We start from the raw sequence: 72,089 nt of genomic DNA, 5'->3' as shown, positions 1-72,089 counted from the left end.
ATAAATAAAACATCCATACTGTTTCAGTAAGAATATAAAAATAGCAATAACATCTGTAGCAGCTGAGATAAAGGTAACCCCAGGCTGAGTCCTGAAAAATATAAATATTTCAAAGAGGCTGTGATTATTTACTCATCCTGCAAGAAGGAATATAAAGTATGGAATTATGTGAAGTTACCATATATTATTGCGCCCACACAATAGCAACAGCACTTAGACTTATATAGTGCTTCACAGTTCCTTACAGCCCTCTCTAAGCAGTTTACAGAGCCAACATATTGCCCCCAGCAATCTGGCTCCTCATTTTATTGACCTCGGAAGGATGGAAAGCTGACTCAACCTTGAGTCAGTGAGAATTGAACTGCTGGCAATCAGCAGTATTAGCCTGCAATACTGCATTCTAACCACCGCTTTCATCAATGCTAGATCATAGCTCCAAAGATAAACGAATTGGTTTTGATTCCTGTCCCGTTTTTTCCTTTCTCTTTAGCTGGTCTTTCCTTGTATTTTGGATCGTAGGCAAGGCATAAAAACTGGAGAAGGATAATCTAAAAAGCCATTGTCAAAATATAAATCTTCCTATACAAATTTTCTTTATATGCTGTTGACATTGTCATTTTATAATTTTGAGACCACAATTTTTGCCATTTCTCTAGATCAATCCCATATCCAAAATTCTTCCCCCAAGCAATCATAGTTTAACTTGTTCTTCTTCTAGTTTAATTTCTAATAAATATCCATACAATTTTTTAATCACCTTTTCATCAGTACCTGTCAAAATCTTATCTAAGTCAGTCAGTTTATCATAGAAACCTTCTGTTTTAGAGTCTTTATCATACCTTGAATGTATTTGCGCATATGAAAACCAGTTCATCTTTATACCTTGTTCCTCTAGTTTTTGCATAGATTTAAGTTCACCCTTTTCATTCAATATTTCACCATATCTAACTGTTTGTTCCTTTTTGTATATTATAGGATAAGAAAATGCTTCAATAGTCGATAGCCAGACTGGAATTTTCAAATAACATTGTCTTTTAGTCGTCTCCCAATTTAACCACAGAGACTCCCGTATATAATGTCTTCTAAAATACCCCTGTGTTTTAGTTCCTTTATACCACAGAAAAGCATGCCACCCCAACAACAGATCATGTCCTTCTAATGTTAACAATCTAGTATTTCTTAATGTTATCCATTCCTTAACCCACATCAAATTTGTAGCTTGGTAATACAACTCCCAATTAGACAAACCAAATCCTCCTCTTATTCTAGCATCTTGCAAAAGTTTTAACTTTATTCTCGCTTTCTTACCTTGCCATATATATTTGAACACAATTTTATTTAAATCTTCAAAGTAATCTTTTCCAAGCCTAATTGGAATTGTTTGAAACAAATATAAAATTCTGGGTAATATATTCATCTTGATTGTTGATATTCTCCCTATTAATGACAGTTGTAGATTTTCCCATTTTGCCAAATCTAGTGCTATCTGCTGCTTAAATTTGATATAATTATTCTCTTTTAGTGTACTGCATCTTGCTGTCAAGTATATCCCCAAGTACTTGATCTTATTTGTGACCTGGATTTTCAGTAGATCTGCCAGTTCTTCCTTTTGTCTTGATAGCATATTCTTTGTCAAGATCTTTGTCTTATCTTTATTTATTTTCAAGCCAGCCACCTTTCCATATGTCTCTATCTTTTCTATCAATTTTGATGCCATTTCTAGTGGGTCTTCTAAAATGAAAACCGGATCATCTGCAAATGCTTGCAACTTAAATTCTTCCTTTTTAATTTTCATCCCTTTTATATTCTTTTCATCTCTAATATTTCTGTTTAGCACTTCCAAGGTTAACACAAACAACAGAGGTAATAGTGGGCACCCTTGTCGTGTTCCTTTTCTTATATCAGTAGAGTCTGTCAGTTCTCCCTCGATCATTACCTTTGCCGTTTGCTTATGATATATAGCTTCTGTTGCTTGAATAATTTTTTTTAGCAAAGCCCATCTGTACCAGCAGTAATAACATGAATCGCCAATTCACATTATCATGAATCACCAATTCACATTATCAAATGCCTTCTGTGAAGAAATATCAAAGCCATTTGTTTTTCAGGATGTGCCATCTAGAAATATCAAAGCCATTTGTTTTTCAGGATGTGCCTCGTAGTATTCCAAAGTGTCCAAGATTACTCTCATATTGTCTTTAATTTCTCTCTTTGGCAGAAATCCATTTTGATCAGGATGGATAAAATTGTTTAAGTATTTTTTAAGTCTTTCTGCCAATATTGAAGCAAAAATGTTATAATCTGCATTTAGAAAGGAAATAGGTCTATAGTTCTTAATTTGTAATGGATCGGCCTCCTCTTTTGGAACAAGTGTAATATAAGCTTCTGACCATGATTTAGGTATCCTCTTCTTTAACATAACTTCATTCATAACTTCTAGCAATGGAAGGTTCAACGATTCTTGCAATGTTTTGTAAAATTCTGCCAGAAGTCCATCTTGGCCTGGTGCCTTTCCATTATTTTGCTTCTTGAGTGCTTCAGTTAACTCCATCATTGTTATATTGCTTTCTAACATTGTTTCAATCTCTTTAGGTATCTGGGGTAAATTAGCATTCTGTAAATACTGTTTAACTCTTTCCTCATCAATATTCTCTTGTGTGTATAGTTTCCCATAATAGTCTCGTATGATTTCCTTCTTTTCTTTACTACCATAGCAAACTTGGCCTTGGTCATTATTAATTGCAATATTTTCCTTGATTCTTTCTCCTTTCTCAATTTATATGCTAACCATCTACCTGGTTTATTTGCATCTTCAAAATAGTTGTGTTTAGCATCTCTAATTTTCTGTGATAATTCTTCTTTTTCTATTAGACCCATTTTATGTTTGGTTATATCCATTATGTTTGGTTATATCCATGTCCTTTTTCTGTGGCATTTTCTGTAGCTCTTTTTCAAGTCCTTTATACTCATCCTCTAATGCCTTAGAGGCTAATCTTTTCATGGCATTTCTTTTCCTTGCATGGTCTATTATCAAACCTCTGGCATTTGCCTTCATTGTATCCCATACGTTCTGGATTGATGTATCTTCTTTTTTGTTTTCTCTAAAGAAGAAAGCCAGTTCTTTCTCCATCCACTGTGTGAAGTCTTTTTCCTTTAATATAGTATTATTTAACGTCCATTGAATCTTCTTTTTTGTCCTTTCCCTTTAATTGTCATTGGATTGTGATCTGCCCAAATACTTGTTTTAATATTTATTTCTTGAATATTAGCTAACAATTCTGTTGACATCCATATCATATCTATTCTGGACCATGATAAATGTCTATTTGAGTAGAAGGTGTATTGTTTAGTTTTAGCATTTCTTTCTCTCCATGTATCTTTTAAGTTTATTTCATCTACCATATTAAAAAAAAGATTTAGGGAGGGTCTTTCTGTTTTGCTTTATTGTTTTCTGTGCTATATAGTCCAGTTTATTATCTACAATTCCATTAAAATCTCCCATCATAACTATATTAGCATAGTCCAGTTCAATTATTTGCATATGTAGTTTTTTATAAAATTCTTCTTGATTGTCATTCGGGGCTTAGATTGCAATCAGGAGTGTTTTCATATTATTGTCCATTATTTCCACCATTAATACTCTTCCATCATCATCAGTATAAATCAATTTCCCTGGGATAATATCTTTAATGTATAAAACCACTCCTCTTTTCTTGCATTGTGTTAAAGAAGTTTTCCCTAATTTTGGCTGTATCAACAATTGTTCATATTGCTTTTTAATATGTACTTCTTGTAGGCAGATTATATCAAATTTTAATTTATCTAATTTATGGAAGGTTTTCCTTCTTTTAACAGCTGAGTTAAGTCCATTTATATTAATTGTAATAAATTTTTTTCTCTTCCATGGTTATATTTTGTAGTTAGATTTGATAGCTCGTTAGATTTGATAGCTCTCGTAGATCTTGGTTCATGTTGTTCTTTGGCTTCCTCCTTTCCACCTACTGCACCTTCTTCTTTTTCAGTCGTCATTTGGCAGTCCTCTTGGAATTCAATTAGTGAAATTTCTTTTTCTGCCTCTTCCTCTTTCCCTCTAAAAAAATCTGTGTAAAATGATTCAGCTTTCTCAACTGAGTCAATTCTATATCTCTGTTCTTGCCATGTGAACATTAAACCTTCTGGAATCAGCCATCTATAATTCACTCTTTTTAAAGTAGTATTTTGGTCAGGAATTGGTATTCTCTTCTCATATCTTTCACTCTTCTGGGTACTTGTTTCAAGACTACAATCTCCTTGTCTTTATATTTCAATGTTTTCTCTCTTGCCACTTGCAATATTTGCGTTTTAATGGCTTTCTTTGTAAATCTGATGTGAACTTCTCTTGGTAAGCTATTTCTCATTGCATATCTCGTGAAGACTCCATAGACCTCATCTATTCCATCCATTATCTTCTCTTCAGTTATTTCCAAAGCTTCAGCCAATATTCCTATCATTATCTCAGCTAGGTTTTGTCCCTTTTCTTCCTCTATGTTTTGGAATCAAAGATAAAATTCTGATCTGTCCATCTCCCATCTCAGCATACCACTTTTATCTTGTTCAACCACAGTTAATCTGTTATCAATATCTCCAATCTTCTTGTTTCTTTGTTTATCTTCTTCAATTTTTTGGAGTCTCTCATCATACTTCACCATCATTTGTTGAATGTTCTCCACCTTTTCATCGGTTTTCCCTGTTCTTTGTTCGATGTTCTCTGTTCTCTTTTCAATATTCTCTGTTCTTATTTGAATATTTTGAATACCTTGCATAATCATCTGCAGAGTCACTTTTTCTTGTTCTTTTTCTTGCTGTAACATTGTCTGTATTGAACGTTGTCCTCCCAATGGGGGAGATGAAGAAGTAGAAGTTGAGGAACCAGGGGCTGTTAGTTTCCTACTCATTTTGAGCAATTCAAAATCTTCAGGTTCTTCTAGACCTTAATCCAATTGTGAAATAACCAATTGCAATTCCAAATAAAAATAGTAGGAAAAAAGAAGCTAAATAGTAACAACAACAACAACAACAACAATAATAATTCTTCAGGTTCTTGTATACTTTAATCCAATCGATTGGTTAGAAAGCAGTAAAAATTCAAAAATGGAGGAAAAAAACATAAACGCACACAAAAAAGAAAAAGTTGTAAAATCCTAAAAAAGGTGGAAAAATGAAAAATAAAAAGCTAAAAAAGAGAAAGGAAAAATTCTTCAAGTTCTTCAACACCTTAATCCAATTAAGAGGTCTCAGATATAAAAGGATGCATAAGATAAAAAAGAAGGCAAGAAAAATAGGAAAAAAACAAACCAACCAAAACCAATATGGAAGGTAGATGGAAAGACAAAAATACCAGGGAGGGAGAGAGAAAAAAAGAAAAAAAACTACTCCCTTATAAAGAAAAGGAAGGAAATCATTAATACTAAAGCTTTTCCTTTAAAATAAAAAGCAAACGTAGAAATTTAACTTCCAAAGACAAGAAAAAAAAAGTTCCAAAGAGCCAAAAATCCAAATAGCTATTACAAAAAATAAACTGAGGAGGAGGAGGAGTGCAGCTTAGAAAAAATAAAAAGAGCACACTGCACTTTGTTTAATTATCCAAGGCTCTTGTTATAACTCTCTTCTCCAGAGACTTATCACCTTTTCTTTTCCTATAAGCTTCAACACCAGACTCCAGCTGTTGATAGAAACCCAGAAGAGCACCTGCAATAATACTCTCCCATGCTCTTCCCTCTATCTTATGAAATAGCAATGTCCTTGAAAAGAAGTCTCAGTTCTTTCTCAGCTTTGTCTGGTCAAAAGAGAAATAGAATATTTCCAAGCCTCTAGTTGGCAGTGTTACAAAGTTTCTTTTGCTTTCACTTTCCCCTTCCTTTTCCAAGCAAAATATAATAAGAATTAATTAAAAAAAGAAAAAGATATTTTAAAAAAAATAACTAAAAGGGAGTCTCTAGCCCAAAATATTATAAAGTCAAAAAGGAGAAAAATAAATAAATGAAAGAAGAGGAAAAACCAGTCCAATTTCAAAATATAAGATTGTGTGTAGAAAATCCAGCAATGAGAAAAAAAATAAAAATATTACTTTGACATTCCTGTTTAAAATCGCCGCTTAGTTACTTCTGTCAAAACTTTTACAGATTCTTTTTTTTCCTTAGGGTGTCCTTTCAAATCTTAAAATAAAGAAAAAGTTTTCACCAAACCGGCACACTCTCTCTTTCCGTTCTCTTTTGTTTCGGAGCTGTCCCAACTGCAGCAGCTTTAATGGCTGCCTCTTTGCTGCTGGCAAAAAGAGCTTCTCCTGGATCTACCAGGGACTTTGCGGTATCCCTGGGATTAACAGGATGCGCTTTTTGAATTCATCATCTTTTCGGGACAGTTTAGATCCAAATGGACCATCCAGGAGCAAAGATATTGGCAGCAATCTCCGACCTCCAAGATCGCATGCCATATTGTCACGACGCCAGCTCCGCCCTCTTTCACTTCCAGATATTTCTTTTTAATTGCTTTTCAGCTGTTAGGTATCTTTGGATCAACAGGTTTTAGAGCACCGGGTGCGCTTCCTTCATCCTTAGTGAAATAAGTTTAAATACAAGTTTAAGGATTAAAATATGGGAGTGGGAGCTAATACAGCAATAGTATGATTGAACTTTGATTTTGAAAAGATACAAATGTACTAAGGGTCCAGGTGGATTTGAAATAGGTTTTTGGTAAGTATTCTCCTCATGGAAAAATATTTTTGTACTGAATTCTTAAAACAAAAAACAATAGGATGGGGTTTTGAAAATTGACACTATAACTACAAGAAACTAAAGATTACTAAAAATGACAATTAGAAAAGAACACTTAAATTTGACTTACTAATACAAACAAGGCAAATATTTTGACATTGGACATATTGAAGGATATTTTTGAATAATGGACCCAGAAGTTTGCCTCTATAGATAGACTGTGTTTAAAAATGTTATGGAAGAAGAAAAAAAATTACTGTATAAGCCCAAGACTGATCTAAAAATGGATTTCAAAAGAATGATATGGTAAAAAAAAAAATTGCTTCAATGGGCACACAAAATCTGCCTCATTTCTTAATAATTGAAAAGGGATAGCAAAACTTTAAAGGAAGAAATATAAAATTGGTTTGTTTGATTAAGGTAAAAATCAATACATTGTTATCTCTGGTAATTTTTGCTTATCAGGACTGAAGATGAGACTTTAATGGGTAATTTCAGTCTCCCTCAAGGACTAAACTCCTCCCAAACCTTGGAGTCTAGAATTAACTCAGGCTTAAAAATCATGACCAAACTTTTCTTTCCTTATAATTGATGCCATTACCCTGCTATCATTAAAGCAATAAAAAAGTATAATTCAATAACGGTGGGATGATGTTACAAACAGTGTTTGTTGGATGATGCTACAATCTGCTAGTAAGGAAGTGGACTTAGCTGCATTTTTAGTAGGTATGAATAGTTGACTAAAGTAATGTTTTATACACACCATTTAATGTAGTTAAGAATGCTACCACTGCATAATTAAAACAACAAATATTGTTATTATGCATTAACCACGCAAATGCATGGTATAGCATCGTATCCAACTGATGTGATAACCTTTTTACAAAAGTCTTCATGTTGTTGTTTTTTAAGCAACTCCTTGGTATTTTTTTTGTGCTTCTTTATTTAATGATTCCAACTTTCAGCTTTCTTTTGCTCCCATGATGCATTAAATGCACAAGCTTAATTGTTGTACAAGGAAACACACTGATAAAGTATGGGAAATTTGTCTTTGTCACTTTGAGACAGTTAATTAAATAGGTGGCTGCACATTGTTTTGTTAGCAAACAAACCCTTTTAAGATGGATGTGTCTTTTTTTGGGGTGGGGGCACATCAGTATAGTGTCAACTCTTTTCTTGTGCTTCTATCAGAGTGTGAAACCACTGGGAAAAAACCAGGCACATCCCCTGGCAGAGTTGGTGGAGAGATTAAATCAGTTTGTGGAGAGATTCTCGAACTCAAGATCTACTGTTTGTGTTAGAGTTCTTCCCTGCATGGGAATTGCTGTGTCAAGTTGAAGAAATTTGGATAAAATGAGTGTTTTCCTCTGACTGGAAAGTACTACCTTAAACATCACAAATGTTATCTCTACTAAGAGTATTCATCCGCAGAGGTATGGGTTTTGTAGCTAAAAGGCTACTAACTGAAACACATGATAAGTGATCATTTGTCATCTACTGCTACCTTCCCCAACAGCAGCCAGATCTCTTACAGCTATTTCTGGGCCCTCTACCTCTGGTGATCTTAGAAAAAAAGATGTGTGATGAGGTCTATTTCATAGATAAAAGATTGGAAAAGCACAATGTCCAGATGGAGTAATTCCTTCTTGTATGAAAGCTTGTGCTGAACAACTGGCCTCCATCTTCGCCCGCATCTCTAATCAATCACTGGAGATGTGTTATGTCCCTTCTTCCTTCAAACACTCAACTATCATCCCGGTTTCTAAGAAACCCTCATCAGTGAGCTAAATGACTACAGGCCAGTTGCTCTGATATCTGTAGTTATGAAGACCTTTGAAAGGTTAGTGCTGAAAATCATCACAGATCTGCTGTTAGACCACTTGCAAGTTTGCCTACGAAGCAAAAATTGGGCAGGTGATGCTGTCAACATGAGACTGCCCTGCATCTTGCAACTTCTTGAACCCCCAATACTGAAGTTTGCAGATGATACAACAGTCATTGGTCTCATTTGAGATGGTGACGAGTCTGCATATAGACAAGAGGTTGAACAATTATTCTCTGTGATGCAGCCGGAACAATCTGGAGCTGAACGTGCTTAAAACGGTAGAGATGAGAGTAGATTTTAGGAGGAGCCTTTCTATTCTACCACCTCTTCTTATATTCAACAGCACCGTATCAGCAATAGAATCCTTCAGATTATGCAATTCTATAATCTCCCAGGATTTGAAATGGACACCTAACATTAGAACCCTCGTTAAAAAAGCACAACAAAGAACATTTTTCCTGGGTCAGCCCAGGAAGTTAGAGACTGCCCCAGGAGTTGTTGAAACAGTTCAAAACAGGGGAATGATTGAGTCTGTCATTTGTACTTCTATAACTATCTGGTTTGGTATAGCAATCAAACAGAACAAGTACAGGCTCTGATGGATAGTTAAGACTGCAGAAAGAATAATTGCAACCAGCTTGCCTTCCCTAGAAAACCTGTATATTGCGTGAATCAGAAGGAGGACTGAGAAAATATCTACAGACCCCTCACATCCTAGGCATAAACTGTTTCAACTCCTCCCTATATGGGACTGCATGTTATTTCTGTGCCAAAACAAATAGACTCAGTAGCAGTTTCTTACCTCACGCCACTACTCTGCTGAACATCTATTTCTCACAGTATTGTTTAATGAGCATGCATTAAATCCATGTTCTATGGCTGTAGCATTATTACCCTTCTTATCTTCTTCACTACCCCTCTTATTGATATTATTATTGTGATTATTATCGCTCTGTTGCTTTGCATGTACAATGAAGAGCTCCTGCACCAGAGACAAATTCCTTATGCGTCTAATCACACTTGGCCAGATACAGTATTCTATACCCTACAATAAAGTATTCTATGCTATCTTTTATCATTTAAAAGGTAACAAGGTTCTTTCGCTAAGAGATATGAACTGAAAAGATTGCCTAAAACTTAACCAAAATATACCCTGTAGTCATCTCTGTTTCCGAACTGTGAGAGACAGCTGGTGATTTTTTCTCTCTCCTGTTTTTCTTTTAAAGGATCAGGGATGGGCATTCAAGATAAGTAACACATCTATCAGCAACATATTCCTGGCAAGGAAATTGGTGAGTAGGTTTAATGTTTCAGTTGTTCAACTGTATAAGGGGGAAGAAGCTTTCTGAGAAAGAATCACACTAGGTTGATGAACAAGGTGCTTGAAGAAGAGGAATCATTTCATTACAGGTGTTGACAGGTATGAAAGAACGTATCTTGATTCACACATAGCTGGCATTGGTTTATTTTTACCTCCATAGGGTGTGTGAATTCAATTCAGTCCATATTCCCAGGGCAGTAGAGAGAGCAGTCTTCAGTTTCAGCATTAAGGCTGGGTTCTACACAAACGATATAACAAATGTGATAGTCCATCGTATCTTCACAAAGCCCCAAATTTGCCCCCAAATACAATATTTTAGCAAATTAAACATCAATGTTGACACAACTATGTTCGTTATTAAAACAATTGCTCAGATGATCAAAAAGACCAAAAATGTTTATCCTCCCAAATCATGAGACCATCACATTATTGGAGAATAGCCCCATAGATCTCACCCAAAGTATAGCCCTCTGTCTGAAAAATAGCAATAGCAATAGCAATAGACTTATATACCACTTATATACCATAGCAATAGACTTATATACAGTGGTATATAAGTGTATGATAGTGCTTTACAGACACTGGTGAGATTCAGCCAGTTCACACCACTTCAGGAGAACTGGTAGTTAAGTTTCTGAGCAGTTTGGTGAACTGGTTGTTGGAAGAAATCATTAGGGCAGAGAACCGGTTGTTAAATTATTTGAATTCCACCACTGTTTACAGCCCTGTGGACTGCCCTGTGGACTGCCATTTGTCAGAAATGGTGTAGGGTCTCCCATTTGGGCAGGAGGGGTTGGACTAGATGACCTACAAGGTCCCTTCCAACTCTGATTATCTGTTATCTGCCCTTTCTAAGTGGTTTTACAGAGTCAGCCTATTGCCCGCAACAATCTGGGTCCTCATTTTACCCACCTCGGAAGGATGAAAGGCTGAGTCCACCTTGAGCCTGGTGGGATTCGAACTGCCAAATTGCAGGCAGCCGACAGTCAGCTGAAGTAGCCTGCAGTACAGCACTCTAACCACTGCGCCACCGAGGCTCTCTTAAAAAGATAGCTTGCCCCCGCTTTAAATCATGAATTAGAACAGAATGCTTTCTTTAATAAAATATTGGGTTATTAACTGTATGTTGCCATTAGTTCATTTTCAGAAATTGTAAGACCATCCCTCTACATACTATTCTATAAAATATCAAACTAAATTAATATTTGTGACATTTTTAGTGGCTGTTTTTTTTTAAGTAAATCAAGGGAAGAAACAGAGCCTTAAGCTCCACTTATCTTTCAAATAGAATCGAGGTAGTCATAATTTAAAAAGTAATCTTTACCTTTGTTAAAAAGAAAATATAGTTTCTATGCACAGCTGCTTGAATCAGAGGTGAAGTTGAGGACTATTAGAGGTGGCCACAAATTAAGTCCCTCTTAATAGCTCCTTTTATAGGCAAGTCTCACCTTTATTCCCCAAATGCAGGTAAAAGAGTGCTTGTCCTCTAGGAATTCTGGGAAAATGTAATTACCCAGATTTCCAAAAGGGAGCACTCAGTGGCTGGGTTCTCTGCTGAGTTTGCAGTTTCTGTTTAATTAACATTGGTGACAGTCTTAGGCAGGGGTGTCAAATTCAATTTGGGTTGTGTTTGACCTCAAGGAGGCCAGGGTGGGCGTGGCAAGAATGGGCGCGGCCAGCTCGATATCACTCGTGTCGGGGCGCCTGTGCTGGCCCGAATGCTTTGCCAGTGAAAATGGGTTCCCGAGCTCCGATTCTGGCTCCGATGGCCTCCTGCAATCCTCTGCCAGCAAAAATGGAGCTCAGGAGATCCGCACGCAACTCTCCCGAGCTCCGTTTTCACTGGCAGATGCACCGTGGACACCGATCCCTCCAGGGTGGCCCTGCAGGCCTTGAGTTTGACACCCCTGCTCTTAGGGGAAAGAAGAACCTTTTGTTACTTAATTAGGAGAATTAATTAATCAGAATAGAGCTGGAAGGTCTTATGGTCCAAACTTCTGCTCAAGCAGTAGACTCTATACCATTTCAGAGAAGTGGCTGTCCAGTTTTTTCTTAACAAACTCCAGTGATGAAGCACCCACAACTTCTGAAGGCAAGCTGCTCCACTGGTTAATTGTCCTCACTTTTAAGAAGTTTCTCCTTAATTCCAGGTTGCTTCTCTCTTTGAGTAGTTTCCATCCATTGTTTCTTGTCCTGCCCTTCTGGTGCTTTGGAAAATAAATTGACCCCCCTCATCTTTGTGGCAGCCCCTCAAATAGTAGAAAACTGCTATCATGTCACCCCAGTCCTTCTTTTCTCTAGACTAGCCATACCCAATTTCTCAAGGCAAAGTCTCAGCAAAATCTGCAAAAATGTCTGCAAAAAATTGCCAATTTTTTTCTGGCATCCTGGAAGGAATGTTCACTTGAAGAGGTTAATTTTAGCCTACATTTTAATGTTTGTGTTAAGCCTATTGCAATTTCTTCCCTTTTGTCCTGATTGTAATTTTTAACCTTTTGCCCTGGTAAACAATGGGGAGATTGACTAGTGCGGAGGTTTGAGTCCCTTCTCACAAATTTAAGACTCAATATTGGAATGTATCTTTGCCTCTCTTTCTTCCCCATACTAGCTTCCTGTTGTGTTTTATCTTTTAGATCATTATTTTCCAGGCATAAAGGTCTCTTCCCCTCTTCCACCTGACTGAAAAAGCCCAGATGGCTAAAGAGGAGGATTTTAAAAAATGCTTTAAATAAATAAAGATCCTTCTATAAACATGCTTCTAAACTGAGAAGCAAGATCTATAAAGATATCTGGAAGATAAACATGGTCAAATCAAGACAAGGCTGGTCAGATTGAATGATAGGTGCCCTATTGTTGGAAGTTGAGATTCCCCCCTCTTCTAGGAAAACAGCCCCCACCCTTTGTTAAGGAGGGCTATTAAAATTGCTGGAGCCAGCTTACTTTTCACAACAAAGGAAGGAGAAAATTACAGGCATGAGATACAGAGAAAAACCCTACAAACTAGCTAAGATCCTTTCCCATAGAAATCAAATAGATGGCAAGCTATAAAAAACTTGTGAAAAGCAAACCAAAACGCCTAACAGGAAACTCAGGATATTGCAACCTAATGCAACAAGCAGCTACAAAGTGAACAAACAGCTACTATAAAACAATTACTCCTACCAAGTTCCCAGGAAGAGATCCCGAACTCATCACACACACACACACACACACAAATCAAAGACTTCAAGAGTTCACACTTACAAAATCAAAGGATCTGAAGGGTATAAAAAAGGGTTTCTCTACTCACAAGATTAGATTAATCCTAGGAACGCTGTGAGATTTCTTCTTATCTGCCTTCCTATTAATACACTGATTCTGACTTTCAACGCAGCTGACCAAATCATTTTGCATTTCTCCCAGCTGGGAAATTTGAATCTACAAAGGAAAGAACTTTGCCTATTCCTTAAAGGGCAAGGCTTCTATTTTCCTTTCCTCACTATTTAGGTTGAACAGTCTCTTATCCTCAGGCTCATAATAAGATGAAATATAACCACTGCTCTCAGGTTGGCTTAACTGCAAGGACAGAGGATTCTTCATCTCCTAATACATAGCTTTGTTCTTTCAAATGTGAACCCCCAGGAGGTATCTTTGTCCTTCAAGGTGCAGAAAACACTCACTTCCTCTTATTTAGACATAATACGTTCTGGAAGTTTCGGTTGGGTGGGGTCAAGTCCTCCAAGAAATTTCCACAATCTTTGCACTGTAGAAGCATCGCTATTCATTTCCCAGTTCATTTTCCCCCAACTTATGAGAAACTAGATGCTGATAAAAATGCCACTTTCGATTATTGTGGAAGAAATAAAATGCAAGTCCCAGACCTTTTTCTTCCACTTTACATTTGAATAAGTAGGCATTTGCTCTTACAGAGGAAATTAAATGCTAGCTTTTATGCAGGCTGAATAGAACTGTGTTATTTAGGGCAGCAGAAAAATCATATTATTCCATGCTACCAGGGGCACCTCTGCTTACCTGCTTTCTGTGCCACTCTTTTCCCGTCTTCCCTGACTAAGGAAATCCTCATGTTATTCAGTCGTACCATGAAAAAAAAAAAAACTGCTCAAGTGAGTTTGTAGTCAGTTGGGATTCAGCTTGCATTGCTCCTTTGGATTTTGTAGATAGTCTGTGATTTAGTTCTTTTTTTTTTTTTTTTTTTTTTTTTTTATATATAAATTTTTATTATTTTTTTAACATAAAAAACACAACAACAAAGCATAAAAGTATCAGCTCCCCCATATTTTTGTACACACCGTAAGTCGGTTGGTCCATCGGTTTTGTGCATTCACCTCATAGTCACAATTACAGTTACTTTATATAATACTCTTATCAATACAAATTTATAAATCCTAGTATCTCTATTAAAGAAAAAAAAAAAAAAATTTGACTAAACTTTTATTCGGTCATGCCTTTATGAGATAACTATATTTTAAATATTTTATTCTAAAACAAATCTTATAATCATACCAATTCTATCCCAAATATGAAAAAGAAAGAAACAAAGAAAACTATTATATAAATATAGTATCAAAAACCAATAAAAGGAAAGGGAAAATAAAGTCATTATTATTCCTTATTATCTAACTTTTATATTTTAATATTTCATCATTCAACCATTGATAGAAAAGATCCCAAACTAAATAAAATTGTTTATCTTCTTGCTCTCTAATTTCAAAAGTCAATCTACTCATCTCAGCACATTCCAAAATTTTCTTTACAACTTCTTCTTGCAATGGAATTTTCTCATTTTTCCAATTTTTGCAAATACAATCCTAGCAGCAGTCAATACATTTACAATCAAATATTTCAACTCTTTACTATAAGTATCTGGTAGTATTCCCAATAGAAAAAACTCCGGTTTCAAGTCTATATGCTTCTTTGTCATTTTTCCAGCCACATGTGGATTTTAGTCCAATATTTTCTAGCATCCTCACAAGTCCACCACATGTGATAGTATGAACCAGGTTTCTGATGACATTTCCAGCATTTTTCGGATTTGTTCTTAAACATTCTTGCTATCCTTGTCGGGGGAAAATGCCACCTGTAAAACATCTTATACAAGTTTTCTTTATAGGCTGTAGACATTGTCATTTTATAATTTTGCGACCATAATTTCTGCCATTTCTCTAAATCAATCCCATATCCAAAATTCCTCCCCCACGCAATCATAGTTTCTTTAACTTGTTCTTCCTCAAGCTTAATTTGCAATAAATAACCATACAATTTAGTTCTTAATGGTCACAGATTCTGTATCTTTTGTGTGTCGTACGTGTCTAAAGGTGAGTAAAAACCCCGGGAGGTTCTTTATAGGGTATTTTCCCACCTAGGCGCTAAAGATTTTGCTAAGACTCCTTTGAACTTCAAAGCTTTAAGCTAATGGAGAGGTCACACACATTGAGGGCTTCAAAGGAGAAGCGGCTTGAATTTTATAATCAATCAGCTACAAGCCATTGCCTTTGTAAGCAAAGCCAAGGACCCTTGGAGAAGCTTTGCTTGTGGGCAGCTTTCTCAGTTAAGCATCCTTATCCCCTTTCTCCCCAAGTGCACCAGGAAAGATACTTTACTGTGCTTATTGTAAATTGGTTCTGGCTCATTTTCTGCTGTAGGCTGCAGATCTAAATATTATTAAAATGCTAAAGACTCATGTTAAGTTTAATTCCCAGGCACTCCATGCGACAGGGTCCAGGGAGAGGGAAGTGGGCAGATCAAAATAACAGGATAACATTATAAGAGAGTTGGATGGGATCTTGAGATCTTTTCATCCAACCCTCTGCTCATGCAAGGGACCCTATACCATTCCAGACAAATGAATGTCCCATTTCTGAAAAACCTCCAACGATGCAGCACCTACAACTTCTGGAGGCAAATTGTTCCACTGATTAATTGTTCTCCCTGTCAGGAAATTTCTCCTTAGCTTTAGGTTGCTTCTCTCCTTAATTAGTTTCCCTCCATTGTTCCTTGTCTTGCCTTTTAGTGCTTTGAAAAATAGGTTGACTTCCTCTTCTTTATGGAAGGCCCTCAAAATTGGAACACTACTATCATGTCATCCATCGTCCTTCTATTCACTAGACACAATTCCTGCAACTGTTCTTCATATGTTTTAACCTTCAACCGCCCCAATTATGTTTGTTGCTTTTCTCTGCATTCTTTCTAGAGTGTCAACATCTTTTTATATTATGGTGACCAAAACTGGATCCAAGTGTGATCTTATCAAGGCATTATAAAGAGGTATCAACACTTCATGTGATCTTGATTCTATTCCTCTGATAATGCAATCTAATCAGGGGTGGGATTCATTTTTCTTTTTACTACCGGTTCTGTGGGTGTGGCTTGGTGGGCATGGCAGGGGAAGGATACTGTAAAAATCCCCATTCTCTCCCCACCCCACTAACCTGCTTTCCAGCTCCATTGTCCTGTGCAGGGTAACAAAAGAAGACCCAGCCAATCAGCTGGGACTCAGGAGACAGAGAATAGATGGGGGCGGGGCCAGCCAGAGATGGTATTTGCCAGTTCTCTGAACTACTCAAAATGTCTACTACCGGTTCTCCAGAACTGGTCAGAACCTGCTGAATACCACCTCTGAGTGTAGTATTGTGTTGGCTTTTTTGGTAGCTTTATCATACCATTGGCTCATATTTACATGTTTGTTCACTAGGACACCTAGATCCCTCTCAGTTACGGCTATTGAGCCAGGTACCACCTGTGATGTTCCTGTACTTTTGTTTTTTCTTGCCCAAGTGTAGAACCTCTTGCCTATGTTTAAAATCAGAATCAGCAAGGTGACAAAGAGAGATTATGATGTCAATACTGACCCTTTTCAACATACAATGTGTAAGGGAAACATGAGTTGCATCACAACACTCTGTCCACTATCTTGCTGATTTTGGCCTACACATCTCATGAACATTTCATGTCCATGTTATTTGCTTAACAATAATATAGAAGTACTGTGGAGTCCTTGATGTTCTTTGAGCTCAGTGCTGATGATATTACATAGTTTGGAAAGAAAACCACGAAGCTGAGAGAGCACCACAGACCTCCACAGTTCAACCCTGAGCTACAAATATTCTTATTAGTCTAGCCTAAAGTATTGGTTTTGAATTACTGCTCTGGGGTTATTAGTTTTACATACAGGTAGTCCTCCGTTTATGACCCTAATTGAGCCCCAAATTTCTGGTGCTATGATGTTATGTGAGTTTTGCCCCATTTTTCAAACGTTCTTGCCACCGTTGCTAAGTGAATCACTGCAGTTGTTAAGTTAATAACACAGTTATTATGTATATCTGGCTTCCCCATTGACTTTGCTTGTCAGAAGGTTGCAAATGGTGATCATGTGACCATGGAGATGCATAAGTTTTTCACATATTGTGATGACCCAGGGCAGGGATACAAAACAGACACAGTCACAACAAACAGGTGAAGCCCCTTTTATTCCTTCACTTCGCTTCCAAGTTCCAAATATCCTTGACAGAAGACAAAAACTCCCACACAAGCAGTTACAAGAAGGAGGGAAAAAACAACACAAACCAGGCAAGATAAGGGCTGGAGAACATCCACAGATAACAGAATACACACTGGGAAGGACGCCAAACTCGGAGAGGAACCATAAACTAGTGATATTTCCACGCTTTGTTTCCAGCGCTCGCCTGTACACATGTCTGTCCTCTTATTCAGTTGTCATAGCTGCAGCCCAAGGATCAAGGCCCTCTCCTCCCAAGTAGACGTCTCTCCCTTTTCCTCTCCTTGTGTGCCCTAGGATGGAGAGGGGATGGGCCTGGGTCCTCCTCTGACTGCTCAGCCAGCCCTTCCCCAGCCTCTTCCACAACCTCTGGAGCCACACTTCCACTCTCTGTTGTCTGTTCCTCCTCTCCCTCAGAGTCAGTCTCCACCAGGGGCATGACACATATGTGAAAAATAGCAATAAGCACTTTGATTTATATACCACTTCACAGTGCTTTGCAGCCCTCCCTAAACTGTTTACAGAGTCAGTATATTGCCCCCGACAATGTGGGTCCTTATTTTTACCGACTTCGGAAAGATGGAAGGCTGAGTCAACCTTCATGTTCATAAATCACATTTTTCAGCCCCATTGTAATTCTGAATGGTCAGCAAAGGAACGGTTGTAAGTCAAGGATTACCTGTATCAATATTTCCAGATCTTGTTTGCTTCCATGGCAAAACCTGATTTTTGTGCTTTAAGACAATTACGGAATCTGGAAGTTACACTCAGTAGGGCTAAGCCAGAAAAGTTCAGAATTCAACAGAGGTAGAGCAGGGTGTCTGTAAGAGGAAGAGTGCTATAAAATAGCCAGGTCGTCACATTAGCAGCGAACACTCAAATGTAAAAACTGTGTGAAGCAAAAGTTTTCTAAAATAGAGGGATTGAAAAGGAAATTTACAGCAGGGGGAGCTAGAAGACAAAGTCAAGTTTCCACAACGTTTTTATGTGTTTATCACTACAAATTTCCACCTTGGCTAGTCTTCACCTAACTAGATTATGTAAATGTCGCTTAAATAATGACCACTGGGATTACTGGTAAATTTCTATATGGGCCTTTTGACTAAGGAAAAAATGCCAACCTGATATCCATTTTTTTTTAATCCTTTGTTTTGCGGGTTACTTTACTGTTTCTTTTTCTTTTTTATCAAGGCAAATGCCTCAAGAGTGGTGAAAAAGAATATCCACTTGTCTTTTGATTCTGCTTCTTGATAAGATAATGCAGTTGAGTGGATGGATGTACAAGTGGTTTCATGTACTGAAACAGCATTGCACATTTTAAAACACGTCATCAGGAAAAGAGATGAGAGTTGAGGCAGCTTATGGCATTTGTAGAGAAATGCCCCCAAGTCCTAACAAAGATTCAAGGCCAGTCGAGATTTGATGGGAACTGATGTGGTATCAAAAGTATCTTCTTTTTAGATGGAACGATTCTGAAATAGTCATTTGCAGAGGAGTGGCTGGGGAAAATAATATAATTTGGAGAAATGTAAGGTGACCAACCGTCCTCCTTTAGGGAGAACAGTCGAAAAGTGTCCTCCTACATGACCTCCTTTTTGATATTTGAAGACTAATCTGTAAATCTCCGTATTTAATCAATGCCGATCCGATCCGTTGTGTGTGATGTGACGTATTTGTATTTGACATTCGTCAAGGCTCGGTACAGTGCAGCGAGATGCCATTATGAGATTATGCACTCCACACAGGAGAATTGTTTTGAGAGAGTGTGCCATGTGCAAGAGTGGGCCATGCGCAAGTGGCTTTGGTTTTTTTCTTCAATTTATTTGTGTCCCCCTTCTCATTGTAAAAAAGTTGGTCACCTTAAGAAATGGCAAAATTAACTTGCTTGATTAAGGAGAAGACAACAAATACATTTATTAGTGATTGGAAACTCTTTCTGGACTTTTTGCTAAAAATGCAAAATTTTATGTATTTATTATCTATCTATCTATCTATCTATCTATCTATCTATCTATCTATCTATCTATCATCTATCTATCTATCTATCTATCTATCTATCTATCTATCTATCTGTCTGTCTATCTATCTATCTATCTATCTATCTATCTATCTATCTATCTATCTATCTATCTATCTATCTATCTATCTATCTATCCATCCATCCATCCATCCATCCATCCATCCATCCCATCCATCCATCCATCCATCCATCCATCCATCTATCTATCTATCTATCTATCTATCTATCTATCTATCTATCTATCTATCTATCTATCTATCTATTTTGTCAGGGCTGCCTCAATCCCTGGGAAAGAAAAACCCTTGAGTCCATAGAAGTAGAGAAAAGGTACTTTTTACTACCATGTTTCTCATATAATAAGGCCGAGTCTTATTTTTTTTTGAGCCCCGAAAAAATGGCTAGGCTGTCTTTTCAGGGGTGACCTAATTCCCCCCCCCCTTCTTTGGGCGGGCGGGCAGCAACGGCTTGGATGTTGACCTCGGCGTTGGTGGGGCACTTCGTATCGGGGCCAACGCAGGCAGCACCATATCCGGGTGTGCAACAAAAGTACTTCCTAACGGCAAGCCCCCCCACCATTCCCCCCCATTTAGCATGTTTTAATATAGGCCTTAATTTGGGGGGAGGGGCTTAATTTCATTTCATGCCTATAAAACATGCTGGGACTTCCTATTGGGGGAGGCCGTATTGTTGGAGAAACAGGGGAGGAAAGAACTGAATGCAGCAAAGTCAGGTAAGATCTGAAGCAAAAACTTGCCAAGCGCCAAAATGAAACAAACCCTAGAGCCTATCCCCATCCCCACCCCCATTGTAGCCAGGCAACCAGAGTTCAATTATTGGCCAAGACAGTGGTGGGATTCAATTTTTTTTACTACCTGTTCTGTGGGAGTGGCTTGGTGGGCATGGCAGGGGAAGGTTACTGCAAAATCCCCATTTTCTCCCCACCCCACTAACCTGCTTTCCAGCTCTGTTCTCCTGTGCAGGGCAACCAAAGAAGACCCAGCCAATCAGCTGGGACTCAATGGGAGGCAGAGAAGAGATGGGGGCGGGGCCAGTCAGAGGTGGGATTTGCCGTTTCTCCAAACTACTCAAAATTTCTGCTACTGATTCTCCAGAACTGGTCAGCACCTGCCACCTCTGGGCCAAGAAGATGTTTTTGGAAAAGTCTCTGATTCAGGTACAGAGTTCCTCCCTTCTTCATACTGAAGCCAGGACAGTTGGCCTTGAGGATGGTTCAAGCTGGCAGTCTCATTGCTTCTCAAAAATTTCCACTTTCACCTTCTGCACACTTCCTCCTTCAATCACCAGAGAACGTTAGCCAAATTTGTCAATGAAAGAAATAATTCCAAAATCAACACTTGGAGACTGGCAAATTCAGGAAACAAGAACAAGTTGGATTTTTGGAATGGCCTTTATTATTAGTGGGATAACATAAATCTCTTGTAAGCCTGACACAGATCAATTATATTTAGTGTAGTTCAAATCAGGCTTACTCTGCGTTTCTTTTGTACATTTCCCTCTTACCCTGGATTAAGGAATCTTTCCTATCATGGTTCTTCTCCTTTGTCTGGGTTCCCAGGAATCTGCTAGACATTACATCCAAATGCATTTGTTAAGATCAATTTATCTACCATATAAATGCATGCAGAGCATGCAGACTTTTGAATTATCCAAAATTGTTCCTCAATGTCGTATAAAAACAGGAAATAGGGAGGAAGTATCTGTTATGTTATCCATTTCTTCTGATCTGACTATGGACTTCCTTTGACTAAAGAGCAAGGAGTTATTTTTTGAAGCATAGGATTGTGCAGAATACTTAGCTTGCAATAGTTTGTATTTCATATATCAGCCTAGCGTATGAGATTTTTATTTAAACCAGTGAACTATCAAATATTTTTATGTACAAGGCTGAATATAGACAATAATACATGCTGCATCTAATGAGAATAATTATAAGCAATCTAAACATATGTTCCTCTAAATGCTGAGCTGTTAAACTCAAAGTACTGTGATTTCTGTATATCTGTGGAAATTATGGTTTTCATTTGCCTTGCTGAGACTTTAGTTTTGAACGTTGCTTTTAAATCATTCCACACTGCAGACTCCAAAATTATGGATATTTATGCATTCATTTCCCTCCTGATTTGTATAATTGTTGTTACCAAGCAATGCTGTAGCCTTTAGTTTAGTTACTCATTAGACATAAATGTAGCTGACTAGCAAATAGATTTGAAATTGATCTTAAACTTCATGTGGTATTTTAATAACAAGGAGAAAATATATGTACAGTAATTTTAAAGCACTCCTGCAAACAACTGGTTCCCCTGACTATTCTATTTCTTTTGGCAGAACTGTATGTATGTTATGTACGTTTCACATTTCCCAAGAAATTGTACAATTGTAGTCATACTTGAGGATTTAAATCTATGGTTCCCTTACGTAAAAGAAGCTACACTGGATTCGGTTGTGTTTACTTCTGAGTAAACATAAAATTGCATTGCACACATTTCTATCTTTACAATTCTTACTTTCAATTGTACATACCCTGGGAACATTCAATGAGCCAATGGATTAGTGTAATGCGTGAATATGCCCAATTTACAAACTGGATGGAGTCATGGAAACCGTGAAACAGGAAATGGAATCAGAATTGGAATTAATAAAGTAAAATGCATTGCATATAATCTGTCTATTTGTATATATGTATCTATATATCTATATAATTCAAATTCAAAGTCTCACAAATCTATATTCATAAATGCATACATATATTCAAACATAGTCACAAACTTAAATATGACACATGGAATCAAGCCGCTTTCAAATCAACTTCCATACTTGGTGACTTCATAGACATCCACAATTTTGGGAGGATAGCAATATGGAAGACCCAAAGGTGCTTTTTCAGGAGGCAATTGGACTTTCTTGTTTTTCTTTTTAAGACATTTCGCTTCTCATCCAAGAAGCTTTTTCAGCTCTGGCAGGATAGTGGAGAAGAGCTGAAGAAGCTTCTTGGATGAGAAGCGAAACGTCTTCAGAGAAAAACCAGAAAGTCTAGTTACCTCCAGAAAAAAGCACCTTTGGGACAACCACGATCTGGATGACTGAGAATTTCTACAGACTTTCAGTATAGAATTGTCTTGCCATTTTGCTATTTTAGAATATTATTTAAATTTCCTAATGTACTCTACTGGTCTGGGACTACCTGATGTTCCTCCAGCCAGGTAACAATGAAGCTTGCTTGTTTTTTCAATTCAGCCAAGGTGAGTTATCTGCTCCAGATATATTAATTCATGGATGAGAAGAGTCAGGGTCAGAATGAAGAATGCAATGGGAGTGTATGGAACAAAGTTTACATTACCTGAAGACCATGACTATATCATCTGTGCACCTTTACTAACTCATAATCTGGCTTGTTCGTTTCCGACTTGTGTTGTGTCGTGTGAATTAGCCAATTGTTAGCTTAGTTGCAAAACTTGGCTTAAAAGGGCATGGGAACCCTGTCATAGCTTTCAGCAAGAAAAGGACAATATATTGTGTTATGTAAGCTGTTTTGAGTTCCTGACTGAAAGGAGGGATAAAAATCTAATAAACACCCGAGGATTCCAGATAATGCATCTGAGACTGTAACTTCCACAAGTCCCATGGAAGGAGAAAATTCTGGGATGAAAAGTGACAACCGATCTGAAGGTCCCAGATCAAAAGGACTGGTTTTGAGTTATATGAAGTGGACAACTGAGATACAAGTTGAAGATGAGGAAACCTGTAATCTTCTCACCTAATTTCCCTTACTCAATTTTACCAGGTAAGCTTCCCTTTAGTTCTTGATTCTTCCCAGCATAACACCACCTCGGCTTTTAAAGATACATGCCATTCAACTATTTGGCAATTATGGAGCTGGATTTTGTTTCATTTTCAGGAGAAAAACCATTTGGTTAATTCTCATTCCCTGCAAGCTTTGGGAAAGTTTTGAATGCCACTCTGTACTGGGTAGGGGTAAATTTGTACAGGTAATCTTCAACTGACAACTATTTGTTAAGCAACCAATCAGTTACAATAGCACTGAAGAAATGACTTATAACCCAGTCCTCACAATTATGACCGTGATTCCCATGGTCACATGATAAAAATTTGGGCACTTGGCATTTGACATGTATTTATAAGAGTTGTAGCATCCCAGGGCACGTCTCATCATTTCAACAAGCAAAGTCACCAGGGCAAGCTGGATTAACTTAATGGCTACTTAATTACCATTGCAAATCATTATACTACCACCATCACCACGTACATTTATACCTCACCTTTATTTGTACACTCATGGGTAATTTTGCTTTTCGTTGTTTTGGAAAAGGAACACAGTGATTGATGTTGCATCAAGTGCAGAGACCGGCATTGTGATTTCAGAGGAAATTTGGGGAATGGCTTGTTGATAAGCTGTAACAGAGAAACTGTATGTCTTTCTCTACTTGTACGTGATTACAACACAAACATGTCCTGGCAATTTTGTTTTTTCTGCCAGTCCCCATGAGGCCTCCTTCACGTCTTCTGCAGCCCAGAAATGAGGCAGATCACCCTTAGCTGTTTCAGTTATTATCGCAACATTGTCCAAGGGCAACTTCGAGGTGTATAAATTTTCTCTCTCTTCCCCGAGGAGGGAAGTCAGGTGATTGCATGGTCTTGAAAGGCAAGCAATAAAGGCAGGATATAGTTCTTTGTCAAGGATAACTAGATCAGGGGTCACCAACCACCAAACTCATAATTTTAAATTCTGCGGACCACTAATATGAATTTTGACGGACGGTGGCTTGCTGACATTGCTGGGAGAGTCGGTCCCATGTTCCTGAACTACAGTAGTCACAGGACTGACCCTTTGGTCATCCCGGAGCAGTTGCTCCTCCCCCTGGGTGCGCCAGCCTGCCATGGACCGGAGGAGCTGCTCTGGGATGACCAAAGGGCCAGTCCTGCAACTACTGCAGCTCTGGAACATGGGACCAACTTTCCCACCAACATCAGGAAGCCACCCCAGGGCAGATTTCTCTCCCCCGCCGTTGGTCTTACCTTCCAGTTCTAGCTCACGTGGCTCTACTCAAGGTAAGGTTTGTGCTTGGCCGAAGGGTGAGGGCCAGTGGATGGGCGGGCCATGTGGGCGGCACAATCTTGTGTTCCCATGCAGCCTGCATTAATTGCTTTAGGAGGAGTGCTTTGGGGGGGGGGATATTTCACTGCAGACCACTAAAATTTTCTCGCGGACCACCAGTGGTCCCCAGCCACCAGTTGGCAAACACTGAACTAGATAACATTGTAATCCAGCAGTAGAATAAAAGCTATTGAGATACAGAATAGAATAGAATAGAATAACAGAGTTGGAAGGGTCCTTGGAGGTCTTCTAGTCCAACCCCCTGCTTAGGCAGGAAACCCTACACCACTTCAGACAAATGGTTATCCAATCTCTTCTTAAAAGCTTCCAGTGTTGGAGCATTCACAACTTCTAGAGGCAAGTTGTTCCACTGATTAATTGTTCTAACGGTCAGGAAATTTCTCCTTAGTTCTAAGTCGCTTCTCTCCTTGATTAGTTTCCACCCATTGCTTCTTGTCCTGCCCTCAGGTTCTTTAGAGAATAGCTTGACTCCCTCTTCTTTGTGGCAGCCCCTGAGATACTGGAACACTGCTATCATGTCTCCCCTAGTCCTTCTTTTCATTAAACTGGACAGACCCAGTTCCTGCCCAGTTCATGTTTTAGCCTCCAGTCCCCTAATCATCTTTGTTGCTCTTCTCTGCACTCTTTCTAGAGTCTCAACATCTTTTTTACACCGTGATGACCAAAACGGAATGCAGTATTCCAAGTGTGGCCTTACCAAGGCATTATAAGGCCACACTTGGAATACTGCATTTATACAGTAAGAACTTGAACAGATACAAGAACGCCACACATAACATCTGCAGTATAATTTTATTTCCAGAAATATTTCAGTTTAAAAACAAACAGTAGCATTTCAATCTTGAAACCAGCAAGACTGATAAATTCATCCCCATGGCAACATGGAGCTTCCTACCAAACATATACATATTAAGAATGCTGATTCTACTTTCAAACTAAGCTTTAAAAAGTCAAATAGAATATGCCTTTGTACATTTACTAAGCACCAAAACCCAGCTAGTTTAACGGGGTTACTCCCAAATCAGCATTCATAGGATTGCATTCCATATACAGAGAAATTGCTTTATAATGAGAAATACTTAATGCATTATATGAAGCATGAATTGTGCTTTGTAACAATTTTGAGGAAACAGAGTTGTTACTCCAATGTCTATATTTACCATGATTTCACAACTATGCTGGATAGTCTCATTTGTTTTCTGATTTTGAAAAGTCACTTTTTACAGCTACAACTAGGTTCTGGATGACACAAAATTTTGCTAACAATATAAGGTCTGGTCAGCTACACGGATATGTTGATGAGTCCTACCTAATAAATCTGTCTATTAATATAATAATGTTCTCACGCCAGAAAGCTATTTGAGCAGATTACCTCATGCTAACCTTATAATTGTAAAATTACTTCAAGCCAACCTTTAAGCAGCTTGATTATTGAGGTTTTCTATTGTTACTGATTCTGTTACAAAACTTAACTGAAAATTTAGAATAGTCATATTCCTATTCTTGGAACATTTCCTAGCAAGTCTTTGTTGCTACACAATTCATCTTTCCATTGGCAAAAATACATTTCTGGTTTTTAAAAAATTGATAGAATACCAATCAACATTAAAGCTATTCTAAAACATGTTAGAAAATGGAGCAATTTTCTTTTAGTCAAGCCATTATTAATATTGAAGGCATTGATCATCCTGCTGTAGACTATTATCTAGAGTTAAGAGTTACAAAGACATCTGGGAAGCTCATGTAATTTATATGCATGGAAAATCTGAATATTTATGGAATGTACTTGAACAAAAATGTTTCCAAAACTAGGCCTCCATTTCAGTAAAATTCCAGTCAAGCTACATTGGGTACAAATAAATATCCAACAGAGATATTTTATTCATTTAACTGGATGGAAAATAAACTTTGGAGCTTTACTTAGAACCAAAGCTGGCAAAAGAAATACTGACATCATTTAGATACGAGTTACACAAATGTTTTTGATGGCAATAACTTAGTTGTCTAGTCATGTGTATAGCAACTAAATATAATAACAGCTGGACCATTTTCCAAGCAATTAATTTGGGGACCCTGGAAGAGTAACTAATGCATGGAGTTCATGAGAAACATTTCATTGAAATAACTGGGTGCTATATCACAAATTATTGAAAGAACTTATGAGGAATTGTAGAAATATCTTCACTGAACAGTAGTTTATCATTATTGATGTATACAGTGATGGAGCAGTGACCTATTAGCAAACATTACGTTTATGTCAAGTGGATATCATAGACGATTAAGAAAATACAAGGAATCCTACTATTCTTACAATGAACTTTATACATTTAAATGGAAATCAGCTCCCACTGAATTCAACAGGATTTGCTTCCTTGTAAATAAGACTGATGAAGAAATGGTGGAATGGAACATTCCCAAGAAAAGTACAGACATAGTAGAAAAATAAAAAAATATAGTTATACAAATTCAAAGATAACAGAACAAAGCAAAAGTTTGGTCCAAATAATATACAAAATTTCCAGAAAGGGTATGATTTTTTCATTATCTTTTTCTATGGAGAAGTCCTATTTTTTCTTCTTTAAACATCAAGTCCTTCACAAAGAGAACGTATGATTAAAGCAGTGGCAATTTACAGTGGTAATTCCACAATATCATGTATCAATCCAGAATATCAAAATAAATACAGCAACCCACCTGTTAAATTCTATATGAATTAAGTAACTCCTTTAATCAGCTATTAGACTCAGTCTAAACATTTAAATATTGTTTGGTCGTTACAAAATCATATAGAAGGTGATACTAGCACCTTCTGGCCAGTTTATTTATCAGCAAAACCAAGGAGTTTTACTAAACACCCTTCAGGCTAGAAATGTAGAATCAGTTACTTTGCATGCAAGTAGAAACCTAGCATAACTCAAATTAATCTAGGTTTCTCTTTGATATGCTAGATATAAAAAAACAGTTTCAGAAGGGATTAATTTAAACATGCAATTGATTACACACCTATAATCTGAATTGGTGACATCCAGATTATTATTATTTTTCTTTTCAGAGAAAAAGTGAGCTCCCGTACAGTATAAATACTGTGGTCATTTCAATGGGTTTCCAAAGAAATTTAACAATATCAAATTAAAAATTAAGTAACCTACCAACTGGTAAAAATAACAAGGCAGCTCTGTCTAGTTGCAATAGCAGTCTACATGAAACAAGCTGCATTTTCAGCTATCCCTGAAAAAAGAAATGCATCAGCAAATGAATTCTGTCCCTTGATTCTATTGGAATGTTTCTCAAACTAGTCAGCATGCTCAAAATGCCAAGTTTGAAAAACAAAACAAAACAACTGTTACATTGATTGCACAGAAAACCTTTGGTTGGGAAGGCAAATTTCGCCGGTATCCAAAATTTGCTGCTCCATTTGTGTAAGGGGAGGGGCATTTGTGCCAACATTTTCTCCCCTCCCCCGCCCCCCGCCTCCTGGGCAGGTGCTTTCTGTTACCACCTCATCTCACAACATCTCCAGCGGTCACCAATTTTGCAGAAGCCATTTTAGGGAAGCACGAAAAAAAGATGAAGGAAGAGGCAGGATAAAACATTCCAGATACTATATGCAGAAACTGCCCCAATTACGGGAGCATGGAAGTCCTGGGACGCTTCTCTGTGAAGTGCCACACTCTTCTATCCTGCCCGTTTTTGTTCCTGCATCATCTACAGTTTCAGATAAGTTTTGGGGCATAATCCTTTAAGACAGTCTCTCTCAACAGGGATAACTTTCAAACATATTGCTGGGGGGTGGGGGGGGATATATATATTTTTTCTTAAGTTTTTCTTAAGTTTTCACGGGTATTTATATGTATGGTATTCAGTTTTGTTCGGGTATTTTCTCACGTCATTATAGTTGTGCTTTTAAAGTTGCAGTGACATTTCGGCAGAATCTCATCTGCCGTCATCAGGCTTGTATATTGTATACCCAAACCTGATGATGGCAGATGAGATTCTGCCGAAACATCGCTACAACTTTAAAAGCACAACTATAATGATGTGGGAAAATACCCAAACAAATATATATATATATAGGATGTTTGCTATTACTTGCAACCCAGGACGTGCATTTGGACTGTGCTGAGCTTGCTAATGCAAAATAGCTCGAGCAATGAAGGAGTGTATGGTCATTTCAGGAGAAAACGAGATTAATGATAGGATACTATCATATTTTAAATCATACACCAGGAGTGTCAAACTCACATCATCACAGGGTCGTCATGTGACGCATTGGGACTTCCCTCCCCTTCGCTAAACTGAGCATGGACGTGGCCAGTGCGTGACACAACTAGCCCGTGGGCCAGGAGTTTGACAGCCCTGTCATACACAATTCAAAATCTCCTTAAAAGAATAAAAAGTTTTGTCAGCCTCCGCTGCAAGCAGAATGCCCACTATCTGTATTTATAATCCAAAAGTTCAAAGCCATATATATTTGATTTTTTTAAAATGCCACCTTTATTACTTTATAAGTAACTCAAGGTGGCAAACATACATAATAATCCTTTTCCCTGACATCAATGGCAAAATTTGTACCAAATCTGCAGGCTTGGCTTTAATAACTTGCCATTCATCTAGTAGCCATAAGTAACGAAGAATTCTATACGCATGAATGAACTTTCATGTAGGCGAGGTGTGTCAAACTCGCATCATCACGGCGTCGTATCGTGACTTCCCCCCCACTTTGCTAAGCCGGGCATGGGCAGCACATGATGCATCTGGCCTGCAGGCCCCCAAGTTTGACGGCCCTGATGTAGGCCGTTGTTCGGCTTCTACTGGTAGTTCCGGTAAGCAGTTGGCTCCACCCACCTGCCCCTTTCTTTTCCTGTCCTATATTTCCCTGTTTTTTAGCCCAGCTGATTCGCGCAGCACAGTGGATTGCCGTGCCTCAGCTGTTTTATTCACCAGTGCTGACATAGAAGGTAAGTTTTAAAGCTTAAAATGGGTGGTTTTGGAAGGCTGCGCGTGTGCGCAAAGCGCACGCTCACTGAACCAGTTGTTAAACCGGTTACAGCCCACCACTGGATTGAATAGGCAATTGAGCAGGCTGGAGAAGAATTGTACTTTTTTCCATTTCTCTTTCACCAATCCACTCTTGATACTATATTTTAAGAAGATGAAGATAACTGTCTCTCTAGTTCTACACTTCTAGGCCTAAATAATAAGGAACAGCAGAAGGACTCAATATGAAGCGTCAACTAAAGAGCTGGCAACTGACTGCACATTGTTGTGAACAGACAATAATCAGTCAATTGCAAAAAGCAGCTTTGCTCAGAACAGCTTACATCCTGTGACAATACCTCTAAATACCTATATCAAACATCCACATCTGCCTATCCCAGGTCCTTGGGAAGAGTTGATAGGTGGACAAAAATGCAAATCCAGTCAGAACATTGAGCTAACTGTGTGATGGGCCATAACAATAATAATCTGATTTTTTATCCTGAACTAAGAGAAAGAGCATCCAGCTTAGAAACATAGCAGAGAAAACAGAATCCATTCATAACAAAAGAAAGGAAATACAAGTCAAAAATCATCTTCCCTGTCTTACCATAAAATAATTTAAAACAATCCACTTTCTTTGAAGACATTAACTGAAAAGTTAATATCCAAAATTAAAATTTTACCAGAAAAATAAAGTTTAAAAACATTTATTAACATGCCAGAAATGCTTGTCTGTATGTTGCTTTTTTTCTTTCATGTTCTTGCAGTGTTGACTTTAATTAATTGCTCAGGTAAGTTGCTTGTAAGGTGATTCAGGTTTGTGATTCTTTTCTATTCCTCTTGCAAAGAGTTTAATTAATTGGCAGTGAACTCTGCAAATGTAAGAAATTGTAAAATCTTCACATAATAAAATTCTATCAATTCTAATCTTCCAGTCACTAATAAGAACAAAATCCTCTCAATTATTCAGTGTAAGAAGCTGTTCACAATGGCAATTTGAGATAGCAAGTACAGCTATGTTTTGTGTTTTTTCCTAGTATATTTTTTTTATTTGGAGAAATGCCATAATAAATAAATGGAATCATCTAGCCAAAAAGAAGATCTCTTCACATACATCTGTATATCTCTTATTACCTTTTAGATTGGTCTCTAGCCTCCAAGTAGTTCAGGTATGTCAGATATAGAATTACTTGGGATTTTGCCTAGAATTTGTAAATTATAATATATATCTCACTGTATTATTTGAAACAAACCCATGGATGCAGGTTGCTCCCAACCCTGAGTCTTAAGCTCAGTAGCTCTTATTAGTCTTCATTCTGTGAATTTATCTAATTTCCTTTCAAAATTATTTACATCAGTGACAGTTGAAAGTAACCAGGTTCTGTAGTAAGGAATTCCACAGAACTAATTAGGCATTGTTTAACCATGTTTGGTTGAACAAACCATCATATTCTCTTTTTATCATGTACTGAGAACTCTGGCTGGGAAGATGATTTAAAAAAAAAAAGGTTTAACCTTTTTCCTGCTCATGGAAACCTTTCTACCTTCCTGGGAACTGCTATTGAAGGCAATAAATAGTCTGTTTAATAAAGTTCTGTTTAATAAAACATGTTGACATTTTTTAGGTGAGAAGATTACAACCTTTTTTTTAGGAACGCGCAGCTATGCGTATGTAAAAAACAAACAAAACACCAGATCTCTATCTTTAGTGGAAGCACACTGTCAGTTTTAAGTCCTGTTAGGGAAAGGATTAATGTGTGAATTGCACTCTAATCTCTTTCTATTCATAGATCCATTTTTCAAAAGAAAGATACTCACTTGACTTCAATAGTTGAACAATCCAGGGTCTCTCCATCACAGTTCCAGGTGCTGCTGGGTGGGAGGCAGCAGCAGGCTGGGTGGTCTCTACAGAACTGACCAAAGTGTTTTTTCCGCATACCCTGGTTATCATTGTCACCGTCATCAAAATGCTTTGATGTAAAACGAAACTTTTTAATCCGGTAAACCTCTACAAAGCTGAAATCAAACTGTAGAGAAATTGTAGGAAGCAAATTACAGTATTTGTTGCCTTAGAAATTGTCAAAAAAACATGTCAGGTTTTTGAGGGTTTTTTTTGTCTAAATAGCACTTAACTAAATTTTGTTTAAAATGACACTCAGCACTATAATATAAAAATACAGTTAGGTGTATTCAGACATTCAATAGGTTTAAGCATATCTAACTCTAGATGTTGATGATTGTGCTGTAAAATTCAATTTTCTCAACAACCTTCTCTTTATCTGTAGAATAAACTATATGGTGCATACAAAACTATTTCTATAAATAAAGGTGATTTTTTTTGCATTTGCTACAATTTTCATCTGAGCTGCATTAAACTGGTTGAATGCCACTAAAGTAGTAGAGGCAGTCCCCATTTAAGAAAGAATTAACTTGAAGAAACCCCTAGATATGAAATGGCTCACCTGTTACAAAATAGCAGATGGCTCACCTGTTACAGTATTTTAAATGGTGGGCATCTGACCAACAATGTGATACAACACAAAATGGCAGATGGCGTTCTCTCTTGAGTTGATGAACTTTGGAAGCTGTGCAATGCTTTCATCAGCATCATTTAAAAAGTGCGCAGCTGTTTTCAGTAGTTCCTGGATGCACCTCTGTGGCTTCAGTGGTTTGCTGGCTCCAGGAAGGAGTATGCCATCCGCCATTTTGAATCAGATCACTTTGCCTGCAGGGAAAGTGACAGATTGAATTCCAGCCGTTTCTCAAGATGGTAAGAAATAAAATTCCAGAGTATTCTTTTGCTGGAAGTCTGTTTCCCACCTAGCTCACTTTTAAGGTATAAAACTTACAGTTATAAGTTTAAGCTTTACAAAAAGCTTTGAAAACAACATTGTTGCTTCTCCTTGATATGAAGAAGTACAAGTACAGAAAACTCTTTCAACTTAAATACAAATTTGGGTTAAAGACAATTAAGGAATGGAAGTGTTCATACTCTGTGAACTACCTGTAGAATAGGTATTTTACATAAAGGTAAGATTTTCTCCTACAATTCTATGAATAATATTATGCCCCATTTTACAGAAGAAAAGCTGTGAAATTCAGTCTAATGCTATCCGGAGAAGATTAAGGAAGGAGAAAAAAAACATTATGAAAGCTTACTACCATTTCTACTATTATTTACTACCATTGCTTATTATTTCTAGAACCTGCCCTATTATAGATTCAGTTTTAACTGATGCTCCATCAATTCTTCACTAAATTATATAGAATTCATAATTTGCTATGCAAACTTCAGTCGCACATTGTTCCTTGCGACATAACAAATCTGGATAATGATAGTTACTTTCCCCTTGAATGGGTTCATTTATTTCTACTTTTCTCTTATTAGCCTGAGGTTGCTCAGATTTACTGCACTTGCTCTTAATAACTAGCAAAATGCCCCTGCATTGTGAACCAACAATGAGAAGCCAGCCATAGAATGTTCCGGGATGCCTTTGGAAACCATGGTTTCCAAAACTGCTGTTTTCCAAAACCAAATACAGATTTCATATCTTGAGAAGATAATGCTTCCCTAATTCTCAGTCTGGGTGTTGTTTTCTTTTCTCCATGTCTAAATTATCTCTGGCCTTGGAATGCAACAGAAGCATTGAACCCACTTCCTGCAGACTCAAGAGTTTTCCTTAAATAGTATCGAAGAGATGTTATTCACATCCCGCTCTTGGTAAAGATTGAGCTGTCATTCTTGGTGGGCCTATTTTGATTCCTCCATATATGTAATTTATAAAGAGGGGACTAAAAGACAGGCCTTTTCTGCTGTAGCTCTTGCTTTATTAATGAGTATTCTCCCCTCAGAGATTAAAGTGGTCCCAATTCTGGTGGCCTTTCACGAGGCTTTAAAAATTTAGCTACATAGTCAGGCCTAGGGCTTGGAATATGTTAAGGGCCCTGTTGTCTTAACTATTACTTGATTAATCATCATGGCTGATGTTTGTACTTATTTATCTTCTGGATGTTTTTATTGTTTCAATGATTTGCAATTGTTTTGTTTTATAACTTTAGAATTGTAAGCTGCCCAGAGTCACTTGGTTGAGTTGGTTGGTTAAAAAAGAAAGGAATAAATACATAAATAAAATATAGCCCCATCCATGGAGTGATAAGAACTAAGCGGCATCAGTGCAAATAACCAATCAATTAATCTCCCTCCCTCTGAGAAGGACACTTTACTGGAGGATGATGGAATGAAGAATTCTCTGACCTATAAGTTCCAGAAAGTCTAGCTTTTTATTCTTACTTCTTGTAAGTTATGCAAGTGTCCTATTTTTGGTTTCACCACAAGTCTATTAATCTACATCAGACTGTGCCTCTGTTCCAATTGTGAAGATATCATACTGTTAAAGAGAGAAAAACACGCACCTGATCATGTTGGTTTGTATGCCTTAAGAGGTATCTTAGAAAGTTTAGCCGGGAACATTTACGAACTAGAATGAGGTCTGCAGAGCCATCTGCCAGGTGTGCAGCTGGTGAAAGGCCTTTAGGACTCCGTGGACAGGCACAGCTAATGTTCACAGCATTGATGGCTAGAAACTTCCCTCGAATGACTTTCCATTCTCCTTCCTCATCCCCTGAAAGAGATACAGTTGCATGTTGGTATCATCTGGATTTGGAGACATGTTTTAAGACATTGTGGACTCCATAAAAGGGTGAAGGAACGGATGGCAATTTTCCCAACCTTCTATCTCCCAGACCAGTGGTGGGATTCAAATTTTTTTTACTACCAGTTCTGTGGCTGTGGCTTGGTGGGCTTGTCAGGGGAAGGATACTGCAAATTCTCCATTCCCTCCCCACTCCTGGGGGAAGGTCACTGCAAAGTCCCCCATTCCCTCCCCACCCCGCTAACCTGCTTTCCAGCTCTGTTCTCCTGTGCAGGGCAAGAAAAGGAGACTCAGCTGGGACTCGGGAGGCTTTATGCCTCAAGCTAAGATAGACAATTGCCACAATAGGTTTACACCATTCTGCAATACGCTTTATGTGAATGCCACCAATATCGAAAGATTTAATGCAGGATACACTCACGCTGCTAAAACTCTTTCTGCCCGACTGGGAGAACCATCACAAGAATGATACTATTTACTAGTGTTTCGCCAGATTTGAGGTCCATTCTTAAGTGCACCGAGGGATTTCGGAGGGGAAATGCCTTGGCATGCTGTTCTTACACTTGTACCAACTGCAGAGTCTGACATAAATCAGCATTTGTACTGAATGATAATGAATAATTATAAACAGGATAAATCTGAAAAAAGCCTGTCTCATTATAAACCCCTCTGAATTTTCCTTGGGCTTCTACTGCAGTTAAATTCAGTCTTTTCTTATTCTGATTTGGAATCTGTCTTTATACTCATCATCCAAATAAAATAGGTATTAGAAACTAACTGAACCAATCTAACTATTAACAAACAAGGTTCTACAAACTATAAAGTTACTTTTAATCTCCTTTTCCGTCTTCTGCTGATCTTTCTCCAGCTGTAGTTTACTTTTCTTGCAAATCCGGCACCTAAAGAACAAAAGGTAACAACTTCAGTGCTGAAAATATAACTTAGGTATTGAATAATTAATTTAAATTTTAATTAATGTAAAATTTAAATTTAATTTAATTATCGACAGGACACCCCGTGGCTCACTGTGTCTTACTTTCAGAGCTATTTCCTCACCAGCTTCAGCCATGGCAGAGCTTCTACCGCACTGCCTTCATTTGGGAAAGCTGTTAAAAATTCAGGGAGATATTCAGAGATGCATTGGTTTTGAAAATAGCCCATGTTGAACTGTATACCACAGTCAATTAGGAATCAGAGGAAATGTTTCCTATTATGTCACAAAACGTTTTATGATAATTTGTATGGCATAAAATGTTTTATAAAATTTTCCCAATTTCAATTCCATAAGAGCCATGAGTTCTGGACTTACAGAATGCATTCCAGTAAGTTACTTCACCTGAGGTACCTTGGTTCAAAACATTTTGCTCTAAGATAGACTGTTTTGCCCAGGGCTACACATGGAGAAGCATGAAAGTTTTAGTAGTATGTGTACACAGACACACAGACACAGACACAGACACACACACACACACGACTTCTCTGCAGACAAAATGGATTTGAGGCCATTCACTTTGCTGCATGATAAGTAGCATTTCAAATGCAATTTAGATAAGCTGAAAATTTCATGCCTGATGATTTAGAATCACCTTTGTGGATCCTTAACTCCAATTCTGGGTGTTGAAGTTCACAAGTCTTCAAGTTGCCAAGTCTTAAAGTCCACAAATCTTAAAGTTGCCCCTGCCTTTGCACGATTAACTCAACTTCTTTTCTTTTCTTTTTTACATTCTTAAAATTTAGCTAAATTACCAAATCTATTCCTGTCTTTCTACTGCACAGGCATTCGAGGTGAATTGAGTGATTTAGCCTACCCAGTTCTGCAGGGTTTCTTATCTCTTGGAGACCCCACGGCCTGTGTGGCTGGTAAGAAAGACACTGTCCCCTCATAGTAATGATGTGAGAGGAAAGTCTTGAGACCTTGAAAGGGGACAAAAACGATATGGAAGAAATCATTAATTCTTGCTTTTTCTTCTACCTATTCTCCCATAGAACTAGAAGAGAACGATTATTTTATATCTGTTCATTATTCTGTGGATACTTCCTACAACTTGTTCCTAAATAAGCGTTTTTTAGATGCAACCTAAAATGCACCGTCTACATGTTCTCCTTAAAGAAAGGCCACTGTTTGGGAGTTAAATCCCCACCTCTGCACTCAGCCTTAGTGTGGTTGTCCACTGGGCTCTTTTCCCCTGGAGAGTAATTCTCTACAGCAGGGGTGTCAAACCCAATTTCATTGAGGGCCGCATCAGAGTTGTGTTTGACCTCTGGGGGCCGGGGCAGGCATGGCCAGGATGAGTGTGACCAGCTCAACGTCACTCATGTCAGGGGCGCCTGTGGCAGTCTGAGCACTCTACCAGTGAAAACGGGCTCCCAAGCTCCGTTTTTGGCTGCAACGGCCTCCTGTAACCCTCTGCCAGTGAAAACACAACTTGGGAGGGCCACAGGCCTTCCAAAGCTGTTTTCACTGGCAGAGGCACCACAGGCCTGTCCTTCATTGTTTCCAGGGTGGCCCCACGGGCCAGATCTAAGCACCCTGTGGACCAGATCCAGCCCACGGTCCTTGAATTTGACACCCCTGCTCCAGAGCCATACCTAGCATTTTTTTTTCTTAGTAAATCTCCTTTATGTGTCACCTAAATGTGCCCTGTAGAATTTTCTTGGAGGCTCAATGATTCGGAAAGCAATGCCTGTCATGTCTTCCACACCCTGATTACTCAGATACAGAACAGATATCAAGCGCGACAGAGGAGAAACCTGATCACCCAGTTACCAATTATAGGAACACATCAAGTTATGATTTGCTGAACTATATTGTTGAGTGCAGGCATCCCTCTAAGAATTAAACTATAGCTTGATTCACAAAATATGGTAAGCTAAAAACAAAACTAGCACTGTGTAGACTAGAGCTATGGATGATCAGCATCAAACTGACATTCACTGCTTAAGTCACAAATGGCTATGTTTAGGGCAGAAAATTTTTAAACCTAAATCCAGGCTCGAGTTAACCCTCCATTAGGGAAACTTGGCTCATCATATCTCACCAGGTTGTTTGTGGGGGGAGGTATTGTGCTAGGATTACTACTCAGAGCTCCTGAAGGAAAAGTGGAATAAAGAAAAGTTCAAAAAATATTAGATTTATGTCTCATTTTTTCCTCCAAGGTGGTATACATGATGAATTCCCTTCATTTTTCTCCACAACAGGATCACAGGGGGAGATAGATTATCAACAGAAGGAGAAGAAGTAAGTTATGAAGAAACCAAGATAGCGCAGTGGTTAGAATGCAGTATTGTAGACTAACTCTGCCCACTGCCAGGAATTCGCTCCTGACCGGCTCAAGGTTGACTCAGCCTTCTATCCTTCTGAGGTTAGTAACATGAGGACCCAGAATTGTTGAGGGCAATATGCTGCCATAGTAAACTGCCTTGGGAGTGCTGTAAAGCACTATGGGGCAGTATACTGTATAAGTCTAAATGCTATTGTTATTGCTATGTTAAGAAAGTGGCTTATTCATTGTCAACTAATGATTCTCTAGAATCAAGAGGTACAAGAGGGCTTATACCAAGGTCTCTACAGTTCTATCCAAATAATTAACCACAAGATAATACTAGGACAGTGATTAAATGTATTGAAATTTTAATAGAAGAGATTTTTAAAAATGGCAGGGGAGGGTAAATCTGTTGGCTGCTTGACATAAAGGATGGATGCAGAAGATATACAAGATGTTACCTGAGAAGTCATATCTGGCAGGGCCCATCCAGCGTTTCTGTTCACTGTCTTTTAATACATCTCCATAAAAACCATATCCCAGTAATGATACACAATATTTCAGAAATGTATTATTGCGATGTACTGAACAAACGTCCAGAGGTTGATTATCTCCTATTAACAAGAGATATTTCATTACTCTGTCACTGTAAAACTGACTTATATCGAAACATATAAAATATATTCATACATAAAGCATTGTAAAATATTAAAAACTATCTTTTAAAAAAAAATAAGATTGCAAAATAAATTCCCATTCTTTTTATGTCTATAAAAGGTTCTGCAGTGCCTGATAGAATAGTTAGAAGATCTCTAATTCAAATACTGAAAATGTGTTCATGAATAATTACTTAGTTAAAAAGCTAAGTGTTTGCTATTATGACTCTTGTGATGCAATACGCAAAGCAATTCACTCTAGTTTTACTGATTTACCCGTAGCCAAAGCAATCCTAGGCTGTATCAACAAAGGGACAGTATCAAGGCCATGTAAAATAATCATACTGCTTTATATTGCACACTTGAAATTATGGTCATCGTGATACAAAAAGGGTGCTGAGATTTTAGAAAGAGTGCAGAGAAGAGTAACAAAGAGGATATGGGGTATGGAGGCTAAACCCTATGATGAGCAGTTGTGGGAACTAGGTATGTATGTCTAGTCTAGCCAAGAGAAGAACTAGGGTTGACACAATAGTCTTCTAGTACTTGAAGGACTGTCACAGAGAAGTGGGGTCAACTTATTCTCCAAAACACCCAGTAACAGATGGGAAATTATCAAAGAGAGATCTAAGGTCAAAATTAAGGAAAAACTTCATGACAGTGAGAACAGTTAATCAATGGAATGGCTTGCTTCCAAAAGTTGGGTGTATTCCATGACTGAGGTTTTCAAGAAGAGATTGGACAACCATTTGTCTGGAATGGTATTGGGTCTCCTACTTGAGTGGTGTGTGTGTGTGTGTGTGTGTGTGTGTGTGTGTATTAGAAGACCTCCAAGGTTCCTTCCAATCCTCTACAGATTCCAGTACTCTACGTTCTAGTTGTAGTGAGGAGCATTACGATGCTCCTGTACTAGGATAATGACCATTCTGTCCTGCTTATGATTAACATGGAATGAAGGAGGAAGATACACATTGCCTGAAAATATATCCTGGAAAACTAGGATCCCTGAAATAGTGATTGTGCAGTAGTGATAGTTGTGTACAACCATGAATCAGCTAGAAGTTGCTCACATGCAAGGGTAAAAAATAACCTCAGTGAGCTATGCATAACACTGGTGCTTCCATAGAACAGATGATGCTAACATTGTGATGTCTATCAGATGCATTTTTGAGTGATAAAGTGAAGTGATTCCTCAGTATAACTTTCTGCCAGCAGAATGCTTTCATGATCATATCCAACTGCCATATCTTCTATGCCACGCTCTTATCATAAATTTTAGTGGAATAGCAAGGCTTTTGCAAAATCCTCAGCTGGTGTTAATGATGTCTTAATGGTCAACAACTATATTCTGGTTTTGCATTTGATTTTTTTCATTTGCCAAAAATAGTAACGACACCATAAAACTTCCTAGAGTGTTTAAAATTGTGTCAATGAGCCTTAAAGCAAACAAATACCTACCCACAATGATATGTAATGCAGATGTTACTGGATCATTGATGCCAACTGTTGCATAGCATATGCAATCGGTTGAACCTGGAAAGTAAGCAAACTTTACGTTGTTTGCAATTCAAAAACATTATGAGGACAAAATTATCTTAACTGAGGATTAAGTTACCAAACAGAGCCACAGATTTCAGTTGTTTGGTCAGTTATGTGGCTTCTGGATCTACCGTATTGTGCTACTAGAGACCTTGGGAGGTGGCACAAGAAATGCTACAAAGGGAATGGTCATCTAAGAGATGGCATAGTCCTCAGCTGCATAATGAGCAGAGAAAGAGGCTCAGAAGGGACCCTACCCAGCTTCTCAGGATGTTAAGGAGATGGTAGGAGATTTGTAGTTTCAGACTTCCAAGATTCTGCTAACATAGTTTTACAATGAAGTAGAACTAGCTCTTCTGGCTGTGTTTCCTGTATGGTTTAACTGGGAAGACTAACAAACTGGAACCCTTTGCCAAGACTGGAGCAAAATAACTATACTTAATGTGTACTTTAAACAAAAAGTTGTTTTGTCAAATAGACAAATAAAAATATAAATAATAAGGTAAAGGTTCTCCTCACATATATGTGCTAGTTGTTTCTGGCTCTAGGAGGCAGTGCTCATCTCCGTTACAAAGCCGAAGAGCCAGTGCTATCCAAAGACGTCTCCACAGTCATGTGGCCGGCATGACTAAACACTGAAGGCGCAGGGAATGCTGTTACCTTCCCACCAAAGTGGTCCCTATTTTTCTACTTGCATTTTTACATGCTTTCGAACTGCTAGGGTTGGCAGAAGCTGGGACAAGTAACGGGAGCTCACTCCATTAAGCGGGGCTAGGGATTCGAACCGCCGACCTTTCTGATCAACAAGCTCAACGTCTTAGCCACTGGGCCACCGCACCCATAAATAATAAAGGTATTAAAAAAGTAAAAAGATAGACGAAACATGGTTAAACTGAGCCAACTATACTTTTGTTTACCTTTTACACAATCATGACTGCCAATAGATCCTCTGCAAGAGAATTAACATCAAGGCAGAAGTCAGTGGAACACATCCACAGCACAGGCTGTCAGCCCATCAGAAAGCACAGGTTTAATTGTATTGACTGTTGACTTGAACACTTACCCCCTTCTAACAGAAACTATAATTCACAATGGTCCCTGAGCAACAGAGGTATATTTTCAGGCTGAAAATAAAGAGCAGGGGAAATCAATTTTCTGGAAAAAGCGCCTTTCTTCCAATCCTTTAGAAAAGTATATTCTGGTAACCACATTGGTATCTAGTGCTCAATTGTAAAATACGAGCAGCCAGAGATTAAAAAATAAACTTGAAAATGATGTAGAAACTACCATTAACCCAAGACAGTGCTGGGATGGCATACCATCTTTGGCTTCAAAAATTCAGCCGATGGCTAATTGGCACCAAAGATACAAAACATTCTTTGTTGGCAAAGATGACGGGGATTTTTGCAGCCCAGACAGACTGCCCTAGCATTAGGCCTGGTTTGCTTTCCCCTTCCATGCAAATGCTCTTTTCAAGATTTAAAGTTCTTCAAAATTAAAAGTTTTTTTCCTTCACCTGTGCCTTCACACACAATAATGACAAGCCTTCATTATACAGTCTGCAGTGCAGCAGATGGCAATGGTAAATTGGGAATGCTCTAATTATGAAAGAATGTGCAGCTAGAATTTATGCTAAAGAATCAGTGTTTCTTAGCTTTTTAATCCTCCTTAAATAGTTTAAAACTGAGATGGGTATGTATTTCTTCCTGCTGATTCTTCTCTATATTGTGGTCTTTTAATTTGTTTTTATCATAAAGTTTAATTTCGTTGTGAATTGCCCTAGGAATTTCCCCATCTGTTGACCCCATCTATGAGTAACTGAGCAATTCTGTGCCCGCTATGCAAAGAGGTTTAGGATATAGGCAAATAGGAATAAGGTTATTGACTAAACAAATATACGCTTGTAAATTGATTTCTCAGACTGACCTGCCAATGGTTTGCATTGGAGGAATGAACAGTAAAAACTCGAGTTAGTCAAAGGATAAGCATAATTCTTTCAATTATATATTAACAATGCTTTTAGTTCTCTAAGTTGAATGTAACTAAATCAAAAGCTTAGAATGCCAATTTAGAATGAATACTCTAAACCCGTGATGGCGAACCTATGGCATGTGTGCCACAGGTGGCACGCAGAGCCATTTGGGCGGGCATGTAAGCCCCAGCCAAACTTACCTGCACTGCACATGCACGTGCCTCCCAGCTGATTTTTGGCCCGTTTGAGGCCCTTTTCGCCCTCCTGGAGGCTCAAAGGAAGCCTCTGCAGCCTAGGAGGCTGAAAAATGAACCTTCCGGAAATACCGTAAGTGCCCTTTTTCAACCTCCGGAAGGCCCCGGGGGCCCGTTTGAGGCCATTTTCGCTCTCCCTGGGGCTCGAGAGAAGCCTCTGCAGCCTTTGGAAGCCGAAAAAGGGGCCCGTTTCGGCCTCCAAAGGCTGCAGAGGCTTCCCTCGAGCCCCCGGGAGGGTGAAAAGGACCTCAAACGGGTCGAAAATCAGCTGGGAGGCTCACACATGTGCAGTGCAGGTAAGGGAAGGATTGTTGCACGTGCATGCGCAGGGCGACGGGGCGGATTGCATTGTGGGTGCCGGCACGCGCATGCTATCACTCGCACGCACGCTTCTGTCACACCACAACAGAAAAGGTTCGCCATCACTACTCTGTATTGTTTGCTTTTCTTTCTTAGACCTTTTTATACTATACTGTACTGCTAATTAGCATAGTTTGGATATATTACCAGTGGCCAAGGTCTCATGCGAGTTCTACAATAAATGAGAACTGTGATACAGAATGTACTTTTTATGTCTTTAGAACGAGAGAATTTTGTCTGCACTCTGAGAGGCCCCTTCTGGATTTCAAGTGGCACCTCCAAAACAAGGGAATGAGCGAGTCTGGAGTTCTCTGAAGGTTTGATGATACCCATTCCTTGACATCCTTTGAAAACTGATTGGGACACAAAACTTACAACTCTTTACAGACTCATATACATTGACTGAATCTCTAGAAAAAGGTCCTGGGCTCTACCGTTTCTCATCGGATTCATCCAATCGATAAGCTTGGGTTGAAGTTATAGAAGCCGAGGAGAACACTGCCTTTCCATTCATGTTCATGTCCCAATTGTACCTTCAACAAATGCATATGCCAACAGGTTTCAATAAATATTAGGCAATCTAAACTAAGCCCATAGTTCTAGGCAAGACCCAGTTTTTGTTGAGACTCCTAGATATAACCCTTATGCTGTCCCACGTATATAATATTATTTTTTCATTTTGGTCCAAGGTGGTAAATACATGATAACAATGTATGGTAGACATTCACCATGTTGCAGTTCTTACCAGCAGGGATTATGCCAATCCTGAGACAGCACTGGACTAATTGTGCTTTGGGATTATTTTGATCTATGCCCGAATCCTTCTGAGATCTTCCAATTAGACCATGTATCACTTCACTGAACATTCCGTCCCCACCAACACAAACAACACTGCCGGAAAACACACAAATTAAAACTCACACTGACAGTCAATACATAAATGTGTCAAAGGAGTCAATGTGAAAATAATGCAGTTTTATTAAACGTTATCTTTATGCTTCACTATTTAGTCCCCTCCTCGTGGGGAAATGATAGTCTCACTTGAAACAATTATTTAATGCATGTTTAAAATAATTTAGTTAATTGGGCTATGACAGACTCATTTTTATTATGATTTTGGATATTTAAAAGTAATAATTTCTTGCTTCTCCTGCTCCTGCATTAACATCTCGCTATGGAAAAGGGGGTATTGTTCTAACAATGGTAAATTTCACCCACATTCTTATCATTCATAAATACTTCTCTTTCATAATCACTAGAGCCTGTTGCTCTTCTCTCCAACTCTATGGTTTGTCTTTAATAACAAAAGCTACTCAAGATATACATGCAGATGGGAAATCATGTCAACAGTCTATTCCTATGGGCAATATGGAAGCCCTGCTCTTTGGGAAGATCTTATCCATATATTTGATACTTTGTGCCTTTTATGATTGGATATTGTGACTAGACCCCAATTTTCCCATGGCTGGATCATATGTCAATTGCTACCCCAGCTGGATATGACTACCCGTAGAAAAGCTTCTTCTCCTTGGCAAGGATACTTACAAGATGTCCTCCCCAAGGGGTCATCTCACATGGACAGATTCTGCTGTGACAGTAGTATGATTAGAATCATCCACTCATATATGGATACTTTAAGGATTATGTTGATTCCATGAATGGAGGCCCACTGAGAAATGTAATGGTATGATAAGTGTATATAAGAATATTTGAAAAGTGCTCAGTTTGGGGACTTATTTGTGAATTGTGATCACCAGCATCAATAGATCCAAGGCATGCATCCCACTGGCATTCAGTGACATGCTTCTTTGTGTTACAGTTGGTTTGAGTAGCTGTCATGGCTCTTAAATTCTGGTGCTTGGTTTATTATAATGTATGACTGGAATGTGCTCTCCAAATGTTTTAATTGTAACTTCCTTAGGACTGGGAATTGTAAGTAATTTTTATAATTATTTGGAATTATTAATTATACAGTCCAAAGTTTCTCAAGACAGCAGATTACCTAATACTGATATATTGGACAGATTAGACAACAGTTGCCCAACCAACTGGAGGATGGTAAGAATTAAAGGGTCAATACAGTTGAGAGGCACCAGATCACACAAAATTCATTTTGCTTGCTGTTGATTTTGTGATTGCTGAGTTGCTATGGAAGTCCTGTGAGGTACCAAAATATAAGTAATGCAAAATAAACAAATACAGGTAGCCCTCATTTAACAAGTGCAATTGGGACTGGCAGCTTCATCACTAAGTGACGTGGTCATTAAGTGAGATTTCACATCGGTGCAATGGACTTACCACCTCACTTCTCCTGTGCTAGTTAAGTGAATCATCCACAGTCACCAAGTGCAACTTCATGTAACTGTGACTTGTAAGTTTACTGTTGGCTTTTCCATTAACTCTACTTTTTGGATGCTAGCTGTGAAGCGTGCAAGTGGCAATCTCATGAACGTGGGATGCTGCGACAGTCATGTGAGGGCCAGTCATGGAGCTACTTTTACAGTACCACTGTGACTTTGGATGATCGCTAAACAGGGCAATTGTTAACTGAGATCTACCTGTAACTAAAAATAAATAAAGTTGATTCATTATGTATTAATTAGATTTACATCTGCCTTTCAATCAGTACAAGATGCCGTATATAGCATTCCACCCTCCTACCTTTTCCCATAATAACAAGAATAACAACCCCTGTGAAGCAGTGGTGGGATTCGATTTTTTTTTACTACCGGTTCTGCATGGCTTGGTGCGTGTGCCAGGGGAAGGATACTGTAAAATCTCCACTCAGAGGTGGTATTTGCTGGTTCTCTGAACTACTCAAAATTTCCACTGCCAGTTCTCCAGAACTGGTCAGAACCTGCTGAATACCAGCTCTGCTGTGAAGTAATAATAATAAATTGAAGTTATATGCCACCCAATTCTCAACACGTCTGGGCAGCTTTCTGGGTGGGGAGCTCAAAACTCATCCAATAAGCTTCCACAGCTGAGGGAAGATTGGTATCTGACAATTTTCCTTGGCTATATTGCCACAACTGACTTACCCTGGTCAACATATCACAGAACAATTCAACATGGGATAACTCAAGAGAGGGACACGTGGACTGTAGTGGGCCTTGTCTTGCTTTAGGTTTGAACCTTCTCAAGTTTGAAATCCTTGAGGCTAGGCTGAGCCAAAATGTGGAATCCCGGCAGCCCGTTGGTCAAGGCATGGAGCAAGCGCTGAACACCTGGCAGTCCCTGTGTGGATCCAGGAGGTGGGATCTCCCGTGATAGAGGACCAGTACCTCAATGTCAGCAGAGCAGCTGGCTCTCACGGGCGGGCGCACCAGGAAAAAACAGCAGAAGCAGGTCTCCTCTCATAGATGCACTGCGCCCTTGGCCTGGATCCACGCAGGGACTACCCACTGTGCTGCACTTGCTTCACAACTTGGCCGATGGGCCACTGGAACTCCATGCTCTAGTTCATCCCAGCCTTAAGGGCTTCTATCTTGAGAAGGTTCAAACCTAAAGCAAGATGGCGCCCGCTGCATTTCACTTGTCTTCAGTTATCCCATGTTGAATTGTCCTGCGGCGACATGCCCAGGGAAAGATATCTGGGGAGAGTTGTCCCATTCCGATCCGGGTCTTCCTGCTTTTAGACCAATATCTGAATGGTTTGTGGAGCCCTACAACACTGGCCAACTCAGAATCACTTGGATTTAATGAAAAATGTTTATTTCTGATAGGGTCATGTTTTGTAGAAAAAGGATGGTAGTGACTAATAGGATGCTGGGTTGACACTTTGGAAGCCTGTGTTCAAAGCCCAAGGGCTGCTGTATGTGAGGGCAAGCTCCTGTCATTCACTCCAACCTGCTCACCTAGCAGTTCGAAAGCATGCAAACGCGAGTAGATAATTAGGTACCATTTCAGTGGGCTCATTAACAGGGACATGAAAAGAGCCCCTGAACGGGCGTTTCCTGGCCAACAGTGATGTCACCGGTTAATTCTTTCACCACGATGCTTTTGAAGTAGTAGCAGTATGTATTTTGCAACAATTGCCAAAGTAATTCTCTCACATAACTTACACCAAGAGAACTTAACAGCCAGCTTAGTATGTGGTGGCTGTGGGGCCAGTTCCTCTCCTTCAGCCTTAAGAAGAAGGCAATGGCAAATCACTTCCAAAAACCTTTGGAAAACCTGTCCAGGCAGTTGCCAGGAGTCAATACTGACTCAACATGCACACACACGCGTATATAATTAAGGGGGAGTGCTCCATGGAAAGCCAAACGTATTTTGTCAGTGAGCTTCAGTGAAAAGTGGGGCTATGCCATGAATCTATGGGAAACTGTATTTGCTTTCCTGAGTCATCTTTTGTTCAGGTGAATACATGGAGTAAAGGATGGGAACTTGCTTTTTAAACACAGCACAATCTTCAAAATGCACTGGAATAAATGAGAAGAGCTCTCCCATTCATTCAGAGGAGACTTGCACAGGAGTAAATATAATGTTTGGCCATAGCACAGGTGTTTATGTGCCAGTGTCATTATTTTTTAACAAGCAAATCCTGTTGACCTATTTAATGGCTTAAGGTGATTCATTATGGAATTTGTTCTGTATTTGTCTGTGAAAGCAACGCATGGGCTCTGCTGTTTTAATCCAATTGGGGCAAAGCCTTGACCTTGCCAGAGGTAAATGGAAGTCAAAACTATTAAAATTGTCTTATAGCATAAAATATCTTCAAAGCTTCTTTTTCTAAAAAAATAAAAATAATAATGGTATCATTATCATGTCTCCCCTGGTCCTTCTCTTTACTAGACTAGCCAAGCCCAGTTCCTGCAATAATGATAGGGATGTATGCTTGGCTGGCAAAGAACATTTTCATCAATTAGAAAATAAAGCAAAACACCCAAAGGTGGTGCAGTTGTTATTTGCAAAACTGCTACAGGAAATGCTATGCTGCTGACAGATTGAGCCGAAACTGTATGACGTTAGCACATACTGCTCTCCTTCAAACAAAAACTAATGTATGATTTCATTGCAGACTGCTTAGTTCTCCAATAGCTATTGCGACAAAAGACAGAAAGCTATGCAGGTTGTGTTCGGCTGGAAGAAAATCTTGCTTTTCTATCAGTGCTACATTTTTGCCTCTGTAAAAAAATATATATATAAATATACATTTCCCAGTTGGAAATTTGGCAGCTTTACTTGGAAATGTTTATATCCTGCGACAATAATCTTTAATGATATCAAACATCCACATCTGCCTACCCCAAGTACTTGAGAAGGACTTGCAGCGGTTAAAAATGCTAAATCCAGTCTGAACATCTGGCCGAATGACAAACTAAAATAGTAATAAATCTATATGCTGATCAATTGCCAGCCACTTGGGGTGGTGCATTGGTGTCAGGCCCTTGGTGGAGACTGACTCTCAGGGAGAGGAGGAACAGCCGACAGGGAGTGGAGGTATGGCTCCGGAGGTTGTGGAGGAGGCTGGAGAAGGGCTGAGGCCGGCTGGGCAGTCAGAGGAAGAACCAGGCCCATCCCCTCTGCATCCTAGGATACGCAGGGAGGAACAGAGTTGGCAACAACTTGGCTTGCGAGAGAGGAAGCAGCCATGATCCTCCTCATTGGTTACAGCTGGGGAGACGAGTATGTAAGAGAGACAGTTAGAACACGGGTTGCCAGAAGCAAGCAGGTTTTATTTTGGTTTGAGGTTATCTTGGTTGACATCCTTCGAACAGACTATGCCTTGTTATCTCCTTGAATTTGGTAAATATTTCTCCTGTTCCGTTGTGGACATTTCCTCATTGTAATTTGTTTGGCTTTTTATTTCACCTCTATCTATCTCTAAATTCAGACTGTATTGCTTTCTTTTGAAGACTATTTTTGAGTACGTTTTATCACCAACTGAGTATTATTGAACAGTGGGGCCAAGTTGGAGGCAATAAAGGACATTTATTTACGTTTTGGATTTTGTTACGTTTGTGTTACGCTCGGAGGAAGCCACAATTGGCTTCCTTCTTTTCTCACCAAGAATGCTTTGGCCCTCATAGTAGCCAGTCTTAGAAATAAATATTGTGAAGAGCTACTTTCAAAACTAAACTGCATGGAATAAAAAATAGAGGGGTTGGGTCAGGGGCAGCGGGAAATGTCCTGGAATCAGAAGCAGCTTATGCATTTTGCTTGTTAATATGCACACAACGTGAGTTAACAAGTTGATGGGTTAGTCTGGATATGTCATGTAGGCTTGTGCTGCACGGTTTTCTCTAGTGCAAATTTGTATCTTCTGTCTATGTGCCTGATTCTAAGCATCAGTTAGCTGTCTGTCTGATATGAATTATAAATGTTGTTTCTCATGGAAACACATAAAATAATGGGATTCAAAGTCTGCTCTTGCCTTGTGGGATTCAACTGGTGTAACAACCGATTCGGTGAGCACGTACTGTGCATGCGCATAAATCACACGCGCATGTGCAGGGTTGGAAAACCGCCTATTTTCAGCTCCTCTAAAACCTATCTTTTTCTGCAGCCCCGGTGAGTAAAACAGCTGATTCGCGTGGCAATCCGCTGTGCTGTGCGAATCAGCTACGCTGCAAAACACGGAAATATAGGACAGACTAGGGCAAGGGTGGATGGTTGGGGCCAACTGATCACCGGAACTACCGGTTTGTCTGAATTGGTCCGAACCGGCTGAATCCCACCCCTGCCGTGTACGTATCACTTTTCTTCGGGAACTGACTTGTTTTCAACTTCCCCAGTTTGCCTTTCAGATAAAATTCCAAATAAAAATAATACGCTTCAGGCCGGATGTCTGTGAGAACACATCCAAGGAGTTTTCTTTGGCAAGGCCAAATCGTAGAGCTAGGCCGCAAATTCGAGATATTATCCCAGAAAAGGCTAGGCATTTGTGTAAATGCAAACAACATGTAAGTGGCTGTTGAAAGTCCAGCTCAATACGTATTTATTTATGAGATGTATATATTGCCACATGTGGTGTGAGGTTTGGAGTTTTGAAGAGGCTTGGCTTTATTTGAAAGAGGCTTGGCTTTATTTTATATTTGTGTGTGTGTGTGTGTGTACATACACACATGCATGTATATGTATGTGCATGCCACATGTACATATATGGGTACAAGCAGGTGCATCTGCTTCAGAATTTGTCAACATGTCCTTAACTTTCCTAACATAGTTTTTTATTTCATTTGCATGACCCTGCCTGACAAGTTTTTCCTGGAAAGGTGCTCGGCACCCCTGTATCCTTTGAAGATAATGATTAGACACATGTGAACCCCCCTTACATGCCCCACAGCTTTCAGCAGGGTACAAACCCCAGCTCCATTCTACAGCGCATGAAATGTAGCATTAACACTGAGCAGATAAAGCAAAGCCGGTTCTCTTGGCTTATGTTTATGAATGTGGACAGGGAAGGTAGGCTAAACATAAGCTTGGAAAAACAGATAAATTCAGAAACAGAGACACCCAACAAAAACAGTCTGAAAATCGAAAACAAGAAATGACTTACAAAATGGTGCATCTGGGAGCATCCTGGGAAGGGGGGAGGAGTCAAAGAAGTCAAAAAGGCAATCATAACTGCATGATCAAAGTCCTTGCATGTTATAGAAAAAGGAGGAGGCATCAAGCGTATGGTTGTAGCCACCATCTTTACTTTTTTTGACACACTCCCACACACCCACCCCTTCCCCCATCCAGAAGCTTCCAGTTCATCCCTGAGTAACAAATAACAAATACACCACCTGTACGATTCTTCAAAGCCAAAGGGGAAAAAAAAAATGTGAGAAAAAAGAGAACTTACCCATCGTATTTTTCTAGATGAATTTCAAGTAAGTTATCCTTAGCATGATTGGCATGTTCGGTGACTACATGAGGGGGGAAAAAGGGGACCGGTAGTTTAAGACATATTTTTACAAGGACATGGATAAAACCAGCTACACTCAGGAAACCATTTTTGACAGTATATTAGTTGAAAATATATAAACTAATATTGACGATCACTTAGAACGGTTTTGGTTGAGGTTCATTTCCACCCTCTTCCCCCGGCTAACGGAAAATGCTCCTCTGCCAAAGGCACCGAGTAACCCAAGCCTGATAAATTTATGGCTGAAGCCCCTGCTTCATTTGACTTTGTACTTTCTAAAAGATTCTTGTAATTTGAAAATAAAACTTGTGAGGATGCATGTTTATTTTCTTTGGCAACGTTTCTTTTATCATCACCAGTTTCTCCTTTTGTAAATGCCTCTGTCTACCACGGCAGTTCATTTCTGAGGGGGGGGTGAGACCTTCATGACATCTCTCAAAACTGGAGTTTTATTCAGCTAAAATGGATGAAGACACCCAGTGTCATGCTCTTGTTGGACTCTGAATCTGAGGAGGAAGCCGACAGGGAGTGGGAGTGCGGCTCTGTTGGCTGTGGAGGAGGCTGGGGAAGGGCAAAGTCCGGCTGGGCAGAGCAGAGGAGAGATAGAACAAGGGAGAGGGAGTTCAGAGGCAGACCCAGGGGCCCACCCCCTCTTCATCCTAGGGCACGCAGGGAAGAACGTAGAAGAGAGCAGCGTGGGTTGCCTGGCTTATGAGGGAGGAGAGGGCCTTGATTCCCTTCATTAGCCACAGCTGGGAAGACAGCTGATAAGAAAGGCAGGCTGGGTGGGGCAGGCTGCTGGGAGCAAACGTGACTTTATCCTGTGTTGTTGTGGCTTCTCTGTGTTCCTGGCGTCTTCCCAATTGTGTGAGTTTTGCCGTGCCTTCAAGTTTGAAATTCTTGCTCCTGCCCTGCCAAATTAATTACTTCAGTTTGGCTTGTTTGGACTTTAAGTTGCAGTTTGTGTTGCTCATGTTTTGGACTTAATTTTCTGCAGTCAAAGGCTGCTCCTGGGAGAGTTTTTCTCCAGCCAGAAGGTAACCTGGACATTGGGGGCAAAGTTGGAGATAATAAAGGGACTCTTACTGCTTATCTGACTGTGTTGCCTTCATGCCACACCCCGAGTCATCACACCCAGCAAATTTTATTTTATTACCTAAATCTATGAAATAGATTATTGAAATAGTAACTGCCCATTCAAATATATGATATTGGATAAATAACACCTCATTTACCTCTGGGCAAGTCTTACAGTGGTTAGTCAAATCTGTTTTAGAAGTCAAGATTTGGGACTAGAATGGGTTCAAACCTATCCACAGCACTGGAAATTCATAATTGGCCTAATACTGGTTACATTTCCTCAGCTCAAGTTACTTCCTAGAGTTGTTTTTGTGCAGGTAATATGAAGAAATGTAAGAAGAGATATACATTTATCAAATAAAATAATGGAGTGGAGGCATCTCCACCAGCATGAACCAAACAAAATATTAAAATGATATTTATGATATTTATGTAGTTACTTACCAATCACATCTAAATGACATTAAAGTAACTAAAATATCTTTACAATCCCCAAGGCATGTCACAATTTTTGAGCATCCCTAATGTTTGGAAATTGAAAGTTGAAAAATCTGACACGCCCCATGGTAGATAAACCATGTTGACCCAACATTAACCTGTCCAATAAGTGAGCTGTACAAAACAATCTGCTCTGTCGTAGTCAACTTGGCAAATGCCATTTCTTGGGGCACATCCGTTGTTTCGGAGGGAGAAAAATGAGCTATTACAGTAATATAACAAAGCTAGCATAAAGCAGTTGTATAAAAGAAAGCACTAAAAAATCAACAGCTCAGTGGTAATCAAGTTCTTTAAAAAGAATAAATCAAAACCTCTGGAATGAAAATGCAGCTTTCGTTTAGCCAGTAAGGAGCAGAATCTTAAACAAGCAGGCACTCCGAAAAAAAAAAAAGTTATTTTATATTGATAGATAATTTGTGGGAGGTACTTAGCATCCTGGCAGGTGCTTTTGCTTAACCATTTAGAATCATTTCTCAGCAATATCATAATCCTTGGGGTTTAATGAAAAGTGGCTCAGCAAGAGAAGAAGATGCTAAATTTCTACTTAGCAATATTGCTTCTCAAATGGTCTGCGGTATCTTGAAAACTGCCTGTGTACCAGGACGCTGCATGAGCCTCCTAGATCAGTGATGGCGAACCTTTTCAGCACCGAGGGCCCAACTGGAACGTGTGAGCATGCACACGCATGTGCACGTGCCGAGCACTGGAAACCCGAAGGCCAGCTGGCCGATGCGTGCATGTCTGGTTTTTTGGCCATTTTGGGGGCTGTTTTCAGGCTATTTGGGGGGTCATTTTTGGCTGTTTTCCAGCTGCTTTGTGGCTGTTTTCAGGGCCATTTTTAGGCTGTTTTTTTTGGCCTAAAAAGCAGCCTGGAAACCAGTGGTGGGATTCAGTTTTTTTACTGCCGGTTCTGTGGGCGTGGTTTGGTAGGCGTGGCAGGGGAAGGATACTGTAAAATCTCCAGTCGGAGTTGATATTTGCTGGTTCTCCGAACTAGTCAAAATTTCTGCTACTGGTTCTCCAGAACTGGCCAGAATATCACCTCTCCTGGAAACGGCCTGGAAAAAGGTCTGAAAATAGCCCCAAAAGGGGCCTGTTTTTTCTGCCTTTTTCCGGTGCTCCGTCACCCACAAAAGACCAGCTGGCTGGCGTGCATGTGCGTGCCAGAATCCAGAAGAACAGCTGGCGACAGAGCACGTGCCCACAGACAGGGCTTTACATGCCACCTCTGGCGCGCATGTCATAGGTTTGCCATCACGGTCCTAGATGATGGGATATTTTTAGCAATATGTCTCCAGATTAGTGACACAACTTTGATTGGAATTCTCTTTAGGTAAACAAGCACCTTGGAGTTTCAATAACCCCAGAAACCACTTGCCAGACTATTTCTAAAAGTAACTTTCTCAAACTTAGTGCATTCTAAGTGCTTTAAATGTTTCTTCGGTATTTCTGGAGGGCACCGAATTGGGGAAGTCCGCGGTATGAGGAAACTATAATGCTGTAATTCAAGGCAGTTATTTAGAGGATTCCGTCAACTCAAACCAATAACTCACCTATAACATCCGTAGAGATGGAAGCCAGACTAAACAACGGAGCCACTTTTTGTTCGTATATTTTTTCTCCTTGTGATTTTCCACTGTGTGGATTAATATATACAAGCAAGCGCTTTGGTCTGGAGGCTGTCAACGTGAAAGAGAGAAAGTGGGCCATGAGATTATTTGCCCTTTAGCTCCTCTAGAAGTTGCTGAACTACAAATCTCTCTTTCTGCTCAGGAAAGGAAATCTAAAGCTAAGTCCATTTCAACTCAGGATTTCCCAGTCATTACTGAAAGATTTCCTGAGGGAGGGCTGGCCAATAACTGAGTTCCATTACTGAGGTCTTCTCAGTCTAAAGACATTTCTTCCAGCATTCAAATGTTATTTAAGCTCATTAGTCTGCCTAGAGAATAGATAAAACCTTGTTAAGAACTGTATTCTCCATGATGTCAATAGCCGGAGAATTGATCGGGGTGTCTTCATATATTCCAGCTAAATACACCTTAGCTAGCGTAAAGACAAGGAGGTCCTTCTGCTGCTTGAAATAGAAGGATCTGCTTGCACTCGTGCAATTTCCCATCTTATTCAAAATGTAGGCAATAACAGTGTATAAGGGAGCCGCGGTGGCGCAGTGGTTAGAATGCGGTATTGCAGCATTATTCTGCTCACTGCTGAATGCCAGCAATTCGAGTCTCACTGGCTTAAGGTTGACTCAAGCTTCCACCCTTTCCAAGGTCTGTAAAATGAGGACCCAGGTTGTTGGCGATAATATGCTGACTCTGTAATCGGGTTACATAGGGCTGTAAAGCACTGTGAAGCGATATATAAGTCCAAGTGCTATTGCTAAAAGCTCCCATCATCACTGGCTTCATTTTTTTCCCCCCTTCTCAGAAATTGGTTAGGCCCTGAGAGAAAAAAATGAACCCAAAGGAAATGACATTCTTTATCGGCAACATACTCTGTAAATCAAGTAGTTCTTTCAGTGTACATATCCATTGATTACACAAATGTTCGTCAATGCACCAGAAAGTCACTTCGCTGCACCGCCAGCGGTGATGCCGTGCCCTCTTTATGTAATACACTGCAAAAGATACACATACACAAATAAAAAGAGAATCACAATTCCGTACAAGCAACGTTGCTCTCCAAATATAACAACATGTAGCATTTACATGACGCTTGAGAATTCTGAAAGAAATTCATGTCCAATAAGTTGTTTAAGGCCACAGATCCTGAGAAAAAGAAAAAGGTTGCCACTCTGGGCAGATGGGCATGAAATTCATCATTAGGTGATTCCTTGCCAATCTTTGAGATGGTGTCTTTTTCCATCGTCAGGAAATCTTAGTTGGACTAAAGTTATTTGTACAGGTATAGAATATTTGCCCATCTTAGGGCAAAAGACACGGAATTCTTCTCTTTTTCTGCCTCCTGTCCTCCCAATTCCTACTGAATTTGTGAGTGACTAAAGCTATTCGCCAAAAAGTAGTCCTACTAAACAAAGCCGTGAGAGAGCCGTGAAATTTGATTTAAGTTTAAATTAGTGGGTTTTTTTTTTTTCAAACTTCGTGACTTTTTAGATGTGTAAACTTCAACTTCCAGAATTTCCTAGCCCACATGTCGGTTAGGGAATTCTGGAAGCTGAAGTCCACATACCTTAAAGTTGTCAAGATTGAAAAAGAGTGATCTAAACTGAATCGGACAAGTTGAATAAGGTTCAATGCATCCCATGCATTAAAGAGTTTCCCCTTTTCATTCTGTTCAAAATCACATTTCAGCACAAACTATTGGAGAGTTATTTATATTTCCAAGGTTTCTAGGGGAATGTATACAGTCCACAGCAACTTACTAACTTATCTGAGAAAATAACTGAGGGCCAGGGTTATGGTTGAGGTGTTGGATTAAGACTGGGGAGATCCAGGTTGTAATCCACCTTCATCCACAGATGTTCTCTGGGTGACTTTGCATTGGTCCTTTATTCCTCCCCCGTCCCATCTTGCAAGGTTGTTGTTGTGAAAAAAAATAAATAAGATGAGGACCTGCGAAGTACACTGTCTTCAGCTAAACGAATAAGCAAGTGATTCAGTCTTGTTTTCTGCATATTATGCATGGATGAAAAGAAAAGAAGAGCAGAATATGTTGGCTATGGAGAGTTGACTGATTTATTATATATCTAACCCACTTGTTTCTCTGAGAATTATAAGGTGGAGGGACTCCCTCATTTTATTCCCCTAACACCCCGTAAAGATAGACTGAATCCAGACAAGCTCTCTGTTATTAAGTGGGGATTAAACCTGGTGCCTATGGTTCAAATCCAATACTCAATCATTACATTATACCAAAACGACATACATTTATTTGGGATTCCATTTTTTTTCCAGTCATTAATTTAGAGAAACTTTTTGTGATATGGAAGAATCAGAGAAATTGGTTGAGGTTTCCCAATTAAAATTCTGTTATACAAATCAAGGAGACTGTGCTTTTAAATCTGTAAAAAAGGTAACTTTTGTCTTGTGTAAAAAGAACATTTCACTGTTTAAGAAAACCATCTATCACAGATAGTCATGCATGCGAGTTTTCAATGTGCAGAGAAAAAAAAGGAAACTAACGATTTGGGCACTTAGGTTTATTCATTCATTTAGTTGTCTAGGTTGGACAAGTTATATCATCAATGCAGAATATTTGATTATCGTTGGATATCATGCAAATGAGCAACGTGGTGACCTAGTGGTGAAAACTCTCGCCTCTTACTCAGAAGGTAGAGGATTCAATCCTAGGTAGTGGCAGATGTTTCTCTTCTAGAACACAAAGAAAACTATCTGCTGCGAACTCCGCATAGGCATCAGGAAGGGCATTCAGCCAGTAAATGCTCAGCTCCATCCAGTTGCCCTGACTTTACCCCGAATTAAGGGATTATAGGGTCATAAAAAGAGAGGTTATTGTATAAAAGTCTATAAAAGTCAGGCAAATGTTACTCTGCGCATTTACGAAAATCTTGAAAACGGAACATGCGGTATGACAGAAATTCAGAATTCAAGGAGCCAAATAGCAAGCGATGAACTATGAAAATGAAAAAAAGAATGATTTGTCTTTAAAAGACATCTTAATAATCTCCTTTCTGCAAAGAAGGATTTCTCTATAGAAATAATTTTGGATGCTCCACTGTAGCAAATGTTGGCGAAAGGCTGAATGAATTCAGATCTTCTGTCAAGTAATAACTTCGTTCAGTTGGCATGTAACCTCTTGATAAGGCAGTCACAACTGTAGCTCCTGCAGAAGAGGAACTTTAAATTTCATCAAGATAATTTCCTCTTCTCTCTCTCTCCCTCTCCCTCCCCCTCTCCCTGTGTGTGTGTGTGTGTGTGTGTGTGTGTGTGTGTGTGTGTGTGGAGGCTCAGGAAGTTATCTGAAGCCACCACCTTGTCTGGTTCCATATATTATGCAAGCATGTTAACAATTTTAAAACTATTTGCACTAAAAAGTGGCTTATTTTCTTTACCGGTGAATGCATGAGGCTTTGTCATTTTCTGCCATCTTCCAGGTTGAGGCTGTTTCTCCTCCCTTTCTTTCTCTTCAACAGCAATGATTTCAGAAATGGGCACAGCATAGTTCTCTGCAAAAAAAGAGAGGAAGAGTTGAAAAAAAAAAAAAAAACAGCCTAGCTCAGGGGTGTCAAAGTCAAGGCCCGGGGAGCGGGGGGGGGCTGGGCAATCTGACCGGCGGGACCGCCCTAGAAGCAGTGAAGGACCGGCCCGCAGTGCTTCTGCCAGCAAAAACAGAGCTTGGGAGGGTTGCACTCCCAAGCTCCGTTTTTGCTGGCAGAGGGTTGCAGGAGGCCGTTGCAGCTGAAGTGGAGCTCAGGAGCCCATTTTTGCTGGCACTGTGTTCGGGCCACCACAGGCGCCTCCGACATGAGTGACCTCAAGCTGGCCATGCCCACAATGGCCAGCGTGTGAAGCATCCGGTCCACAGGCCGTGAGTTTGACGCCCCTGCATTAGATGAAGACAACATCCCTCTCTCACTCATTAAATCTTTTTTTCCAGGCTCTGCAGGAGTTACACTAAAGACACGCTGCTTTCATGCTTTGAGTGAAAATTGTAAGGCCCGAAGCAATTTTTTTCCCCCAAAATCATTTTTAAAGCAAGAACAGCCCTAAGTAATTATGCCAAGAGAATAATGAGATTTAGACTGAAATGAAAACCAGCACAGGGCAGGTTCTTGCTACTAAAATTTATGAGTTTATGAGGATATCAGCTTTATAAAAGGAAAGAACAATTGCAAGCAGCCAAGTTCTATGAATAAAATCTATTCTTCACACCTTTGAGTAAAATTTAGAATACGGATCTCTGTCTTATGGTTCAGTAGAACTGCCCAAAGTCCCTCCTTGAGGGAGATGGGCAGTTTAGAACCATGGATTATAAAACAAACAAATGTATACCATGGCTGTCAAAAACAGGACTTTTTATAAGAGGTGAAAAAATAGAAGGGGGGAAAAACTGTCAAATGATCTTCTCTAAAAACAAACAAACAAAAAAACAACAACCCTGCTTTAAAAATACGTCAGTAAGTGCTACTATGTGCATTCATTTATGTATGATTTGTTCAAATCCACATAGTTGCCTAGTTCTGGAAAGCCTGCATTTAGCTAAATTCTGTTTGCTTAAAAAACAACAATGAACTGCAAACACGGAGCTTATTTTAGCTCTGAATCCATGCATAGCAACCAGTGTCTTAATCCTGATACAAAGCTGCGTCTCTGACTCCTGACTGATTGAAGTAGTATGTTTTATTTAGACCTAGCAATTTTAAAATGAACGGATTTTAACATTTGGCTGGGAAATTCTATTGGCTGAAGTCCACTCATCTTAGAGTTAAAAATTTATATGTGTGTGTGTGTGTGCGTGTGTGTGCATGTGTAATATTATGTATGCATGTATATATATATATATATATATATATATATATATATATATATATATATATATATATATATATATATAGTAGGTTTGTATAAGGGTTGGCAAATCAGTAAGAGAAAGCGATGCCTACAATGTGTAAAAGATCAAGAAAGGGAGGAAATGCTAAGAATATTAAAGGTCAGATAAGACATGAGAGAGGAAGTGATTCATCTTAACTGAAATTTAAAAATCAAGGGAAATAACTAGGAACAAAATGTAGTCCAGCATTTGTGACTATGAGACCACAGGGATAGTTTCCCCAAGTCTTTTTGTCATTAAAGGGAATATCATATAACCCTTTTACTCCAGAGCCTCTATAGATATGAATCCCTGGCTAGCTTCATCTAGGTTTGAATGCTATGCAGATTTAGCTTCCAAGTCTTGCATTAGAACTCTGCAATGGAATCTTGAAACTGTTCAGAAAAATTGATGTGCTATTCTTGGATTGCCTCTTTGCTGGTAAACACATGTCTCACCAAAAGATCTGAATGGATCCAAACATTTAGATTACTCTTCAAAACCATAGTTTATTTAACCATGACTTGTTGAGTAAGCCACAATTAGAACTGCTTGTGTAAGCTATGATCAAAAAGTTCTGGGGGCTCACTTCAAACCCAAAGAAACTATTTTATTGCAATACATGAACTCGGCAGATCCCAGCACCAGGAAAATCCCAATTAGGTGGATTTTAACGGAAAAAAAGCAATAGCAAACTATTTCCATATTATTGTCAAAAGAATTACAAGAAGTTGCCAGCAGACGAGTTTAATTCAGGCAGACTTTCCTTTCCTTACTTAGAAATTATATGAGCCAACATCTCTCCCAGCCCTTCCACTCTCTTAGCGAAGAGGAAAAAGTGGTTTTCTTGCTGGACAATTGCAGCCTTTCTGCTTTTTTTCTCAAGACTCAAAGGAGGGAGCTTTATATTTGCTGTTTCACAATACCAGGAGCGTCAAACTCGATTTCATTGAGGCTTGCATCAGGAATGTGTTTAATCTCTGGGGGCCGGGTTGGGTGTGGCTAGCTCAACATTACTCATATTGGGGGCACCTGTGGTGGCCCAAGCGCTTTGCCAGGGAAAACAGGCTCCCAAGCTCCATTTTCAACTGTGGCGGCCTCCTGCAACCCTCCGCCAGCAAAAACGGAACTCGGGAAAGCTGTACATGGTCCTCCCGAGCTCTGTTTTCACTGGCAGAGGCACTGCGGGCCACTCCTTTGCTGTTTCCGGGGTGTCTCTGTGGGCCAGAGCTAAGTACCCTATGGGCCAAATCCGGCCCCCAGGCCTTGAGTTTGACACCCCTGCGCTATCCACACAGTGGACTGAAATATAATATCCTCCTGCCTAAAATAGTCACCTTGCCCCCTATGATGAATAAGAAACTTCTCTAAGAAGCATAAAAAACTGGGGTGGACCCACCTTGCTTTAGGACTGGACTAATAATATATCTTGTAGACTGCAGTCTGTTAAAAACCACCTGTGAAGTAGTAAAGATTTTTGGCTGACTGTCAAGTCATAAATAGCTAATGACCAGAAAGAAAGCTAAGATTTTCTATTTGACCTGCCAGTTTAGCGGATGTCAATAGCAGAAAATACCATAAATTCAAAGGAACTCCCAAAATAGTGAATGCAGTATACTAAAATTACTGAATATACCATAAGAAATACCGTAAGAAGTAGCAGAAAGCATATTGGGAAATACTAGTAGCATTTTTTTTTATAAAGGAGTATTCATCCCATCTAAAGCAATGCATAATCTGTAAATTCAAAATACTGAAACTTCTGAAAAGTAAGTTCTGTTAAAGCTAGGTACATTTCCTTCAAAAATTGGGGTTGGAACTATGGGTAAATCTTAGGGAGGAATTCCTTTCTTCCCTTCTCTCTCTCTCTCTCTCTCTCTCTCTCTGCACAACAGAACACATGCTAATTGAATCATGATTTACTAAATTTATCTAACACACTGAAATATAAACTAGCCATACTGTTGTATGAGTTCATACAACCTGGGTATAAACCAAACTAATGTGCTGTACCAATACAACATGGAGGCTGACCTCCATGTTGTATTGGTACAACACATTAGTTGAATTGGTACAACACATGGTTGGGGTGAAACTGTCTTCCCAGCTGAATCAATGGATTAAACAAATTTAATTGAGGGGTCCTTGGTTCTCTCTGAGCTCAGTTATTTCCTTGCAGATGTCTCATCACCCAAACTAGGTAATATCAACAATGCTAGTAGGGAGTATGATTTGCTCTCGTTTTATATACTAGCACAGGGGTGTCAGGTGGATTTCTTGGAGGGTTGGATCAGCATTGTAGTTGTCCTCCGCGAGCCAGCCATGGGGGGAGAGATGGGAAAGATGGCCTCCTGCAGCAACCTGTTGGCCAAAATGGATCACGGGGGCCATGGGCAATCGCCCGTGCCCTGTTTTTGGCCAGCAGAGTGCTGCAAGAGATCAGGTCAAAAACGAGGCACATAGGGGTCTCCCACAGCCTCCCCATGGCCTGTTTTCACTAGCAGAGTCACAACAGGGCAGTCCTTTACTATTTCCAGGCCGGCCCTGCAGGACAGATCTAAGGACCCTGCACGATGGATCTGGCCCATGGGCCTTGAGTTTGACACCCCTGTATTAGTGGCTTGCCCTGCAGTGGTAGGATTCAAAAATTTTTACTACTGGTTCTGTGGGCGTGGCTTGGTGGGCATGGCAGGGGAAGGATACTGTAAAATCTCCAGTCAGAGGTGGTATTTGCCAGTTATCTGAACTACTCAAAATTTCCGCTAAAAGTTCTCCAGAACTGGTCAGAACCTGCTGAATACCACCTCTGTTGCCCTGTGTTTTTTTAATTGGGTACTTATTTATTGTTTGCCTATTTATCTGAATTGGTATTTCCTTGATTGGGATATTGTTTACTTCTTGACTGTTGGTCTAATGTTAACTTTGTTGTTAATCTCTGCTCATCTGGGTGTTGACTGCTGGTGAGGAGGTGTTTTGGTCTTCTTGTTTCCTTTCTGGCCTTCTGATTTGTGTCTTCGGAATGGTATGTAGATGTTGTTTATTTCTATGTGCCTGTGGATGATCAACTTGCCTGAGTGGCAGCCTTCTAGGAATTCTCTAGCTTGTTTGGACTTGGCTTGGTTGAGGCTGGTCACAGTTTCCCAACTGAAACTATAGTTAAGTCTGTCAATGTGCTGTGAAATTTAGGAGTTTTCATCATGTCTTCTGACTGCTGGTTGTTGTTCATGGATACGCTCTGCTAGTCTTCTGACTGTTTATCCTACATAATGGCTATTGTAGTTCTTACACTGTATGCAGTTGTAGTCTATTGGTGCTTTCTGAAATGTTTTTGATGTATGGCAGTATTATCCTTTTCAGAGTTTGTTTCGGTTGGTGACTGAGTGGTCAGGCCCTTTTGAGGAAGTTGATGGCTATCCATTTTGTGGAGAGATGTTGTATAGATAATCTCTTTCCTTTTTCTAATATTCAGGGGTGCTGTCATGTATTTGTGGTTATCTAAATAGGGTTCTTACATAGCTTCTTTTGTGGGATTGTTACTTTGGTAGCAGAACACCTGGTTGATGAGAGACTTGTGTTTCTAATTTGCCATTACTGACAAAATAGCCAGGAAGGGTAGTATGGTTTTGTTTTCTTCTTCCTTAGTGAATTCTATTCCTTTGAAGATGATGTTGATGGTTTCATGTATATTCTCTGATTGGTCCTTTTTTATTATGACAATGGTGTTATCTATGTATCAGATCCATACTTTGGGTCGTATGCATGAGAGTGCTATAGATTCCAGATGTTACATTATAGTCTTTGCTATTAGTCCTGAAAGCAATGATCCCATGAACAAATCTTCCTTAGATTTGTTGATATATTTATCCATTAAACTGAAAGTATGTAGTTAGGCAAAAATTGATAAGACCAACAATTGTGGATATTTTAGTCTTGGTTTATTTGATTAGGTCAGGTGTGTTGTGCAGTCAAGTGTTCTTTGGCTAACTCTGGTTCTTTGGGTGCAAAAAAGTGTTGTGCTATCAAATGAGACCATGATTTCATCTTCATCTATTGCCAACTTTTTGATTTTTTGGAGAGGTTGTAATGAGGACTTGATGGAGTATCTCTTCTCTGTGTTCAAGATTTTTTGGTAAATTTTTTAGCAATGCTGTGGGTTGGAGTCCCTGGTAATGAAACAATTATACAGAAAGGTATGTCTGGGCTGTGTGTTTTGTGGATATCAATACAAGTGTGGGAGGATGGATCTACTGCTACAGATATTCTCTTCTATTGGAAACAAATTTAAACTTCAGGGGAAAAAAGTTTAATTCGTTTTACTTTTGCTGCCAGTGAGCTTTACTGAATAATTTCTGAACTGCTTCTTGAGGCAGATCTGCAAAAATCACTGACACTGGCAAGATGGATGGCACACAAGTTTAATGAATAAAATTATCTTTGCATTCCATTCTAAAGCTCCCACTTATCAGTATAAAGAAAGGTTATGAATTTGCACTGAGTATCTTAAAAATCTCACAACAATAAACCTGGTCCTTTGTTCTGAATAGAAACAGAAGCCCATATTATAAGCAATTTCAATTTCTAGTTTTTTTAAAAAAGTATAAATTCATTTGTAAACTATAAGTGCTCAATGCATGAATAAAAATAATCTATACATACTCTGTAAATATACTCTGTACATACTCTTTAAACAGATCACTTTTTGTTTACTTACAACACTGTTCTAACATTCATGGCACATTGTTTATCAGGATTTTGAAGGGGAATGATTCGTTTCCCATGTGCAGAATACTAAAGTTTTTTTTTTAACTTTGATATTTTCTTTGATAAAATTTCTGCTTTATCTCCAAAAATTTCAGTTTCATTTCATCTAGTGGTTTTTAACTGTGTAAATTCAATCATTTTAAAAGAGTATAAATCTTGAGAGAGAGCATTTAAAGCAATATGCAGCTTTGCAAGATTTGTTTATTTGCTACTTTCTCTTATTCAGAAATAAGTGTAGTAGAAGTTGCAGTTTTTTTATGTTGATCTGAGGCGTTTTCTGTTTGCCAATTAAGTTATAAAGTAATTAAAGATGAGGGAGAGACCTTTAACCATTCAGATTATTGTGCTTGGAAATTCCTTGTATTGCAATGCTAACCACTAGTCAGCAAATAACCCTTTTAAATGCTTTGCTATATTGATCTTCAATGGAATAGAATGTAGTGAAGTTCCTATGATATAATATACATGGGAAATAAAACAATTATATTTGATTTCCAAAGGTCAACAGAAGCAAAGTATGTTTGCTTATCTGAAAAAGCCAGGAACAATGCTAATTACCTGCAAAAAAAGGGTTCCCAACATAGGGAAACTAAAATATATTGGGAGAAGAAAGATCATTGTAAAAGAAGCAGCAGCCATAGGGAGGAAGATACTGTGGACTCAAGAATTGGGAAAGATTGGGGGAAGAAGGCGGAGCCTCCTCGCTGACAGACCGTAGATCGCATCTCTCTGCGGCGATGGTCCGTGCTCTTTCGTTGGAGAGCCCCAATCATTACGATTAGGGGCTGAAGCTGCCTTGGAGGGGTGGCGGAGTAAAGGGAAGCCGCAAGCCAGGGTAAGGGGAGCCGCATCTCCCCTCCTGGGCTTGGTCTTCCCCCCCCCCCGAAGACGACTGCAGCGGTGATTTAAAATGGCCACCCTGAAGAGGAGGACTCAGCTGGATTAAAATTTGTGCAGGAGGGAAGGAAGAGGTGGATAACATCTGAACCGGGACAATTGGGCAATGCAACTAAACAAAAGTACCCTGGGATTAAGGTAACATGGAATTTTTAAGAAAAGAAAAGTGAGCAGCAAAATTACAAAGGGACAGGGAAAAAAATAAGAAAATATTTCTGACAGCTAAGCGGGGCTTCGAACCGGGAAAGGAAGAAGCTGGAACTAAAGGTTTAACTAAATTGGACTAAAATATTTTGGCAATAAACAGGCATAAAATAAAGCTGGACTTAAGATTGTCAAAAAAATAATAATAATAAAGTTTACAAATTGGAGACTGGACTGTGTTGGAATATTGAGGTTTGAAAAATCCTAAATAAAAAAATAGGGGGAAAAGGTGAAGACTTTGTATAATGGAGAGTGCCACCTTTTGACAAAAACTTAAGCTCAAACAAGGGAAAGCATCCTGTTTCTGAATGAACTTGTGTGGATATAATATTAAAGAAATATTGAAACAAAGTAAGAAACTTAGAAAGTGAAAGCAAAACTAAAATAAAGAAAAAAGCAAGGAAAGACTGACTGTGGGATTGATTGATGTTTTTGGTATAGACCCTGGGCTGGAACAATTGAGAACTTTAGAAAATTGAAAGAAGAAAGAAGGAAAGTAAAAGTGTTTTTTTGTGGACTTTAACGATCATAAAATACAAAAGTGTGTAATGATGGTACCTCTTCGGGAATTAAAAATGGAACTTAAAAATATGAGAGAATTACTACAGGAAAAAGGCGAATCACTTTGTGCTGTGTTAGAAAAACTGGAAATGGTGATTGAAGAACAAGAAGAAAGAGCTTCAGAGGAAGAGGAGTCGACTCAAGGAGAAAACATCTTAAACAGACAATTAACACAAAGAATGCTACAAAGAAGTGGGGAAAGAAGGAAGGCTAAAAAGTTGAGACTTAAGAAGGCAATCAAAGGGGGGAATACCTGTGAAGTTGGGAAAGACAGAAAGACCCAGCAGAAAAGGGGAAAGGAAGATATTAAGAAAGAGGGGATATAAACTGGAATGAGAAAAGATATGGGGAAAAGGGGGAGGAGAAGCAGTAAGAAACAGGTACATGAAATAAAGAAATAGTAAAATGTTGAAAAGAAATGGTTTTTTCAAAGATAATGGTTGATGAATTAAAAAGGGGATTCTGCAGGGTGACAAGGGATAATAAGAATATTTCTGCAATTAAAAATATTTAGAAAATAGGGTAATATAGATATTGATAACTCTTATTAAAAATTAAAGGGGGAAAATATGCTGCGGAATCCAAATGAAATGATGTAATGATTATTATTGTAACTTCTTAAAAATAATGGTTTATTGGGAATCAGGATGAGGGAATAAAGGTATATTTAACCATTGAGGTGTCACACTCAAAGCAGTAAAAGGGGTGAAACCTACAGTTGTTTTTTTTCTTTAGTGTTAAAATTTGTATTGATTTAGAATTTATAAAAAGAATGTGTAATGGAAAGGGAATATGACAGACTAAAGAACCAACTAAATAAGTCATATAGACCAGTGGTCCCCAACCTTTTTTGTGCTGCAGCCCGGTACAAGCATCACAAAATCATCCGCGGCCCGGTACCAGCATCAGCACGATGGCAAGGCGAGATGAGTGACCGGCCAGCCAGCCGTCCCCCGCTTCTCCCCACCACCTTCAACTCCTCCTTTGTACCTGTGTCGATGGGCTTCCGGACGGCTTCGGGACGGTCACTCGGCTCGCCTTGCCATGCGTGCTGAAAGAATCCTCGCGCCTTAGTTTTGTTTGAAGCCGCCCCCCCCCCCAATGAAACTAAGGCGCGAGGATTCTTTCAGCACCCAAACGCCGCTTTCTACCTAGAAAAGCTCACCGGAAGCACTTTTTCATCAAAACAAGATGGCGGCGCCCAGCAAACCGATGGCCCGGTAGAAATTGTTCCACGGACCGGTACCGGTCCCCGGACCAGTGGTTGGGGACCCCTGATATAGACTATTAAAAGCAAGGAAAGACATTGGCAACTTATTATTATTATTATTATTATTATTATTAGGCAAACACATATTTTTTAACTTTATTTTTAAAATAAATATTAAAGGATTATATTTGAAATAATTGAAATGAAACAAAAAGATGTTTCAACTGAGATTAATGAAAGAGGCCAGAATTAATGTGTTTGTTTCTCTCCTTACTGAAAATTTGGAATGGAAAAGGTAATAATAGAATTAAGTATGCATATATGAATGTATAATTGCTGTCATATTTGTGTGTAAAGGTGATGACCCAGAAATATGTTGTCCACTAAAAAGAGATTTTTGTTTTTATGTGAAAAACTGAATAAAATTTGTTAAAAAAAAAGAATTGGGAAAGATTGTGGCGTTAGTTTTTATGCAGCAAGTACTTCTGATGAAATAAACATCCTGAAGTATTCTGAAATGAAAGCTAGCAATTATCTGCCTATATTGAAAGGATTATTTCAAATGGACAGCTCCTTGGATTGTTAGTTAAAAGCTTATGACATCTTTCCTTAATCAATGGACAACCCTCCCCACCCCGAAAAAGGTGTGAAGAAGCTGTGGGATTACTGCCAATGGTAAATCATATCTAGATTTTTTTTTGCCTGAAAAATGTGATGTTTGAGGCAAGGTGATTTACATAGGGGAAGTCTTTCTAAAAGCATGCTTAATTATAATCTGCAGCTTCCTCTGACTGTAGTTCAGATAAGATAGTAAGATATCCTTCCTCAACTGGATGATTGGGTCTTCTGGATATGTGGATTTCAACTTACTGACTTCAGAGCAAGGGAGCTGCTGGCTAGGAAATTGATACCCATTCATGTGGATGGTGCCCAAGTTGAGGAAAGCAAATATATGTGGAGATGTAGTAGTGATGGACTACAAGAGGAGATCCCTTTGCTTGAGAGACCTTGCAGATAGCAAAAAAGCATTAATAAATTGTGAAGGACAATGATAAACTTATGAGCAATCAAAAAAGGCTGGGGTAGAAGCGTGTTCTGGAATAACCAGATAGGCTGGCTGACTTCACATCTCATTATTCACCACAAGTGATGGGTGAGTCTTACATAACAACATGACCTTTTAGATTATGTTGTACCTCAACATTTAGTAGAACTTCTCTCAGAAAAGAGGTTAGAGTATAACCGCACAATACACCTGTTGTCCGAGAAGTTAATTGTGTCAAAAGTTTCCCAAATTGCATTTTTGTTGTGGTTGCAACAAATCTAGAAGTTGTGGCTTCTCTTGTTGTTAAAAAGTCTATGATGGCTTCAGGAAGCTAACTCATGAATATCATACATGCAATGACAGAATGGCAGAAAGTTGTTATTGACATTGAGATCAGACAAACTACTGACAGCTTTTCCAATAGGTTTCAAATATATATGCTCCATTGACATATACTGGGGATTATTAGTATAAGGTTCTACAGAGTGTGTCAACTGGCTTTTAACAGAAGAGAAAGCCAATGCTTCATGTGCTTATGTACAGTACACAGAGAAGCAACACTAAACCAATCCACAATTTGTTGGTCCTTTTAAGATGTCGGATAGGAATGATTCACTATGGAAGAGTAATAAAAGCATTATAAAACTTTTCACAGTAATTGTTTAAATACCTACAGTTGCCACTCCAAGGAGGGAAGCTTACAGCTGCCAAATATTGTGTGCTACCTACATTACTCATACTGATTTCAAAATAATTAAAACATTGGTGGCTGGGGAAGGGACAGGAAGTTATGCCAAAGCTTTCCGAAGATGAGGAGGTTCTTGACAGCAAGCTACATTTGTAAAAGATGTTTCAGAACTGGGCCAACTGAGTCACAGTTAATTTTCCTTCCTTTCACAAAACAGGATCATAATTTGACAAATAACAAAACGAATACTGAAAGCTGTGTGAGGTTTTCCTTTAGGTCCCAGAAAGAAAGAGAGAGAGAGAGAGAGAGAGAGAGAGAGAGAGAGAAAGAAAGAAAGAAAGAAAAGGAAGTAAGGCCTCCATTTAGGGGCCAGAAGCGTCCCAAATGGCTTAAAGATTTCAATAAGGCACATATTTTTTTAACTAAGATACCAACGGGCAATTTCCTAAAATTAAGAAACCAGTACACAAAGTGTACATAAAGTACATCTGCTTCCAAAACTCAGCTGCTTTAGTCTTTACTGGAGTTGTGTGTTTGTACTGGTGTGACTTCATGTCAGTATTGACTCCTTGTCCAATTGCTGGACAAGGAGTCCTTGCAGTTTTCTTCTAATCCCTCAAAAGACATAAAATGTTGCCTTAGGTCTCTTTAAAAGGATCCCTCCCGGACCTTGAAAATTAAGGTGACCGCTCAGCACTTTGCACACGCCCAGCAGCGCTCTTTCCAAGGACCCGGGTGCGTGTCTCCAGATCGCACCCCACCAGGCTGGCTTTGCTTCCCCCTTGTTGCCAGGGATGCCGGAGAGGTCACCGGCGGCCACTCACCTCGCCCCCTGCGCGGCTGCGGCTCCAAGCTCCGCCACGCCAAGAGCCCCAGCTCCCGGTCTAAGGTGACCTCCTGGGCGCGCTGCTCCAGCACCAGCAAGGAGATGAGCTGGGTCCCCCGGCCAGCCGGAATGGACCGCTCGCCCATGGCTCTTCAGCGACCCGGCGTCCTTGGCTTAGGCGACATGATTGTGGTGGTGGCGGTGGCGGGGGGGCCCCGCTCAGTCCGGGGCTGGGCGAGCGTTGCCGTCGCCACGGGGCGGCCGGGTAAGTCCGCCCGTCGGATGTTTCAGAATCTGTTATCCTTCAGAATTTGCAGGTCCGCTCGCAGGGAGCATGCGCGAGAAGGACTTGCGCACGCTCAGCAGCGGCGGCGGAGGCCAAGCCGCGGTTCTCTTACCGCGCCCGCCTTTGCTGCTCAGCTTAGCGCGGCCGGCGGAACTCTGGCTGGGGAGAGGATACCGTTAAGGGCGGGTGGATCGGCCTTGCCTGATTCCTCCGCTCCTCCTCCTCCTCCTGGGGCTGGAGCTGAGCTTGCTCCTTCTGCAAAGCTGCCCCGCGCTAGGGTGGGAAAAAGCGGGCTGCCGCCGCCGCCGCCGCCCTCCTGCCAAGTGGGCGGTTGTAAGACGCCGAGCCAAGTTGGCTCTTGGCAATGAAGTGCCACGCCAGCGACCCCTTAAGCGCTCTGGGAAGAAGCGCCCTCGGGCTGGCGAGACGCGTTTCGCTTCCTTGCCCTTTAGAAAAGATTGGACAGGCGATTTGTCTGAAATGGCATCTCCTGTTCGAGCAGGGGTTGGACTAGAAGACCTCCAAGGTCCCTTCCAACTCTGGTTATTCTTCTGTTTTATATGCGACCTCTCACTCGGCTGGCTTCTTCGTCCGGCCGTCGAGAATCGGTCCCTTAAAACCGGCTTCTCTGTCGGCTGGGTTTTTGTTTTTGTTTTAAATCGCAGATCCACCCTCGGAGATCGCAGCCTCCTCCCTCATCTTAAGTCCCGAGAAAACAAGTTGAAAGATGATCTTAACTTTTTGCTCCGGCCTTTCTTTCACACTCCTGGCTCTGACGGATGCGGAGGATGTTATGGAAAACGGCAAAAATGGGCACCTTTTCAGAGTTGCTCCAGATTTGCTTCCTTTAGCTGTTCAAGGAAGCTGGCAGATGAGACCGAAGCAGAAGCTTGCCCCTGACCATGTTTTTATTTTTATTTTATGTATTTGTCAAGCAAGTATTAGACAACATGTCCTTACAGTGATCAAGGGAAATTGTGGTTGGCAGACAGATGTTAAAAATAGATGCCCCAAAGCCTGATTTTGTAAAATGGGAATACAATATGATAGTGTGTTTGTGTTAGCAAATTAGAAAATAAGTTTATCATAATTAGTAACTACCCTGTTTCTCCAACAATACGGCCTCCACCAATAGGAAGGCCAATCATGATTTCTAGGCATGAGCTGAAATTAAGCCCTGCCCCCCAAATTTAGGCCTATTTAATCCACGAGTTTCCCGCCATTTCTCACATTGTTCATTAAAACTACACAACGTGAAGAGAAATGGGGGGAATGGGGAGAAAACTTGCCGTTAGGAGTGCCCTGCACGTAGTATACCCAATCTACTACCGATAGAACATCGGCCGATAGAGCTCCCGAAGGCAGAATCACCAGCCGCTTTATTGGCCGGTAGAAGCGGCCTCGGGGTGAACGCCCATGCGCACTCCCTCGCCACAAATCCGTTTCTATTGGCTGATGGAAGCTCCCCGAAGGCAGAGACACCAGCCGCTTCTATCGGCCAGTAGAAGCAGCCTCAGGGCTAGTGCCTCACGCACACTCCCTTTGCCACAAACCCGCTTCTACCAGCTGATAGAAGCAGCTGGTGACTCTGCCTTCGGGGAGCTTCCATCAGCCAATAGAAACGGCTTTGTGGCGAGGGGAGTGCGTGTGGGCGCTCACCCTGAAGCTGCTTCTACCGGCTGATAGATTTCCTCCCCCATGCGCACCCCCACCTAGAGCGGCCCATGCGCACTCAACTCTCCACGAGGCCACTTCTTTTTTTTTTTTTTATAAAACAATTTATTAGTTTTAACAGTTAAAAACAGCGAACAATACATATACAAATAAATGAGAGGAAAAAAAAAAGAAAGTAGAAAAGAAAGAAAAGAAAAGATTGAAAAGAAAGGAAAAAGAAAGAAAAAGAAAGAAGGAAAATTAAAAACATTCTTATTTATTTTACAATTTGCAAGATTTTTTTTTATAGCCTTTGATTTATGTCATATATACACCTATTCTATACATATATCACTATCTCATTATTATCAGTTAAAACTTTCCTCTTATGCCTTATGATATATAATTTATCTATGATTAATCCAATTATACCAACAATTCCAACTATCATAATATTGTGAAGTATCTTTGTTTTTTAGTGCCAGAGTCAGTTTGTCCATTTCTGCGCATTTTGAAATTTTATCAATAATCACTTCATCTGATGGAATTTGATGTTGTTTCCAGTATTGTGCAAAGGCTAATCTGGCAGTTAATATATGTATTGTTATATATTTAGCTTTTTGGAAATTTGTTTGTCAAAGATCCCTAGTAGGAAGGACTCTGGTTTATACTCGATCTGCTCTTTTTGTAATTTCTTCCAACCAAGTTTGAATTTTCTTCCAATAATTTTGGGTTTCTGTGCATGTCCACCACATATGGAAAAAGGTTCCTTCTTTTTTCTTAACATTTCCAACAATAATGGACTCATGTTGGGTTGCATCTTCGCTAGCCTCGAAGGAGGAGATGCCATCTATAAAACATTTTATAAAGATTTTCCTTGTATGCTACCGATTTTGTGATCTTATTATTCCTGCCCCAAACTTTTTCCCATTCTGCTAGTGTAATACTACGTCCTACATTCCGACTCACGCAATCATATTCCCTTTTACAATTTCTTCTTCTAATTCTGTTTCTAGTAAATAATTGTAAAATTTTGTTATGCTTTTTTTTGTCCGGTCCTAATAAAATCTTATCTAATTGTTGAAGTTTGTTGTTAATTCCAAATTCTTTCTTATCTTGTTTGTACCTACTTTGAATCTGAAGATAAACCCATTGATCAATTTTTAGTCCCTGGTCCTGAATTTCCTGCCTCGATTTCAAATTTCCTTGTGAGTCCAATAAGTCTTTATATTTAATTATTTTAGTAATTTCCAAATTGTTTGGGTAAATCATCGCCTCCATTGTTGAAATCCATATTGGTATTTTTATGTAATGTTTTTTCCGAATTTTCTTCCAAATTGTTAGTAGCGCGTCTCTAATTAAATGTCTATGAAAATATTTTTGACTGGTTTTCCCTATATCCCATAAGAATGCGTGCCAATATTTTTGACTGGTTTTCCCTATATCCCATAAGAATGCGTGCCACCCCCTTTGTAAGTCGTGGCCTTCTAGAAATAATATTCTTTTATTAGTTAACTTCACCCAGTCCTTCAACCAAACTAATGAGGTGGCCATATAATATAACTCCCAGTTTGGGACTGCTAACCCTCCTCTGCTCTTTGTATCTTGCATTGCTTTAACATTTATTCTGGGTTTTTTCCCTTGCCAAATAAATTTGAAGGTTGTTTTGTTGAGTTCTTCGAAGAACTTTTTGTGTAATTTAATTGGAATCGTTTGGAATAAATATAGAAATTTGGGGAGAATGTTCATTTTAATGGTGGCAATCCGGCCT

The 72,089-nt window shown here is 39.4% G+C and overlaps 1 protein-coding gene across 1 annotated transcript; it reads right to left on the bottom strand.

The window, feature by feature from the left end:
• Nucleotides 1–30,239: 30,239 nt before the first annotated feature.
• CERK (ceramide kinase) lies at nucleotides 30,240–68,979 on the bottom strand. Its single transcript, XM_026702971.2, has 13 exons — nucleotides 68,378–68,979; nucleotides 56,710–56,823; nucleotides 54,172–54,294; nucleotides 53,231–53,356; nucleotides 50,037–50,100; nucleotides 42,990–43,135; nucleotides 39,578–39,652; nucleotides 37,925–38,077; nucleotides 36,009–36,114; nucleotides 35,029–35,099; nucleotides 33,962–34,170; nucleotides 31,367–31,575; nucleotides 30,240–30,420 (listed from the first exon to the last, which is right to left on the bottom strand). The coding sequence occupies exons 1-13, from the start codon at nucleotides 68,523–68,525 to the stop codon at nucleotides 30,336–30,338; spliced, it is 1,629 nt and encodes a 542-aa protein (XP_026558756.1). The 5' UTR covers nucleotides 68,526–68,979; the 3' UTR covers nucleotides 30,240–30,335.
• Nucleotides 68,980–72,089: the final 3,110 nt, after the last annotated feature.

This window comes from Pseudonaja textilis, chromosome 5 (genome assembly GCF_049901715.1).
Source record: "Pseudonaja textilis isolate UNSWEBS1 chromosome 5, rPseTex1.2, whole genome shotgun sequence".
NCBI lineage: Eukaryota > Metazoa > Chordata > Lepidosauria > Squamata > Elapidae > Pseudonaja > Pseudonaja textilis.
The sequence above is the reverse complement of the archived record's forward strand: the minus strand, read 5'-3'. Positions and strand labels throughout refer to the sequence as shown.

Excerpts from the sequence above, each read along its gene's own strand:
- CERK (XM_026702971.2), bottom strand. The coding sequence starts at position 68,525 with ATGGGCGAGCGGTCCATTCCGGCTGGCCGGGGGACCCAGCTCATCTCC. Across the intron at positions 39,653-42,989 it reads GATTGGCATAATCCCTGCTG|GTTCAACCGATTGCATATGC; the intron begins GTAAGAACTGCA and ends CTTACTTTCCAG. Across the intron at positions 38,078-39,577 it reads TGCATTACATATCATTGTGG|GAGATAATCAACCTCTGGAC; the intron begins GTAGGTATTTGT and ends TCTTGTTAATAG.